Genomic DNA, 71,912 nt, shown 5'->3' with positions numbered 1-71,912 from the left:
ACCGAGATCACAGAGACCGACAGCCTAAAATGACCGAGATCACAGAGACAACCGACAGCCTAGGAGAGACGATCATCCCCGCAAGGATGACCCTCCCAGGGAGGCCGACAGAAGAGGTAACCGAGAGGTTATCAACACCATAGCCAGCGGCTTCGCCCGGGAGGGAGCACCAACAGCGCCCGGAAGTAACACCTGCGGGCGGTGCACCAAGTGAACGCAATGACATTCTGATCGAGGATGCCACCCATCATCTTCACGGACGAGGACTTCAAAGGGGTGGATTACCGCCAACAAGGTCATACTCAATGAGCTGAAAAAGCACCTGGGCAAGGCAAAAGGCCGATGGACCGAGAAGCAGATAGAAGTTCTCTGGGCATACAGATGCACCCCTAAGACTACCATGTAGGAGAAACCCTACAGTCTGACATATGGGGCCAAGGACATGATCCCGGTCGAGGTGGGTGAGCCCACCATACGAAGGCAAATGTTCGACCTCATCCTAAATGGCATACCCTGCCAACACCTCTCACTCGGCTCGGTCTAGATGAAGCCTTAACCGACATATCCTGCCGAGACCGATCAACTAGGTTTGGTATGGATGAAGCCTTAACCGGCATACCCTGCCGAGACCAATCAACTAGGTTTGGTCTGGACAAAGCCTTAAACGACATACCCTGCCAACACCTCTCACTCGGTTCGGTCTGGATGAAGCCTTAACCGGCATACCTTGCCGAGACCGACCGACACACCCAAGTTAAACTTATAACTTGGCACAAGTAGACTCACACAGTTAATGGCCGACCGGCCATTCAACTTGTTCGATTTAAAGCAATCACACTTAATGGTCGACCGACCATTCAACTCGTTCGATTTAAAGCAATCACAGTTAATGTCCGACAAACCATTCAACTTGTTCGATTTAAAGCAATCACAATTAATAGCCGATCGACCATTCAACTTGTTCGATTTAAAGCAATCACAGTTAATGATCGACCGACCATTCAACTTGTTCTATTTAAAGCAATCACAATTAATGGCCGACCGACCATTCAACTTGTTCGATTTAAAGCAATCACAGTTAATGGCCGACCGACCATTCAACTTGTTCGATTTAAAGTAATCACAATTAATAACCGACCGACCATTCAACTTGTTCGATTTAAAGCAATCACAGTTAATGGTCGACCGACCATTCAACTTGTTTGATAAAGCAATCACAATTAATGGCCGACCGACCATTCAACTTGTTCGATTTAAAGCAATCACAGATAATGGTCGACCGACCATTCAACTTGTTCGATTTAAAGCAATCACAATTAATAATCGACCGACCATTCAACTTGTTCGATTTAAAGCAATCACAGTTAATGGTCGACCGACCATTCAACTTGTTCGATTTAAAGCAATCACAATTAATTGCCGACCGACCATTCAACTTGTTCGATTTAAAGCAATCACAGTTAATGGTCGATCGACCATTCAACTTGTTCGATTTAAAGCAATCACAATTAATGACCGACCGCCCAAACAATTAATGATCAACATTTTAACTTGTGAAAATTCTTCTTAGATACAAAAAGGAAGGGCGATACATTGATAATTGCAAAAGGGAGAGGTCACACCCCAGCCTCAGAGGAGAGAGAAAGATATAAAAACAAGAGAAGGACACATCCCGACCAAAGGCTAACCTACTCTTGATTAACTACAACGCACTCGCCCTCCTTAGCCTCGGCCAGCCCAGTCGACCTCAAGCCTGGGGGGCAAGTGTATTGGTATGGCCGACCGAGACACACGCTGATGTGTTCCAATCCACTTGACCAAGTCGGCCGACCGACACCTACCATTCAAGACTCATCGGATGTATCCATCCTCGAGCTTGGGGGGCAACTGTACCGGTATGGGCGAGACCGAGATTCGGTCTCCCTGACCGAGATGTGGTTTACCTGACCGAGACAAGGGAATTCTGGTCGAGACCAGGGAACCTGGCCGAGACAAGAGAATTCTGGTCGAGACCAGGGAACCTGGCCGAGACAAGGGAAACCTGGCCGAGACTAGGGAAACTTGGTCGAGACAAGGGAACCCGACCGAGACAAGGGAAACCACCACGGACGGCCCGCCCGACCGACACATAAATCCATTAACGCTCAAACCAAGGTCAGTGAAGTTAATCTGTCATTAAGGATTAGGTAATACATCCATAAGTGTGATCCATTCCACTAATCAGGCCCAATAAGGTAAGCCCATTAAAATAATATAAATAGCACACATTCCAAGGAGAAAGGTAAGTCATTTATTACTGTGCACCTACCTGAATACCGATTACCCGCTTTACTGACTTGAGCGTCGGAGTACCTTCCGCAGGTACCCCCATCTGGTGTTCACCCGAGACCGAGAGCCGAAGGAGAAGCACGAAGATGACGAGGACCCCAGTCAAACACCCAACAACCTGCCCGACCGAAGGAAGAAGACGAAGACTTTAATAGACTTTAATAGTTCTCTATGTCCCATCTTCCTAGCAGGAACAATTTTCATTTTAGTTTATTTTGTTTATGACCCGAAGCAGTCTTGAAAATGTTTCTTCCTATATATGCTTCATGAATTCTTTTTACACTATTGGATGTTAGGAAATTCTTTTTAATAGGCATATAGTGTTGATAGAACCAGGTTTGGAGATAATTGTTTTCCTCTTATATTTTCAGTTGCTCTGTTTGATGCATGAACTAGTTTAATTATTGTTATGTCGGTTAATGAACGAGAATTCTATTTCTCTGGTTGTTTTAATTGTATTATTCTATTTTGCTTTGTAGAATAATGATACACGAAGTTTAGCGGATGAGAAATCCAGAATTGTTGATGAAGTCGTGGATATGGTTTAGGGTTTAGGGTTTAGGGTTTAGGGTTTAGGGTTTAATGAACCATGACAATGTCGCTCCCTGAAACTTCCTTCCTGGTAGTCTATCATCAATGAAGGTATTGTTAGATACTAGAATTGTATATATTCAGTCTTTTTTGGGGCATGTGAAGGCAATGCATAAACTTGTATTGTATTCTCACCAATGCATTCATCCTCTACTTCCTTATTGAATCGCAAATATATCAGCAAAACAAATATATTATTCAATATTTTGCCCATATAGCTTTTCTGCTTGCATGTTGTGTTCAAAGTTTTGGTGGGCTATTCCCCTCTTTTTTTTTTTTTAGGTTGTATACTTCTAATTACAAGTTTACAATAGTCGTTCAACTGGTTATACATTTAATATTTTTAAATATTGTTTCAGGTTTCTAGGTTAATTTATACAAATCAGGGGGTTGCTTTGGCAACAAATGATGATCACAAGCTTTGAAAATGGCAGAGAAATGAGCGGAATCCTTCGGCAAAAGTAATGAGCATCTACTATACTTGTTTGGGAGTACATTTCAATGTGTTAGTGTCCATAAGATTGTTAAAACAAGCATTTCTTATTTAGGCAACTCCAAACCTTCTACCACAACTATGGCAACCATCTAGTGGAATGTTGATGACTAATGATATAAGTGATATTAACCTAGAGGATGTTGTGTCATGTTTTGCACTGTCAAAGAATGACTCATATGTTCTGGGGAAAATTTCCCTATTCAATATGATGACCTTTAAGGTATGTAGCTTTCATTTTGCACGTTCTTATATTCTACTTCCTTCACTCTCTTATTTATAAGATTCAATTACCTAATTCACCATAATCAAGGAAAGTGGTTAATTTTGATATCAATAAGTGTGTCCTAATATCGTTGTTTTGAGAGACAACATATGGTGCTTATGATACTTCCTATCCTTTTTGACCTTTTAGAAGTACTACCAAAATAGACAGACTATAATCTATACCAAGTATTTTGCTAAGCATCCCTTTAATGGTTTATTTTAGCATTCCATGACCTCTTTCTTTCACTTTTTGTTGCAATTGTATATTGCGCGGGTATTAATTTTGGTGAATATTAACTGCAAACAGTGACAACTTTCATGGCGCCTCCACCAGCTGCTACATTTCTTGCACTTCATCCTCAAGACAACAATATTATTGCCATTGGCATGGATGACTCTTCCATACAAATCTATAATGTTCGAGTCAATGAGGTACTATTCTATTCATGATCAAGATTAGAGCTGTCAGTAAAGTTTCATAAGTTAGGGAATTTTAAAAATTGATATTAGCCTCTCCTCCCTCCTCCCACTCACTCTGCATAAAGATATCAGTTTTAGTTTCATGCACTGTTGGTATTTTTAAAAAAAATGGCATTTACCTTTTTTCTTGTTTAATTTGTTTCCATCTAGGTTAAAACCAAGCTAAAAGTTCATCAAATTAGAATCACTGGTCTTGCCTTTTCTCACGTTCTCAATGTTCTTTGTATCATCTGGAGCAGATTCCACTGCAGTCATTTGCTATTTTTTTTTTCATTTTTTATTAATAGGAATTGTAAAAGGAATATGACTGGGTGAAAAAGATTTCTTAAAATAACTGATTTTGGAAGAGTAATGTTGAAAATCTTATTGAATAGAAATCATGAAGGCATTCACTTATTTTCTTTATGTCAACAGTTGTGTGTTTGAAGCACAGATGGATAGGAAAAAAAAGCAAGTAAATTCCTACAGATGCCCGGTGGGCGACCTCCAGCACCTCTTGCAGATACTGGGGTCCAATTTCATCAAGACCAGACACATTTACTGGCTGTTCATGTATGCAAGAATAGGACCCCTAGAGTCACCTTTCATTAGTATGTTTAGTATCTAGGTTGATGGCAATTCTTCCCCCTTCACTGTACTGTTAAAGGTGATGGCAGTTCTAAACTCAAAAATAGTCCAAACTAATAATGCTTTGTTTGGTCCAGTTCAAAGACAAGAAGAAGGAAGGATATGTAACCTGCTCCAAACTGTTACTTACACTCAAACCTTTCTTAGAAATGGGGTGGAGCGTCGCACGGTGGTGGTTGTTCGTGCGATGGTCGACGGTGGTGGTTGTTCGTGCGTTCGTCTTGAACGAGTGCGACGGTGGTGGCAATCGAGCGGAGCAGGTGGCACGGTGGCGGCGACTGGGCAGACGCGTGGTGGTGGCTGTTCGTGCGGTGGTCGACGGTGGCCGTTCGGTGGTTCCGTTCGGTGGTGTGGAATTAGGGTTCCCTTTGTGATTTAGGTTATAGGGTTTTGTTCTTGTTTATTGGGGGCAGAAGGGTTCCAAATTTAATTTATTTTTAATTGAGGTGAAGGTGGGCTGCAGAATACAATATGGGGCAGTTTCTTCCTGCACCCGTACTTTTTTCTTTCTGCACCCCATACGTTAAATACGGATTTCAGCTATATATATAATTTATTTTTATTTAATTATATTTATATTTCTAAGTAAGAGTTTTTTTTTAATTTTTTAATACTTTACATATAGATTATATATGTATGTAACAATTTTTATTTTTTTTATTTATGTTTGAAATAGGTTATATATGGATTTTATCTGTAAATAAGAATTTAGGTTTTTTAATAAAATTTTAATACATTACATACGGATTTTATCTGTATGTAAGGATTCTCGCTTCATGGTACTAAAATTACATATAAATTACATCCATATGTAACTATTTTTGGTTTATATACGGAAAAAATCCGTTTGTAGTAATCGATATATAAAGCGGAAGAAACTATTAGATGCATTTTCTAAAATGGGAAAAAGCAACTTTGTAAGTATATTAGCATTGAAATGCTCTCTTGACATGGGGAGCCAAGGGACAGAAACAAGTATTGAAAAATACATCTTGAGACTAGTTAAGTCTTTTGATTTGGATCCATTATTTTGGTAGTGAAAAAGGATTTATTATTTAAATACAAGCGAGAAGTATCAGTTAGTAGCTGGTTATTGAAGACATGCCAACAGTATTCAATTTATAGTTAAACAATTCCATTCAGTAAATCTTTAAACACTATTTTCTCTTTATATTCAGACTTTAGTTAGTACATATTTTATTCCATTTCACGAAGCTTTATTATCAGGGCACTCTAATGCTCTAATGAAAGGAAATGTTAGATCAGGAGCACAGTTTTTAGGAAGAAGAGGAAGAGCATCTGGGTATGAGGATGAGAAGAACAAACACACATAAACTGTGATTTTTGCTTTAGACTAACAAGTATTCGGTTCTTGTCTCTAAAAGCATAGTGAATAGTGAGTGGAGCAGGTCATTCATTAAGGCTTATTCTTTTTTAATTAAGAATTAAGGTTCTTATTTGAGAACAAAGTTGTTGCATAAGTAATAGATTTGAATAAATTTGCAAATTGCAGACAAATATAAAAAGAACAAATTAGATTAACACCTAGAAATCTGAGATTAAATTTAAAGAAATCAAGTACTACATCAAACTAATTTATTTGGATTTGGATGTATATCCTCTTAAATTATTAAATCATGTGATGTGAGATGGTAATATCAAAAAAGAAAATAAAAATTTATTTCTTTATTAGATTTAGTTAGTAAATTAATACTTAATGACTTTTCATTTAGTAAACTATATTTTTTTTCTCCATTAGAATTGAGTTGATTGAACGTGATGATAGGGTGATTTAATTTTGGCAAATAAGCATGATGTGAGGTCAATATGGATCATGGATTGGACAAGTGGCTTAATAAGAACCACTTCTCCTAGGAATATCCTACCTTGCATTGAATTTGCATTAACTTTTGATTAATTCAAACTCCTAGGCAAAATAAAAGAATTGGTCTGTATTAATAACCACAAATATTGGTACTCTAACGCGTTCTACGAAGGTCACAACCTGCTTTATCTCTTTAAATTATATAAATGGTATGGCATGAATTTTATTTAAAAATAAAGTTTAAATGAATAAAAAATAAAAGTCTATATTTATATTATAAATATTTATTTTTTATATCATTCAAAATTTCATCTTTTTAAAATTTATTTATCTGGACTCTTTTTAAGTTTAGAGGTTTGAGGAAAATTTTGATTACTTTTGTATTATCATATTGTAATATTGAGTATGATATTGAGATGGTTTGAGTTCTTCTGTAGTGGTAAATTCTTTTTTTTATTATTAATAAGTTTACTTTAAGTTTATATAAAATTGATTTCATTTTTAATTTGTAGAATGTAATAGAAATAGAGATATAAGGAAGAGACAAATTATTCTACAGAGTGGTGGTAACTCAAATGTGGAGGACAAGGTAACTCAAATGAACACTTTGCTTGTATATATTGCTTCAAGAAAAGATGTTTCAAAACATTTTGCAGCAATGACAACTAATTTGGTTCATGTATCCATCAATGAGATATTAATATATTTAAATATTTATTGGTGTCTTTTATTTTATAATTATAAACATTCAAATTCATTAACTTAAAATTATTTATTTCGGGCATCAGATAATGGAAGTGGTGCTCTATCACCTAATCTAATCAGATCAAGTGCTGGAAGCAAAACTAATTATGGATGTGTGTTTTAATTTTAAACTTGATTAGGGATGTATGAACTTTTTATGGGTTTTAATTTTCAATTATGTATCAACTTTTGAAAAATATTATGTGTGCTTTGATTTTCAATGAAATGAATGGATGCTTATAACTTTATATATTATTTTATTTTATTATGAAAATATATTATGTTTAGTTTAATTGTACAAACCAGATTATAAAAAATGGTGGTTAAATTTCATTTATTTAGAATTAAAATTATGTTAGTTGAAATCGACGTATTATTTTTACAATTTTATTATAATACTGAAAATTAAAAACGTCACATTATACCTTATATATAATGGCACCGAAATCTTCTTTAATGAATTAAATTGTTATAGTTATAATTGACACTAATTACATATAAAACTCATCACTTTAAACATAGTGTTAAATTTGTGGGTGTTGCGGCGGGTAGCATAAAACCGCCACATTAAACTTTGTGGCGACCACATTTATCTCCTTCATCCACATTCTTTTTCTCATCTCCTTCATTCACACTTATATCCTTCATCCACACTCATCTCATTCATCCATATTCATCTCCTTTATCACAATCATTTTCTGGATAACACATTTCAACATTTTTTTTTATGATATTGTCTAATAATATATGTCAAATGTTTTAAGTATTTAATGATCAATCTCCATTTAAAAAATTTGAAAACAATGGACAACCAAACTAGTGTAGATATCTTTATTTCCTTGTTTAGATACTTTTTAGGTTAGATTAGATATTTTTTATAAAACTTTTTGTTGAAATGTTTGACTTATATTGTACCTATGTGGATTGGTATTTTTATGTATTTCAAGTTTTGGTTTTGGTTTTGAATCAAAATCAATTATATTTTTTTGAAATTGGTTAAAATTTATGTCAAACCATATTCTGAACGACATAATTTTTTGACATTTTTTTCTTATTTATTCACGCCGACTAGTTTATAATCTAACATAAATATGCATTTTTTACATCGGATATCAGATATTGTGTACAACCTAACTTTAGATCTCCTAGTCTTAAATATTCAACATAAAAATGTCTTTTATATTAATAAAGTAAGTAAAGGTAAACATTTATAAATATTGCCTATACATACATTAATTAGAATAAAATTATAATATAATGAGACTAACTTAACAATAAATAAAGAAAACTAAAATAGTGAAGTGGGAATTGATATTGTTGGTGTGGTGTGTCATCTCCCATTACCAAAGTTAATTAATTCAAGTTCTCTCAAGCTATCAAATCCAGTACTTTGTTGGCCACTACTGTAACCATGTTCAGGAGTGCTTTGTGGCTCAGAAAGCAAGTATTGACTCTCCTCAAAATCTTGGCTTGTATTGGTCCAAGGGTGTTTGTCCATATGCCTTATTCCCTCCAATTCCATTGTCACTTCCTTCATGCTAGGCCTTTCCTCCCCTCTAAGTTTCAAGCACCTGGCAGCAAGAATAGCAACCTCCATAATCTCCTGCTTATTTTCTTCATCCAGAATATCATTCTCAAGAACATCAATCAGGGAATCCTTTTCCAAGCTACTAAGAAAATGAAATGTGAGACTTCGTTTCTCTTCTGTCTTGTGAGAAGAGAAAGGTTCCTCCCCACTTAGAAGTTCTACAAGCACTACCCCAAAGCTATAAACATCACTTTTTTCAGTCAATTGGCCTGATTGCATGTACTCTGGGTCTAAATAGCCAAAGGTTCCTTGCACAATTGTGGCTATTTCAGTTTGGTCAAGTGGAACCAATCGTGAAGCTCCAAAGTCAGACACTTTGGCTGTGTTACTTTCATCTAAGAGTATGTTAGCAGTTTTCACATCTCTGTGGATGATGGGTATGGAAGCTTCCGAGTGTAGATATGACAAAGCTCCAGCTGCTTCTGTAGCAATCCTTAAACGCGTTTTCCAACTTACATTAGGCACCTGGCCTTGCTTATGCAAATAATCAAAAAGGGTGCCATTTTCAACAAATTCATAGACCAATAAAGGAACTTCTGTCTCTAAACAACAACCAAAGAGTTTAACCACATTCCTGTGATTAATTTGTGACAGTATAATGACCTCGTTGATGAATTGCTCCACTTGGCTCGAGTCCATTATTTTGGACTTTTTGATGGCCACAACTTCGTTATTTAAGAGAACTCCTTTGAAAACTGTTCCAAAACCTCCTCTACCAATGATTAAACTCTCATCAAAATTGTTGGTGGCTTTCTTTAGTTCCTCAACACTGAAAATTGTGGCGGATTGAGACGTTTCTCCTCTTGCAGAGAGTTTCTGTCTTAGAATGATGCCCCCATTCTGCTGAAAGAACTTTTCCTTCAATTTGAGCAGTCTCCTTTTCTGGTGCATCAAGTACAGCCAAGAAACCCCCACAAATAGAGCAATTAATCCTACACCTGATCCTGTTATATATCAAAATATAAATAAGGCAAAACTCAAGTGAAAATTTAGTGTCTTGCCAAAAGGGAAGAAAAACAAAACTCTAATGAGCTTAATTATATGCTCACCAATGACGATCTTGGTAAATGCATCATCCTCCTTTTTTGGTTGGCATCCTCCACCTCCGTTTGTTGCTTTTCCGGTTAGTCCAACAGGACATAAACATTCAAAAGAGCCAGGAATATCATGACAATACTCATCTCTTGCGCAATTGTGATTGCCCGTTGTACATTCCAAAAAGTCTACAAAGCCCAAACACAAATAATCATTTCGTAAAATACCAAAGCTGAAATATATATATCCATTTGTTTAGAGGCAGCATAGTTAAGTAATTTACCTGTGCAACCAGTGCGAAGGTAAGGGTTGCCCACAAAACCTTGTTTACATTTGCATTGGTAGCCATTTCGATTGGCATAGGGTGGGTCCTCGCAAACGCTATGATTACTGGTGCACGCATAGTTGTCGTTATTCTTGGAAACGTTACAGGCACCATCTCCAACAGTCCAATCAACCACCATGGGAGCCTTATCGAATGGGATGTGTTTCAAATGATCCATCTTGAAACTGTACCCGCCATTTTTCACCACAAACGAAACGCTGCAGCTGTTACCCGAAAAGGATTTGAAATCATCAAAGGAGGATGCTTGTATACTGATGTTCTTCATTCCAGGAGGTATATCCACCTGGCAGCACCCTATGCCCGAACATTTCCCATCATTTCTCTGCATATTTTTCACATTCGGGTCATTCTTGTCACATCTTGTCAAGCACCCTGTTGAGTATTTAGCTTGGTCGACGTAACTGTTGAGATACCCGTACGTGTCGCAGCCTATACTCACGAACTTGTTGTCCGTGCTGGAAATAGTGAAGGATGCAGTTTGGAGTGTGGGTGTGTTGGATTTATTTTTTCCGTTAGAAATGTTGATTTTGCAGATACTGGAGACGAAGAAATTCATCTCCATTTGACCGACGAGGGTTATGTTCTGAACTTCGACGTTACCTGCGTATAGAATGGAGTCAGTGCAATTGAGTTCCAAGTTTTTCTCCAAGTAACAGTTCTTTCCCGTGATATCTGACACACCTACGCCAAAGGGGTATGGAATCGAAACATCTCCGCACTTGTTCGGGCAGCCGAGCAGGTCTTGGTCATCTGCTGCAGTTCCTGTTCTTGTCAACACAATCAGCAGCAGCAGCAGGGTCACTTGCATCTGTGTCAGCACCTTCAATTCCATTGTTGTAAGCTATAAGCTAGTGTGTTTGCTTCTTCTTCTTCATCTTCTGCGAGTATGTTTATACTGACAAAAATGCCGCCGGTTTGAACCGATCGGTTCAGTTTGGATTGAAGCATCCAGCTTGTTTGGTTGTACTTCATGTGACTCAGTCAACTCTTCATGTTCTTATTATCTCATCTCTCATTTTCATGGTGAAATTATTAAATAAGGTAATGATATATTCATAATTTCAATTTTTTATATAATCGTATTATAATTTTTAATATTATTATTTTAATATTTTTTATATTTTTTATATTATTTATTATAAATTTATTTTTATTATATATATTTATTTCTAAATTTATATACAACTCCAAAATTAAATCCAAAATTAAAGTATATTTTACTATTGAATATTCTATCATAACACGAACAGATTAATTTAGAGTAACTTTGAAAAACAGTGTAACGATGTGACACTTCAATGTATTTACATCATGATAGTTGTACAAGATAGCTACATATGTTAGCTTGACCAAGACTTACAACCATTTAATGCTTTTGGCAGTCAATACTTACAGATACATGTGTAGAAAATAAAAAAGAAAACTGAAGTTACTCTAAAGTAATTTTGAAATACTTTTTTTTCGTAATTTTAATAATTAATTAATCTTTGACTATTATATTTCAAAAACACTAAAGATAATATAAGAAACAACATTTTAAAGTTTGTTCAACTTTTTTTATTAAGTTATTGAATTTTGTTTGTTTGGTCGAACTTTTTTTTCTTTTCTGTTTCAACTAGATCTTAGTCTTTCTTCTTATATATATTATGTATTTTATTCTCTAATACATAAGTAAATAAAAATTTCTTTTGTATTTTTTTTTATATGTTTTTTTCTCTTTTATGCTTAAGTCATTGTCTCTTTTTCATTTGCAATTAGGGTTCATCATAACCTCCCTTTCTTCATTGTGATTACGTACGCTCCATTTGATGCACCACATCAGACAAGGAATATTCATCTTCACTGTAATACGGTATCAGAGCTCTTTGAATGAAGAGTTATGTTGCGTTTCTATTTGATCTTTATTTCCCCCTTTGCTGTTCTTGGTTATCTTTTCTGTTCTCTTTCAAAATCTTGATTGTGTTTCAAAATCTCTTAGACAATGTCTAATGAAAACCCTAGTCTTAATATTAGTCACACTATTACATGCAATTTTTGTGGTAAATACGGTCATACTGAGACGGTTTGTTTTCGCAAAGTGGGTTTTCCTTCTGATAATATCGATACTTGTTATAAAAAACATGGGTTTCCTCCTAGCTACAAATTCACCAATTGGACCCAAACCGCCGATTTGAATTGTTTGGTTCTACGTGGTTTATGTGACTCAGTCAACTCTTTATGTTGTTATTATCTCACCAGTGTTCGTTTTCATGGTCAAATTATTGAATATTCTATCATAACACAAAGAGAAGAATTAAGTTAGTCTAAAATAATTTTAAAATACTTCTTTTCATAATTCTAATAATTAATTAATCTTTGACTATTATATTTCAAAAACACCAAAGATAGATATAAGAAATAACATTTTAAAGTTATTTTGAAAATAAACCGATTATTCTAGGGTGATAGATAGAGAAAAGGAATCAAAATTAGTGGTAATAATAAGAATAAAATATAATTTTTTTTTTCAAAAGACTGAAGTCAAATTTTTAATATTTATTCAAGAAAATTTTATTGATTGCTTGAAAAAACATATCGATATATATCAGGAAATCAAAATTTATTTAAGTGTTCTTTTAAAATCTAACTTTTAGTTATTGTTAATTTTAACTTCGAAGTTTAATTATTTATTGTCATATTTTTCTCACTTGTAAATATTTATGAAATTTCTAAAACGATGACAAACTTGTTGACCTAGACCTAGACAAGTAGCTTTATGTTCTAGATCCCGTAGTTTTATTTTTATTCTTTTGTGATCTTTTTCCATCATTTTTAAACGTCTGTCTTTTTAATAAAATAATTTTTATTTATTATTTTCAAATGTTAAAATGATATTATTTTTAATTTGTACGTTTTATTTAATTAATATAAAAAATAATTATGATATTTAGAAAGGAAAATGAAACAATACATAAATACACATTTAATTTAAAAAATTTGAAGTAACTTTAAGGGTGTGTTTGCTTCCAAGTGGGAGGAGGGAGGGGAGAGGAGGGAGGGAGTGTTTTTTTGTATTTGTTTCTATGGTTTTGAGGGTGAGGGAGAGGATGAGGGAGAAGGTGGAGAGTTTTTTTTATTCTTCACAAAATGAAGAGATTTGTAGGGATTAAATAGGATAGTTGTATTTTACCAAAATACCCTTAGACATGCATTTTATTAAAATATCAAAATTAAATATTACATAAATTTATTTATAAGTTCAAAAATATTTAATTATACTATTAATAACAACATACAATTATAAATAATAAAAATAAAAATATACAAAAAAAATTATAATATTAACAAAATATATATAGTTATATAAAATAATAAATAAATATAATAATAAATATTATTTTCATAAATTTTAATGTATTTAATAATTTTATTTCAATTTAACACAAAAATATTTTCTATTATATTTTTTAATTTTTTATTATAAAACATAAGTAATTATGAATATTATATATTAAAAAATTTAATTAATTCAAACCTATTAAAAAAAATCATAATTCATTATTTTAATAACAAAGACAAATTTGTAAACTTACAATAAACCATCCTCACAAATCCACTCTATCATCCCTAAATCCAAACAACCTCACATATTCTCACTCATCCTCTCTAATCCTCACAAATCCACTCGCTCCCTCCTCACAAATCCCCTCCTCAATCCAAACAGAGCTTAAGACTCCGTTTGTTTTTGGGAGCAGAAAGGAGCTGATTTACTGTTTGTGAATAAAACACGAAAAACGAAGTATTAAATAATATAAAAACACGAAAAACGAAAAAAATTTCTGTTTAAAACTTTCTTCGCGTGGATGGAGAGAATTGCAACGAAAGTTGCTTTATAGTTTAGGTTAGTTGTTTTATTTTAAACTAAAATTATTATTATTTTTATTTAAAATAAGATTATAATTCAAATATAAACATATAATTAAAATTGTAAAAAAATATTTATTATAAAATAACAGAATTAATTATTTATAAGAATAAATATAAATAATAGTAATAAATATATATTTTTAAATAAAAAAATTATATAATAATTATATTAATTATAAAAAATAAAAATAATAAAGTTATTTAATTTATAAATAAATCAATCTAATTAACTTTTAATAATTTTTTAATATAAAAATAAATTTGTAAATTTATAATTTTATCAATTAAAAAATATAATTTTAATCACATCTATCTCATCACTAATAAACTTTTATAAAATTTCTCTACACTTTCTACTCTATTTACCTTAATCTAAACAACCTCACTTTCTTCACACTTTTCCTTCAAATTATCTCAAATTTAATCCTTCATTTTCACTCTCTAATCCAAACAAAGCCTAAAAGAATAAAATTTAAACTAGATAATATATTATTTGAAAGTAAGTTAAATCAGTTTAATGATGTGACACTTCAATGTTACTAGTGAAAAAACATCGTTTGATAGTCAAAAAGTAGTCCAATGAAATGCAGTAATATTTTTGTGATTATTAGGGGAACAGGTGTTTATACTCAGTGCAAGAGAATAAACGACGATAATAGTGGGAACCGGCACCTATATTTCCTCAAATAGACGTAGGAGAACCGACACTTATTTAGAGGATACTACCACAGGAGCCAATTTTAGTGAACAACTGTCATTTATGATTTTTTTAATAACCCCCAGAACCATTTTTTCCTGCACGCTCACATTGTTCTTTGTGTTTCTAAAGCTTTTCTTTTCTCTGGGTGCTCACTAGTTCGTATTTTCATTTCGTTTTTGTTTTTGTTTTCATTTTTGTTTGCTAATGAAAGTGTGTTTGCTTCTGAGGTCTCAGTCACTGTTATCGTTGTTACCGCTACCGCTACTGTTACCTCTGTCATGACTGTCGCTACCGCCATCAGTCATTGTCATTTTCTCGTCTTCTGAACCCACCAAGTAGGTTTTGTTTATTTTAATTGTATTTTATTTATAATGTAAGATTAGTTTAGTATTGCATGTATTTTTATTTTGTTAAATAGTTTTTAGATTTATAATTAGAATTGTTTTAGTTAATACTATTTTAATTATAGAATTAATATTAATAAAATCTTATAGTTAATATTAGAGTTTATGATAAATATTAGTTTAGATAATATTAATTTAGTTATATAATTTAGCTTATTAAAATTTAATAACTAATATTATGGTTTATAGTTAAAGTAATAAAATTTAATAAGTAATTTCAGGGTTTATAATTAGTATTATTTTAGTTAATATTATTTTATAGGTGTGACTTAATTCAGTGTCGTCTAAAGTAAAAAAACGGTGTAGTAAACATAATTATCCCACTCTACTTTTTCTCCTTCTTTCTCCTTCTTCTGAGCACCGTTGTCAATCTATAAGATTATTAGAAAAATTCAAAGAGAAATTCTTTGGGGGATGAGAGTAATAAATAACAAAATATTGGGAGAATCTTTCTAAACCTAGGGAACATGGTGGTTTAAAAATTAAAGATATTAGGATATTTCTCAATGCTTTATTAGCTAAGTGGAAATTGAGGTTAGGAAAGAATGAGAAAGGGTTGTGGAAAGATAATTTAGAGGCTAAGTATGGAACTTGGACGAAACTTGATCCGGTCGGTCATCGGTAGTCGGTGACATCAGCAACAGATAGTCACGTGGACCGTTCTTAGTGGGACACGTGGGTCAGGGAAGCGGATGTGTCATTGAGAGAGTCACCCAGGGTGGTGATCGGTGATCATTGGGCGGTGATCGGAGAGGATGCGCGATCACCGCCTAGATAAGCGCCTGGAAGCCGAAGGCGTGGCGCTATGGGGAACCGATCGGTCATCTGGGTGAGCGATGATCGATCGGGTTTTCGTGTTACGCGCAGTTAAGCTGGAAACGAAGGGTGATTCCCAACGAGAGAGTTGCATACGAGCCTTGCGTGGCAAAGTATCAGAGAAAAGAGAAGTTATGTGCTTTGTAGTGTCGTGCACGAGAGTGGCCTAAGAGAGCTAGGAAGCCAGTCGGTGATTGGTGTTCTCTTAACCCATAACGTGCATGGTGCAAAGGAGAGGTGATCGTTCATACAAGGTGATGCCTGGTGCGTGCGCTTAGCCTAGCCACACTTGGTACTCGCACTGAGGTTGCACGAGACACCTAGTGGAAGGAACGCGCTAAGTTACTTCCTACACGGATAACTTAGGCGCGCAACATAGTATATAAAAGGAATTCCGCGCTCATACAAAAGAAGGTAAGATTCATTCTTGCAAGTTACTAGTTTACACAGAGAGAGAGAAAGAATCACAGAGTGCACACGAGTCTCGCTGAGATTCCTAGTTCTTAGTTCTTTGGTGGTTTTGCAAGGCTGACCTGAGCGTCGGAGTGCAATCGGCCGCTAGAGGCGCCGTTTGGTGTGTTTCGCAGGTTTGCTTGGAGTTCTTGTGGAGTGCTTGGAGCGTTCTTGCACTTGTCGCGGTTGAGGAGGCGGAAGATAGAGTTTGACGTGGCGAATCCTTCGACGTTCGAATCCCCTGCAAGATCATTTGGCGCCCACCGTGGGGCCCGTGTGAATTTGTGATCCCATCCATACTTTGCTGTCAGTTTTCGTTTGTTCTTGAGGTTCTTTGTTGAGAAAATGAGGAAGACAAGGCAATCTTCACCCGCGCCATCAGCTGAAGAAGGAGCTGTGACGATGGCGCAGGTCTTGGAAATGATGCGAGCGCTGCAAGATGATGTGTCAGCGTCGAGAATGGAACAAGAAAGGATGCAAGCAGACTTGGCTGCATCACAGGGCAAAAATGAGGAGTTAAACAGAGTTAACGAAGAGTTGCGCAAGACGCTGCAAGCGCAGAAGGAACAGGCGGCGGAGGAAAGGGTGGCGCCGCCGCCGTCTCCTCCAGGACTTTCCCCATGCCTTTCTCATATGAGATTATGAGTGCAGTGGTGCCACCAAACTTGGTTGGGGTGAAAGCCTCGTTTATAGGGGTGGAGGACCCAGAGACGCATCTGACAGCGTTTCACACCCAGATGATGCTCTCTGGGGGTTCGGATGCGGTGTACTGCAAGCTGTTCATGAGCACCTTGAGCGGGATTGCTTTGGAGTGGTTTGTGAGCCTACCAGATGGCCACATCACTTCGTTTCAGCAGTTCTCCAAGTTGTTCATGGAGTAGGACACCGTGAACAGGGCACCCCCAGTGGTGTCGTATGATTTGTTCGACGTGCGACAAAACCAAGGTGAGTCCCTCAGGGACTACCTTAGTCGTTTTGGAGCTAAAATGGTGAGGCTGCCCAGCAAAGATGAAGATATGTTGGTGCATGCGTTCAAGAAAGGGGTTCTGTCGGGCCTTTTCAGTGAATCGTTGATCAGAAATCACCCCAGCACCTTCGCGGAGATTAGGCGTCGTGTTGTGGCGCACATCGTAGCAAAAACGGAGGTTTCTGAGAAGAGGGGAAGCGCGGCCCCGACCAAGTCGCGCGAAGGATTGAGCAGGTCTCAGCAGCCGATGAGGGTGCATGAGGCCAAAGAAGGGAAGAAGGCTCAGGGGAAGCCTCGCCCTTACGAGCCTAGAAAGGACCAGGGCAGGGGGCGCGCGAGAGAGAGCAACGTGCCCCCCAGGTTTGACTTCGTGGTGGAATTGGCGGAGCTGATCGCCATTCCAGCCATAGCAGCAAAGTTGCGAGCACCAGAGAAGACTGACAAGGTGCTGGGAAGGAAGAAGAATGTGTGGTGTGAGTTTCACCAGGCTTATGGCCACTCACTCCACACTTGTTTGGCGTTGGGACACCAACTCACGGAGTTGGTAAAAAGTGGCTTTCTGAGCGATTACTTGCGGGAGACGCAAGGTGATCGGGTGTCGGGGCCACCAGCAGAAGATCTGCAGCACGAGGTATCTGTGCACGGGGAGGTGGACACGATCGCGGGGGCCTTCTCTGGAGGAGGGTGTACAGTCTCTCAGAGAAAGAGGTACGCTCGTTCGGTGATGACTGTTAACTCGGTGGAAGAAGATCATTCCCCCGATGCTGACATTACATTCACAAAGGTGGATCTCCGGGACGTTGTACCTCACGACAACGATCCTATAGTCATCTCCCTTGTCACGGCAGGGAGAAAAGTGCACAGGGTCCTCGTGGACCAGGGAAGCTCGGCGGACGTGATGTTCTGGCCGACGTTCAACAAGCTGCAGCTGTCCCTTGATCATCTGAGGCCATACCCGGGGTGCTTGTATGGCTTCGCAGGGGACCAGGTGGAGATGCGAGGCTACATAGAGCTGAGGACCACGTTCACGGATAGGACCGTGGCCCGCACTGAAAAAATTAAGTACCTAGTGGTCAATGTCCCATCCGCCTACAACATACTGTTGGGAATGCCGACGCTCAACAGGTTGGGAGCTGTACCGTCGACGAGGCACATGAAGTTGAAGTTGTCGTCGATGGAGGGGGTAGTGATCACCATTAAGTCGGACCAGAAGGAAGCTAGGCACTGCTATGAGAACAACCTCAAGCAGCAAAGGAGTGTGTGCCATGTTACCTCGATGCCACCGCTGGGTGTGGACGAGAGGCGATCGGAAGTCAGTGGAGATGGAGGAAGCAGTGCTGGGGGGCTCAGGAGTGGCCCAAGAAGATGCTGAGAAAGAGAGCATGATCACGCCCCGCGAGTCAGGGATCGCGATCCTCAGATCGACTGGAGACTTTGGATGGGGAGGGGGGGGGGGGCGATCCCCAGAACGTGGAATGCCACACACTTGAATTTCTATTCCAGTTGAAATTGTAAAGTAGTCGCGCTTTCGTGCTAGTATAAACAGTTTGAACAGTTCAAGGGGCACTCTTTTCCCCAAAAGAGGGTTTTAATGAGGCCACCCAATAAAAAAGAAGTTATCAGTATAAGAGTTTGCAAAGTTTTAAAGTTAAAATCCTCCTCGCCCCAGGCGCGAGCGCAGGTAATCGGTTAGGCCTTCCTCGCCCCAGGCGCGAGCATGGCAACCGGTTTAAAGTCCTCCTCACCCCAGGTGTGAGTGTAGGCAACTAAGTTTCGAAAAGTCAGGGGTGCTAGTAAGCCCAAGAAGGGAAAGGAAGGATTTCGAGAAACGCCTTTACCCAAGTGGCATAGCATCAATATTGGCGCAGTAGAACTCTTAGTCAAAACCCTTCTCACCCCAGAAGTGAGAAGGTGGAGGTACGACCTGATGTGTTAAGGTTTGATGACCTTGGGGCAGGCAAGAGGGGTTACCGAGAAACAATCTTCTCCCCAAAACAGGGCATCATCCTTGACCGATCGGTGTAGGAGTCCTCTACGCACTTAGCGCTGGAACGACAGGGGATCTAGAAAGACATAAGGTGGAAGCAGAGGTGCGATGATTGATGAGTGGGTAGTTGTAGCAATCTGATCGGTTATCGGTGGTTAGAGCGTTGTTTAAGAAGTTTTAGACAAGTCCTTGCGCGATAGGCCTAAGCAAGCAAAGCCACGCCATATCAGTTATCGAGTGCCGTTAGTTGTGATCGAAGTCAGAAGTAGAGAAGTCAAGTACAGTGAAGATTCGTGCCAAGTTCGAGCAGGTTAACAGTTAATCGTGCATGGCAAGAGATAAAAACTAAGAGATACACAGCAGAAGAAACAGTAAGAGGAAAGTGGCATTTTATATATGCAATAAGAGTTTACATGCAAAATTTATGTACAAAGGGATAAAGACAAAACAGCAAATGATCAAGGACGAACAATCTTGCCATCCACTACCTCGAAGTCGATGGCGAACTGAGAGCAGTCAGCCTCTGGGAAGACGCACATAACTTGCTCGAGGGCCAAGTCAAAACCCTCAGCAAAGGTGTCAGCAGCCTTTTCCCAAAGCTTGGTCTTCTCAGCCTTGTCGGTCTCGAGCACGACCTTCTCGGTGACAAGGGTGGCGATGGTGGACTCGGCTTCCTTAAGCTTGGACCCCTGATCATTGGCATGCCTCTCGTTCGCTGCGAGAGCCTCCGCCAGATTTGCAATCTGTTGGCGCAGGAAGGCATTCTCGGCTTCAAGCTGGATGATCCTACCCGTGGTCTCGACCAGCTTGGCGTCAAGAGCGGCGACGGCGTCCCCATCAACATCTCCGTCTTGATGGTTTCTTGGACTTGCAGGGCGCGCCCTCTCTTGGCTTCCTCCACCATATCCCTTAGCATGTCGTTGGTGCTCTGCATGGCCTCGTAGTCGCTTTGTAGCGACTCTTTCTGGTTTATCAGCTTGCCCATATTTCCCTCCAGCTTCTCGATGCGGCGATGCTGGGTGGAGAACTCCAGAAAGAGCACCAGTTGACGAGCCAGATGAAGGTCCACCTCGCTCCTGCTCCATTTGACCAGCTCGCGGTTCTGAAGCAGTTGCCTGGTCAGCTGGATGACCCTGGTGAGCCCCTCGGTGCTGGAACCCGAGGCTCGGTGAGAACTCTCACCACCACCCTCGGTCGTGGCGGCAGAGGCTTGAAGACGTGGTGAGCTCGAGGGGTGAGAGGTTCCCTCCGAACGAGCAGCCCCGCTCCCAGCAGTTTGAGATGGGAGGGTGAGGGGTTGGCTGGCTGGGGGCGGGGAAGGAAGTTGTGCAGGGGAAGGAAGAGGGGCTGGAGAAGGGGGGCGTGTAGGAGAAACCTGTGCTGGGGGGATTGGAGAGGCATCTCCCTCAGCGCCCTCGGCTCCCCTCTTTCTTTGTTGGATTAGAGGAGACCCCGAGCTCTCCTCCTCGACGGATACGACGGTGGTGGGAACCTTCACCAACCGTTTCCTTTTCCTCTCACCCCTGGTCTCGGGGCCTTCAGCTGGCGCGACCGAGATGGGGGAGGCAGAGATAGGCTCGGAGGTGGCCTCAGTCCCCGAGGACGACCCGACAGCTCGTCGCCTCTTGGCTAGCGCAATTAGCTTCTGTCGTTGTTCTTTGTTGGAAGTCATATCTGCACCAGTTAAACTCTGCAAAGGGTTAGTACACAAACAACCAAGAAAGCAAACAAGGTGCAAAAGAGTGAATCAAGATAATCGGTACAGTAGTAGCATGCAGAGAAGGTGTTAACATGTGCAAGTGTGGCAAGTTGAAGGGAAGGGGATAGTGCAAACCAATGTATTTTTTAAGCATCTCCGCGTCGAACTCGTGCTTGATGAGGGTGGAGGAGCCGAACTTGGTGCCCAAGCTCGAGAGTAGGCCGCACAGCTCGCGCTCGTAAGGTGCCATAGCCTCCAAGCCTCGAGGTTTTTTGAACTCTACCTTGGGAACCCAGTAGAGCGGGAAGCCCTCAAGTAGAGTCGGGCTATGCTCGTTGGAGGTGATAATGTAGAACCTACCCTTCCAGTCCTTGAAGGATTGCTGGTATAGGCCCAAGATCACTCTCCCTGTCACGCCGTTCAGGCTCACCCATGATCGATCGCCTGGGTTCTTGGCCTCAAAGAAGTGGAGGAAGACGTCGGTTGAAGGAGGGTGTCCGAAGTGGTTGCAGAGAATCTCAAACGCTCGAATGAAGGCCCAAGCGTTTGGATGGAGTTGGCAGGGAGCCACGTTCAATTCGGTGAGGAGGTCCTTCTCAAAGAAGGTGAAGGGGAGGCGGAGGAGCAATCTCTTGAAGATGGCGGAGTAGATGAAGGTGAAGGGCACTCCGGTGTTGGCCCTGTCGTCCCCGCATATTGGCATGCCTCGAGGGGGGATGCACACGTTCAAGTGTGAGGTATCCTCCCTGTCAAGGGTGCAGGTGGGTTCGTCTGTATCGCTGCTCAGTAGGTTGGTGAGATGGTTGTCGGGGAGTTGTGTAGACGTCTCGGCGAGCAAGTGGAGGGGAGCCCACTGGTACACCCGCGCATAGTCGTGCTGAGGAGGCGTCGCTTGGGGGTGCGCACTCGTTGAGGGGGGTGCGCTCGTCGAGGGCGGTGGTGGTGCACTTGCGGAAGGCTATGTACCGGAGGAGGAAGCGAGACGCGCGGTGGTTTTTGTGCGAGCCATTGCTCAGTAGCTACAATGGAGAAAGAAAAGAAGGAGTGAGGGACCAATGAAAAACATGGTTCAGCAATAACAAGAGGAAGGTGAGGAGAACGAAAATGCTATGGTTTGAAGGGAGTGGAGAAGCGAAAGTGACAAAGAAGAAGAAGTGAAAACACAGAAAAACCAGAAGAAACCCTGATACAGTGCATGGAAAGGGAAAACAGCCCACAACGTATGCACAGTGCAGTTATTGGATGATGCAATTGGTAGAAAGTATTCAAATATGTCATAGATGGAGAAAAGGGGTACCTTTTGATGATTGCAAGTGGTTCCTGAAAGCTTGAGATTGAGGAAGATGGAACGCGCAGAGGAAAGCTTCGAAGGTTCAGATAAGAGTGTTGGAGAAGGTAAGTGAACAGTGGAGGCGCTCAAGTTTTTGAATAAGGGAAGCGCAAACGACGTTTCATGCTAGCCGTTCATGCGTACACGTGTCGCAAGATTAAGGAAGGAAGGCGTAACGTCACTTAAAACACAACACGTGATGTGGCACGTGACGTGGCATCACTTGCCACGTGGCCACTGAGGACGATCACTTAGTCTCTTCGTTGAAAACAAGTGTACAACTCGAGATTGGGGGGCTTGTGATCCGGTCGGTCATCGGTAGTCGGTGACATCAGCAACAGATAGCCACGTGGACCGTTCTTAGTGGGACACGTAGGCCAGGGAAGCGGATGTGTCATTGAGAGAGTCACCCAGGGTGGTGATCGGTGATCAGTGGGCGGTGATCGGAGAGGATGCGCGATCACCGCCTAGATAAGCGCCTGGAAGCCGAAGGCGTGGCGCTATCGGGAACCGATCGGTCATCTAGTGAGCGATGATCGATCGTGTTTTCGTGTTACACGCAGTTAAGCTAGAAAAGAAGGGTGATTCCCAGCGAGAGCGTTGCATACGAGCCTTGCGTGGCAGAGTATCAGAGAAAGGAGAAGTTATGTGCTTTGTAGTGTCGTGCACGAGAGTGGCCTAAGAGAGCTAGGAAGCCAGTCGGTGATTGGTGTTCTCTTAACCCATAACGTGCATGGTGCAAAGGAGAGGTGATCGTTCACACAGTAGGTGATGCCTGGTGCGTGCGCTTAGCCTAGCCACACTTGGTACTCGCACTGAGGTTGCACGAGACACCTAGTGGAAGGAACGCGCTAAGTTACTTCCTACACGGATAACTTAGGCGCGCAACATAGTATATAAAAGGAATTCCGCGCTCATACAAAAGAAGGTAAGATTCATTCTTGCAAGTTACTAGTTTACACAGAGAGAGAGAAAGAATCACAGAGTGCACACGAGTCTCGCTGAGATTCCTAGTTCTTAGTTCTTTGGTGGTTTTGCAAGGCTGACTTGAGCGTCGGAGTGCAATCGGCCGCTAGAGGCGCCGTTTGGTGTGTTTCGCAGGTTTGCTTGGAGTTCTTGTGGAGTGCTTGGAGCGTTCTTGCACTTGTCGCGGTTGAGGAGGCGGAAGATAGAGTTTGACGTGACGAATCCTTCGACGTTCGAATCCCCTGCAAGATCAAAACTAAATGAAAGAAGTAATCCTAGATAGAGTGGTTGTGGTAGGAAGTCAAATGTGTGTTATCACTATAAGAAAATCATGAAATAGAAACCAAATTTAGAAACAAAAAATAATTAGTTGTTATAGTGACTAAATTAGAGACAATTTTTGGTTTCTAAATTAGTTTCTATTATTGTTAAATAGTTTCTAACTTGGTATCTAATTAGCAACCAATGTTTTTGCTACCAAATTTAGAATCTAAAGAATTAGTAGTTAAAACATTGGTTGCTAATTAGATACCAAGTTAGAAACTATTTAACAATAATAGAAACTAATTTAGAAACCAATTTTTTTTTAGTTTCTAAAATGGTCTCTAATTTAGTTACTACTGCAACTAATTATTTTGATTTCTAAAAATTGATTTTTATTTGATGATTTTCTTGTAGTGTATAATGAATTCTTCTTCAGTTGTAGGATTGCAACTCAAGTATGGAACCTTTGCAATAGGTGGGTTGGCATAAATTTTGTGTTGCATAATAGCGGATAATTTTAATCATTTTACTGCCTTACAACTTTAAAAATGCATGTGGGTAACAATTGTTGGGGATATGGAATATGAGAAATAGAATCATCTTTAATAATGAGAGAGTGGATATAGAAGATATAAGTTAAGAAGACTAATTTTCATTTTTTGATTACATTCTTTGTCCATTATTATGTATTAGATTTGTTGTATAGGTGTCATGTGTGGATAAATTCTTATTATAGAGTAAAGATAAGTGTTTATGCATGAATAGGTGGCACTAAAGAACCGGGGGAACAGGATGAACTATTATGAGAGACTATTGTGCCTAATGTATTTTTCTCTGGTGTGGTTCTGTTAGTGAAACTTCATAACTATTTTAAAAACTCAACTATAATAAAAAGAGGGAGGGAGACTTAAGGGCTTATTTGGGTATATGGAAACTGCAAATAACCTGTAATACCTTGTTCAATAAGTCATTTTTCGAACAAATGTTGTTAGGGGACAAGGTATTTGGAAGTTGTAATACCATATTTTTTTAAGATACTTTTGGGACAGACATATAGCCTATTATTTTTGTATTATAGTGGAATCATTCTTTAGATGCTTTAAATTTATTCATTATTTATTTGCAAATAAAAAAAACTTTAAAAAACTATTTAAGATCATAGATAAGAATGATTTTGAAAAAAAAAAACTTTAAAATTTGTAATGTATGATCTATTTTTGTTTTAAGTATTTAATAATTTTTTTCAAATTAAGTATCTAATAAATGACAACTTTTAGTTTAGAATTTGTATACATATGTTCATTAAAGTTGATGAATGATATAAATAAAATCTCTTATATTACTCTTTTCATATATTATTAAAGGATACAGATACCAGAGTTATAAAAGAATCTTAATATTAATTGAGAGTCTTTTCTAATTATCAGTTGTTTCTCTTTATAAAGGAGAATAATTAGGTATCTTTTCTAATTATCAGTTGTTTCTCTTTATGGAGGAGAATAATTGGGTGTCTTTTTTAATTATCAGTTGTTCTCTTTATAGAGGAGGAGAATAATTGGATGTCTTTTCTAATTATCAGTTGTTTCTCTTTATAAAGGTGAATAACATTTATTTTGTCGTCTTTGTGTGTTATGATTCTAGTATTTAATTATTGATTCTACCCTTCTTTAGTTAAACCTATAATGAGTGTACTACTTGTATATATTCAGGCCATTTGTTTTGATTTCTATAATAAGAAAGAAGAGATATTCATTCTCATATCCTTTGTCTTTAATTTACTCTTTTGTTCAACTCTGTTCTATTTTGTAATATGGTATCAGAGCCATTTCGAGCCTATCCTAGTGAGTATTTGTTGGGTTTATTAGGACACCACCCATAATATGTTATCCCACGCACGAGCTGTTGTCACTCTCGGCGTGAGGGGGTGTGTTGGAGATCCCACATCGACTAGAGATTAGAGTCTTTCATTGTATATAAGTGGGTGCAAACCTCAACCTCATGAGCCGGTTTTATGGGGTTGAGTTAGGCTTAAAGTCCACTTTCTTCATGTGCCTCTAAATGCAATACTCTTGTGAATGTTTCTAAATATAAAACACAAGACCAAATTATCAAATTTCTAAGGGGGCTAAATGATAATTATTCGACTGTGAGAACTCAAATTCTATTGATGGACCCTTTGCCAATATTTGGTGATCAATCCAAGGCAATGATTGCTACTAGCAAAGGAGGTTATAGAAACAATGTTACAACCTATGGCAGAGGTGCTGGATACAGAAGAGGAAGCAATGGAAGAGGATATACTTCCAAAATTTGTAGTCATTGTGGCAAGACAGGGCATACTATTCATACATGCTATAAAAAGCATGGCTTTCCACCTCATTTCAAGTTTAAAAACCAGAATTATGATCAGAGTCATACTAATGCAATTTTTCAGAATACAAATTTCAACAATAATGAGTAAAATCATGAAGGTTCAAAGTTAGAAGTGGAGTCTCAACAAATTGGTTTTACTCCCGAGCAATATCAAACATTTTTAGCTCTTTTACAACAGACCAAATCCAGTGGCAATGGTTCTAATCAAGTCTCTGTTATTCCATCCAATCAAACAGGTAATAATTTTATTTCTTCTTTTAGTTCTTGGATTATTGATAGTGGTGCTACTGATCACATTTGTTCATCCTTAACTTATTTCACTTCATATCAAAAAATTGATCCTATTTATGTCAAATTACCAAATGGAAATCAAGTCATTGCCAATTATTCTGGAAGTGTTTTTTTCAATCAAAATCAAGTCATAGACAATATTTTGTACATTCCTTGCTTCAATTTTAATCTTCTTTCCGTAGCAAAATTGATTGATAAACTATCTTGTGTTCTTACCTTTGACTCTAATGGTTGTCATATTTAGGACAAGATATCTATGAAGATGATTGGAATCGCTAAGCTGCAAGATAGACTTTATATACTCAGGATCCCATCTTACAAGAAATTTCAAATTAAACCCCTTGAATGTACACACACCATCAATACTGTTAATGTCAGTGCTAGTGATCTAGAAACCCTTTGGCATTTTCGATTAGGTCATATTTCAAATAAATGTATTGATGTTATCAAGAATAAATTTCTTTTTGTTAAATATAACAAATCTTTTGTTTGTGATGTTTGTCATTTTGCAAAGCAAAAACGACTTTCTTTTCCTATTAGTACATCTAAATCAAAAAAATGTTTTGATTTGATTCATGTAGATATTTGGGGACCATACTCAATATCATCAATTCATGGTCATAAATATTTCTTGACCATAGTTGATGACTATTCGAGGTACACATGAATTTTTCTTTTGAAACAAAAATCTGAAGTTGTTAAGGTTTTGGAAAATTTTGTTATTTTTGTTCAAACACAGTTTGAGACAACAATAAAAATAATAAGAAGTGACAATGGAACTGAATTTTTCATGACTAATTTTTTTGTCAGTAAAGGAGTAATACATCAAACATCATGTGTCAATACTCCACAACAAAATGGTATAGTTGAAAGGAAACATGGTCATTTATTAGATGTAGCAAGAGCTCTTATGATACAATCTCATTTACCCAAAATTTATTGGTCATATTTTGTGATACATGTTGCGCATATTATAAGCATGTTTCCCACACCTGTTTTAAACTATTCTTCTCCTCATGAAATGCTAGCAAAACTTATGCAAATTTTAATGGATTAAAGGTGTTTGGTTCTTTATGTTATGCTAGCACCTTGTCAACAAATAGAAGAAAATTTGATCCAAGAGCATCAAAATGTGTTTTTATTGGTTTTTAACGAGTGACAAAATGATATATTTTGTTGAATATTCAATCAAGAGAAATTTTTGTGTCTAGGATGTTGTCTTTTATGAACATGTTTTTCCATACCAAAGGGTTCAAGATACTAGCAATGAAACTAACAGTCCCGACATTAATGATCAAACTTTGTTTGCTGAAGATCAATTTGTCTTAAGTCAGTCATCACAAGCCATTCTTGCACCTTGTGATAATACACCTTGTGATAATGTTGAAAATAGCAGTGATAATAATTGTGAGTCACAAATTGAGGTTTCAGAAGAAGATTGTTCACATATAGACCAAAACCTTATATAGAACAAAGTTCTGAATCAGATCCATCTGTCTGAATGAGCACAAGAATAAAAAAATCACCTGAGTATTTAAAGGATTATCATTGTAAACTTAATGTTTCCAGTACATCTTCAAGAGTTAAATATCCTTTGAATTATGTTTTGTCTTATAGCAATTTATCACCTTCTTACAAATCTTTTGTTATGTCTCTTTCTTCACATGTTGAGCCAAACACTTATTCTGAAGCTATGAAACATGACTGTTGGAGAAAAGCTATACAATGTGAGATATCTGTTTTAGAGTCAAATCAAACTTGGGAGACTGTTCTTCTACCTCATAACAAAGCTGTCATAGGTTGCAAATGGGTATTCAAAATAAAATATATGGTTGATGGGACAATTGAAAGGTATAAAGCAAGGTTAGTGGCAAAGGGATATACACAAACAGAAGGCATTGACTACCTCGATACTTTCTCTCCAGTAGCAAAGATGACCACCATAAGGTTGTTTCTTTCTTTAGCTTCTATTTATAATTGGGAATTGAAACAATTAAACATAAACAATGCCTTTTTACATGGAGATTTGAAAGAAGATGTATGCATGGTTGCTCCTCCTGGATTGACTTCTATTCCACCAGGAAAAGTTTGTAAACTAAAAAAGGCTTTATATGGCCTTCAGCAAGCCAACAGAGAATGGTTTTCCAAATTGTCATCTGCTTTCTATGGGATATACTCAATCTATGAATGATCATTCCTTGTTCATTAATTCTTCTGAAGGATCTTTTACAGCATTATTGGTATATGTGGATGATGTAATATTGGCAGGAAATGATAAAGAAGAGATTGTTTGAATCAAACAAGCCTTGAATCAGACATTCAAGATTAAAGATCTTGGGAATTTAAGATACTTTTTTGGTTTAGAAGTAGCAAGAAGTAAGACAAGAATAATGGTAAATCAAAGGAAATATGCATTGGAATTATTAAGCGATGCAGGTCTTTTAGCCTGCAAACATGCACCCACTCCTATTGATAATCATGAGAAATTCTCTGCTACTGGAATTGTTCCTTTCACAGATATTCAAGCCTACAAAAGATTGATTGGAAGACTTATGTATCTCACTAATACCCGACCTGACATAAAATTTTCTGTGCAACAACTTTCTCAGTTTCTTGCTAAGCCTACAATTGCTCACTATAATGCAGCGATTAGAATTCTCAGATATATCAAAGGGGCTCCAAGTCTTGGTCTATTTTTCTCTTCCACTACTTTTGTTCATCTCAAAGCCTTTTGTGATAGTGATTGGGGCACCTGCAGTGATTCAAGACAATGAGTGACTGATTTTAGTGTGTATCTTGGAAATTCTCTCATATCTTGGAAATCAGAGAAACAATGAACAATATCAAAGAGTTCTTGTGAAGAAGCTGAATACAGGGCAATGGCCACTGTTACATGTGAAATTCAATGGCTAACTTATCTTCTTCAAGATTTCAAAGTTCTTTTTGAGCAACCATCTCTTTTATACTGTGACAATGACTCAGCAAGATACATTGCAGCAAATCCAGTATTTCACGAGCGTACAAAACATATAGAAATAGATTGTCACGTGGTCAGGGAAAAATTAAAGAAGGGTCTCATCCATCTGCTTCCCATTTTCACTATAGAGCAACTGGCTGATATTTATACCAAAGCTTTAAGTCCTCAATCTTTTAAGAATATTTGTTCCAAGCTGGGTCTCATCAATATTTGCGTCTTTTCTAATTATCAGTTGTTTCTCTTTATAGAGGATAATAATTAGGTGTCTTTTCTAATTAACAGTTGTTTCTCTTTATAGAGGAGAATAATTGGGTGTCTTTTCTAATTATTTGTCTTTATAGAGGAGAATAATTGGATGTCTTTTCTAATTATCAGTTGTTTCTCTTTATAGAGGTGAATAACCTTTATTTTGTATTTATGTGTTATGATTCTAGTATTTAATTATTGATTCTTCCCTTCTTTAATTAAACCTAGAATGAGTGTACTACTTGTATATCAAAATAAATTGATAGATTAAAATAGCACTTTAAAAACATCTCAAGAATCAACGTAATAATAATAACGACAAAATATCAAAATATCAGTACAAGAGAATCATTAAATAAAAATCAATTTTAGAGACAAAAAATAATTAGTTGCTATATTGACAAAATTAGATACTATTTTAAAGACTAGGATAATTATTGGTATTTCTATTATTGATAAATAATTTCTAAATTGGTATTTAATTAGTTACTTAGGTTTTAGTTACCAATTATTTAGATTTTAAAATTGGTATCTAATTAGATATTAATTTAAAAACTATTTATAAATAATAAAAACTAATTTAGATATCGACAATTTTTTTAGTGTCCAAAATAGTACTTGATTTTGTTAATATAACAACTTAATTATTTTGTCTCTAAAATTGGTTTCTATTTAATGATTTTCTTGTAGTGTATAAATATATTAATTTTTCAAAAACGTAAGTCAATTTTATTATTTATTATCACTACAAGACAATCATTTAATAGAAACCAATTTTTGGAAAAAAAAAATAATTAGTTGCTACATTGACTAAATTATAAACCATTTTAAAAACTAAAAAAAAGATTATAAATTAGTTTCTATTATTGTTAAACAGTTTCTAAATTAGTATCTAATTAGTTACCAAGGTTTTAACTACCAATTATTTAAATTTTAAATTTGGTTGTAAAAAACCTTGGTAGCTAATTAGATACTAATTTAGAAACTATTTAACAATAATAGAAACTAATTTAGAAACCAAAATATTTTTAGTTTCTAAAATATAGCGACTAGTTATTTTTTTTTAGTATATATACTTACTTTATAAAAAAAAAATATTTAATGATTACCTAGAAAAACATACCGACTTATATAGGAAATCAAAATTTATTTAAGTGTTATTTTAAAATCTACACTTTTAGTTCATGTTAATTTTGACTTGGAATTGAATTTTTTTATATTTTTCACACTCTTATAAATATTTATGAAATTTCTTGAATGATGACAAACTTGTTGACGTTGATCTAGAGAAGGACTTTTCTTCTGCCATGTTCTTGACTCCGTAGTGTTATATTTTATCTCCTTTTTTTTGTCTTATATTTACTACAACCCATTATTTTTAAACGTCTGTTTTTAATAAAAAATAGCAATTTTTATTTATTATTTTCAAATATTAAAATGATACTATTTTTAATTTTCCGATTTATATAATAATTTAAATCAAATTTTCTATAGCTTAAAACGAATTTATATTAAATTAATTTGTAGAAAATATTTTTTGTTGTTTATTTTGAGATTTAAATAATTTTCAATCTGTAATATATGATATATTTTTTCTTTAAATAAGTATATAATAAATTAAATTTTTTATTTAGATATTATTCACATTTCATTAAGTTAAAAGTTGATGAATAATATCCATAAAGTCTCTTCTATTTAATAATATAGTTCTCATATGGTAAAAACTATATTAGTTATTTTATAATGATAAAAAAATAAACTGATAAATTAAAAAATTAAAAATATTTCAAGATTACTTAGAAACCAACATAATAACAGAGATAAAATATAAATATTTCTTTTTAAAGAACTAAGTCAAAATTTTATTTATCATCACTAAAAAAAAAAGTGGTTTTAACGGGTTAATTTTTTAAAATCTCCATTAAGTCATTTATCCAAGAATGCAATTTTCTTTGCTAAACCATTTTTGGGGAAAGTGTTTCTCGGGGTTTTTTTAAACCCCAAGAAATATCTTTTAAAACCCGGTTAAATACCATGAATTTAAGAACATTTGTAAAATACCATGAATTTCAAAATTTCAATAAAATATCATAGGTTTTAAGATCTCTTTAAAATACCATAGGTTTCAAAACCTCTGTAAAATATCATGGGTTTCAAAACCTCCATAAACTATCATAGGTTTCAAAACCTCCTTAAAATATCATGGATTTTACAACCTTTGTAAAATACCATAAGTTTCAAAACCTCCGTAAAATATCATGGATTTCAAAACTCTGAACAATTTTTTTTTTCATTTATCATTTAAACATTAATATGTTTTTCAACCACAACTATTTACATGTTGTATTTATTTATTTATATTTATTAAAATACTTTTTCAATAAATAAAACAAATAAATATAGTATATGAGAGCGGATGAAAAGAAAATAGAGAAATGAGAACATAGAAAAGAGATAAAAGATGAGAAAAAAAATTAAAAGTAAAACAAAATTTAAAATAAATTTTCAGAATTTTTCTGGGATTTTGAAATCAACCTTAGTAACTTTACGGAGGTTAAAAAAGAGATAATTTTCCTTAATTAAATTTATTATTGAGGTTATAATAATTTTTGGTAAAAAAATCAAATCTTTGTTAATTTTTTTTTAAAATTACACTTTTAAAAACTTTAAATAATTTAGTTATTAAATATATTAAAATTATATTTTAATTATTTATTTATTAAAAATAATAATTTTATTTATTTATTGAGATTTGAAAAAATTTAAAATATTTTATTGAGATTTCACAATAAATTTTTGGGAACTTAATTAAGGTTAAAAAAACTTCAATTATTTTGTTAAGGTTTTAGAATAAACCTTTGGAATTCAACTAAGGTTAAAAAAATCTCTATTATTTTGTTGAGGTTTTAGAATAAACTTTTGAAACTTAACCAATGTTAAATAAACCTTCGTTATTTTGCTAAGGTTTTAAAATAAATATTTGAAATTTAACGATTGTTAAAAAACCTCTATTATTTTGTTGAGATTTTAAAATAAACCTTTGGAATTTAATTAAGGTTAAAAAAATCTTCGTTATTTTACTGATGTTGTAGAATAAACTTTTGGAACTTAACGAATGTTAAAGAAATCTCAGTTATTGCTAAGGTTTTAAAATAAACCTTTGGAATTTAACGAATGTTAAAAAAATCTTTATTATTTTGCTGAAGTTTTAAAATAAATCTTTGAAATTTAATTAAGGTTAAAAAAACATTTATTATTTTGCTGAGATTGTAGAATAAACCTTTAGAATGGAACGAAGGTTAAAAAAACCTCCAATATTTAAATCAATTACTAGAATTATTTTAATTTTTGCTAAATAAACTTTGTTAAAACATTTTTTTTTTCTTTTGTAGTGTATATACTTAATTTTTTAAAGAAAAAGATATTAAGTATTCATAACAAGAATTGGTCATGACATCAAAATTTGTTTGAGTGTGATTTTAAAATCTAACTTTTAGTTCATGTTAATTTTAACTTTGAAACTGAATTATTTATTATATTTTTCTCACTGCATAAATATTTATAAAATTTCATGATCCTGTAAATGACAAACTTGTTGACCTAGACCAAGACTTTTCTACCATGTATTTATGTCTTTGACCTCCTACCCATAACTTTTAAACGTCTGTTTTTTTTAATAAAAAGTTACTTTTTATATCTTTTTCAAATTTTAAAATAATATTCTTTTCAGTTATACTCTTAATTTAACTAATATGAAAACATAAAAATAATTATGATAATAGAGAAAAAAAAAATATAACAACACATAAATGCATCTTAAAATAAATAAAAAATGAAAGGAAGATAATAGATAACTCATTTAAACTATATTAAAGAAAACCTTGGCTTTATAGAAGAAAAAAAACTCTTAAAAACTGAGTATTTATTTTTTAAATATTTATTAACTTCTCTTTCGGTTTTTTTTTATCATTAAACTAATATAGATTTAGATAATTATGAATTTTTTTATTTTTTCCCACCCTTACTTTTCACGCGGAGAAAAGTATTATCAACTAAATATATGTTGTGTTTTGTCTTAGATGTCTACATAGCATTGGGAAATTGACATTCTATGGGCATTAGTAATGATGAAAAGAAGAGACAATCCCATGTCTTACTTCCTGATGAATCTCCTATTCGACTTTGTAATGATAATGTTATAAAATTATATAAATTAATTTGATAACGTGACTCATATTAAATAAATTTTAAACTTTAAGTTTGAATATGATTTAATAAAGTAAAAATTCATCTGAAAAGTTATATATATATATATTATTATATCTCATGAAAATTTAATCTGAAGGAGATTGGAAAAGAATAAAAATTGGTTTTGTCTTTGTCAATGAGGTTGTCTTATCAAAAAAGAGTGTGACAAAAACAAGAATTGTAAGAGATAGATTGAAAAAAAATAATTAAAGAAGATGTTCACATAGCAACTTTCATAAATCAAGGTAAGTGAGGTAAATGTCTATCTCTATTATAATTGATATATGAAATGTGAGAATCATAGTTCATAAAATCTTTATGATGATGAAGTGCATTATTGTTTATTATTATAGACTTAGATGATAATGCTCAGCGATTCAAGTTCTATGCCGCATTGCTCACAATGGAAACATAGTTATATGTTGCGTTCACCAACCCACTTGTTAGATTTTCAATATATTTGATGATTTGCTTTTGCTCTCAAGTGGGGAAACGATTTATTTTGGAGAAGCCAAAATGACTCTATAGGTAAACAACTTAGCCAACCACAAAAATAAATAGTTACAAAATTTGAACCAATAGTTTTTTTTTTTTTTTTTTCTGAGGTAGGATTATTGACCTGTAAGTCTGGTCTATTTTGGCCTGATCTACCACAAGCTCGTAAAAAATGGATAGGTCGGACTGATCCATCAAGATTATACTGTTTAGAATTAGTAACAAGTCCCATCATAAGGTGGATTGGTGGGTTGGTTCGTAATTTTTTATTTATTTTTATCTATTTATTTGATTGTAGTCATTGATATCACTTTTTGGGTAATAAATTTACAAGGAATAACAATAAAATTCAATCAAATTTTAATATTCTAATGAAAGAATGTATAATGCCTAACAAAATAAAGTAAATATTAACAATACTTCAATGAACTAAATGAACTAAATGATGTATAAAGAAATTAATGTAAATAAAGTTTTATATAAAACATTGACCATCACCAATTTTAATTCTAAAAACATGAGATTCTTCTTTAATTTAATTTATTGAATTAGTAAATTAAATACTTTAGGATTTGTATTAAGGTTTAATGACCATTTTGGTTCCAATACTTTTTAGAAAAAAATGCAATTTTGTCCTTATTGATTTAGAAAGTTATTTATGATCTCACAGTTTTTTAACAATATCTTGCATATGTAATTATATGTGGTGATTTTAAAAAACACTATGACCAAATTGAATTATTTTTTAAAACTCGGGGACAAAATTATATATTTTTTTAAATGGAACCAAAATACTCATTAAACCTGTATTTATTTAAGATTTTGAATAATGTAAGAATTTTATTTATTTTATATTTTTAATTTGAGAATGACATTGAATAATTTAGTTATGTAATTTATTTAAAATTTTGAATAATCTAGGATTTTTTTTTCAATTTTTTATTTAAGTAGGATATAAAATAATTTAAGATATATATTTATTTAAAATTTTGAATAATTTAAGAAATTTATATATTTCATATTTTTATTTAAGTAAGACATTAAATAATTTAGGATTTGTATTTATTTAGAATTTTGAATAATTTATGAAGTTTATTTGTTTTAGATTTTTATTTAAGTAGATCATTAAATAATTTAGCATTTGTATTTATTTAGAAAATTGAATAATTTAGAAATTTTATTTATTTCAGGTTTTTATTTAAGACATTAAATAATTTAGAATTTGTATTTATTTATAATTTTAAATAATTTAAGAATTTTATTTATTTTAAATTTTTATTTAAGTAGGACATTAAATAATTTAGAATTTGTATTTATTAAGAATTTTGAAAAACTTAAAAACTTTATTTACTTAAGTAGGACATTAAATAATTTAAGATTTGTATTTAGTTAAGATTTTGAATAATTTAAAATTTTTATTTATTTCATATTTTCATTTATGTAGGACATTAAATAATTTATAATTTGTATTTATTAATATTTTGAATAATCTAAAATTTTTATTTATTTTTTATACTTTACTTAAGTTGGACAATAAGTAATTTAGAATTTGTATTTTTTTTAGAATTTTGAATAATTTATAAATTTTATATATTTCAAATTTTTATTTAAGTAGGATATTAAATAATTTAGGATTTATAGTTGTAAAGAAACTCGAATAATTTAGAAAAATTTATTTAGTTTAAATTTTTATTTAGATAGGACATTAAATAATTTAGAATTTGTATTTATTTATAATTTTTAGTAATTTAAAAATGTTATTTATTTAAAAATTTTATTTAAGTAGGAAAATAAATAATTTAATTTTTATATTTATTTAGAATTTTGAATAATATAGAAATTTTACTTATTTCATATTTTTATTCAAATAATACACTAAATATTTTAGGTTTAATGACCATTTCTTATCTCAATGTGTTTTAAAAAAAAATGCAATTTCGTCCTTTTTTTAAAAAACAAATGTTGATTAAGTAGTTAAAATATATTTGGATCCAATACCAATTTCATAAATTTCATATTGTAAATAAGGAAGGCTGATGTGATGAATAAAAACTTAGATAATATGTTTGAACAGTAACCTTATGAGCAGTATTATCCTGTTAGGTATTACCTATATAGAGTGTGTTTCATCATTTGTTATGAATCTTTGGTATTAAGTATTATGAATCTTTGGTAGTGGTGTATTTTTTAGTATCTGTCATTTCGTTTTCTTTCTTACATTGTTGGAATCACGTTTATTTTATTGTTATCTAAACTTAAAATATATGTTCATATCAAATAGCATGCTACAATAGCAAACACTTATATAAAGACTAGAATCAAAACCATTGCAGCAAGTAAAGTAGATTTCTCATATATAAAATCTGAAGATCAATGAGAGCCATAAATCCTGTTGGTTTAAATAGAGATTATACGAAAGATCACAGCCCACAAAATTTCATCCACTACTTATAACTTATAAATATATGTTACTTGGTATCAAATATCTGCCTCTGTTCATATTGACCAGAGGATTCAAATGTTTATTGAGTTTTAATAAAACATAATTATTTCCTAAACATATCCAGAGTAAAAATGCTGGAGTTAGCTTTGTGTCTTTGAAATTAAATATTAAATATTAGTTATTTAGATTAATCAATCAATGTTTTATCCATATGTTTATATTCTTGTGACTACTTAAATTATTTCCTGAATGAGATTGATTTTATTAGTTTCTTCAAAATTATTTAGATATTATTTTTAATTCCCATCTATTTACATTCACCTAAATTATTTAAATAAATTTATAACTATATTTTAACTTTTCAGTGGATATATATCATAAAAATATCATCATAATTTTATAATTGTTTTTTCAAAAGCATATTAAAAAATCAAAGAATATTATATTAAAATGTAATTAATTATTATTGACTCGATCAGAATAATAGATCAATGAATCATTATAAAATAATATATCATGGACTCTCAACTTATTCTTGAATCTCTAAAAAATAAAAAAGATACTTAAAGACAAAATTAAAAAATTCTTAAAAACATGTCCGCAGTTGATTTACATAAAATATTAAAGTATTACATTGCAAGGTTCGGGGACATAAGACCCTCTTGAGACGATAATGGAGGCTGAGCTAGTTTCCTGGAAGAGATAGATGACTTGTTATTTAGCAAACATGTTTTTCCAAAGTGCAGACTTTTCTTGGCACAGAACCACAGAGAATGTGATTTAGCTCTTTTGACAAAACGAAGCACCAAGTAAAGAACCAATCTGTGAACTAACAGTATGGTAGCCAATGCTGTTAAGTCCCACCATTTGTTATGATTCAATGGAACCCCAAGTATCAATGATAGAACTTTTTCTCCACTGACCTTCGCATCACCAGGTAGCAAAGGATCAAATTCAACCCCCTCCATGTCATTCTTGTATTGTCCCTGTAGTACGAAGCATGACAAGGTATTCAAAAAAATATTATCTACTTCTCATTTAATCCAAAACACTTTACATTGTACCTGCACTGCCCAAGCAGCAAAACTCAGGTAGGACATGGGATAGCGCCAAAAGAACTTTGGAAGCTCAGGTAATGATCTGAATATCTGGGAGGGCATCATCATGAAGATCTGCAACCACCATCAAACAACTTCATCATCAAGTTTTATTAAATGTTACGTTAAACTATTCAGTTTGTTTCTCTACTTGTTTCTACTCTAAGTTGTAAAGTCTCTATAAAATTTATTTTCTACCTAGTTTTTTGTGGCAGTTTACCAAAAATATATGTTGTAGTGGTTTTATATGTTAGAAAATGCTATTGTTATCGCTTATTCATGTATAGATGTTAAACTTGTAGTTTTGTTGTGTAAGGAGTTTAAACATAAAGTGAGAAGAATAATTAAAGAGGATAAATGAATAGTTTAACCTAAATGTTACTATCACAAGAGCTGAGAAAAATGGTATGCTTACAATTACACCAGTTCCTGTTCCTATGCCCATCAGCACATTGGGGACCAGTGAGGCTACAACCATGATGCAACACTCAACCACAGATAGGCAGCAGAATAAGTTGATACAGAAAAATGCACAATTAGTTAAACCCGGATGAAATTGCACCATGAAGTAAATGATTGTTCCGGAGGAAAGAGATGTTAGAACAAGGAAAGGGAATGATGATATGATGTTTGATACTACAAAGACAGCCTCTCCATAGTGCCCTTTGGACCTTTCACCATAGAACACCTGATTTTTATTGTGATTAGATACAAAGCAGAATGTTTTAGTATAAATGTTGTATCTTTGGAAGAAAAAAAACCATTATAAGTTTTACCTTCAATTCTTCAATGAAAGATGGTAATCCTCCACATGACAAAACAATCATGAATCCATAGATGAATGATACACACTTTGCTCTAGCCAAGATTGAGTTGTTTCCTGTGCCAATGTGAAAAAAGAGGGTGCCAATACTGATTGCTATCATTATGTAGAATATTATCCTCAGCCAGTAGTAACCAATGTCCCTAGTCATGTTTAGGAAAGATCGCTTGGTCAATGTACACAATTGCTTCCTCCACGTGGTAGTGCTACCTATGTAGCGTTTAATTCCTTGTTCTTCCTACATATTTGCATCACCCAGTAACAAATTGTTTGATAAAAACAAGACAAGAAAATGGGAAATATAGTATTTTCTTTTAAATGATCTGTTGAACAAAATAGATTGATGATGAACTTGGTTGATTGGAGTCATTCTTTAAAGTTCCTCCAAAAGGATGTCTTACTCAGGATTCAGGAAGGAACATAATTTATGTGTGTTTAATCTTAAGTGTGATCTTGTAATCGGTAAACAGTAAACTGGTTTTCATATGCAGGTTACTAGATAACAATGATAGGATTTTGCACTAAAAGAGAATTACATTGAGTTTCAGTTGCTGGATTTTTCTTCTTGTATTGAACATTAAGTTTGAACTTTTGTAACTCTCAATCAGTGTACTTCTGATCTCAGATTTTCTCATTCCCATTGTTGACTGTGATGATGTCTGTCATGAGGGCATTAAAATTCACATGCAAAAGCATTGTCAATTGAGTAAAAAGAAAAAAAGGAAAAACAAAGGCTCCAATTTGTAATGCATACCAAACATAATTGTGTCCTCTCTAGTACTTCAGTAATAGAATCAAAGTCCAAATTAATACACATAAGGAAATGATCTGAAGGATTTCTTCTAGTAGGACAGGGAAACCCTGCATCGGCAAAAAACTTTTCCCAAATTTTCATTAGAGACACAAAAATTTCAATTAATTATATCAGATTCCAACTTTTCCTGAGTAATCGAAGTCAAAATGTTTACCTTAAGAGCCTTCTTTGCTTCTCCAAAATAAACAGTTTCCCCACTTGAAAGCAAAAGCAAATCATGAAATAGATCAAAAATCTCACTACTGGGTTGGTGAATGGAACAGATAACTATCTTTCCATTGTGAGCAATGTGGCATAGTGATTGAATCACATAGAAAGCTGAGGCACTGTCTAGGCCAGTAGTAGGTTCATCAAGAAGTAAGATATGGGGTTGTGTTAAAATCTCAAGGCCAATGCTAAGTCTCTTCTTTTCACCATTACTAATACCCCTACAATGCCAATTCCCAATCCTTGTATCCGCACAATTTTCCAGACCCATTTCCATTATGGTTTCTTCCACCACTTTGTTTATCTCTTCTTTGGTCATTTTGGAAGGAAGCCTCATGTTTGCAGAGAATGTGAGGGTCTCTTTTACCGTCAAAGTTCCCAAGTAAAGTTCCTCTTGAGCAACAAAGGACTGAAAATTGAAGAAATATAGATGGTCACTCATGTGAGGTGCATTTTTAAAGCAGACCAAGTGAAAGGATAAAGCTATGTTGATTATCTCACCACATCTCTGGAATTCAAGTTTTCCTTCTTCCCATTGAGTAGAATGTTCCCTGTCACTTCAACATTTGGAGCGAATTTTCCTGTACAAAAATGTTACACTTATCATCTGTCACCGATAACACTAGCAAAAGACAGCACACACTGTCACAGTTCATAACACTTGTTTAAAGAACAATATACGTAACATCCGTTACATTCCTTTTGACATGTGAAAGAAACTTTAATCTTACATGATTAGTTTTGATATCTTAGTTAAATTAAATGCACTATTTCGCAACATATTTTGATTTTTACACCTGATAAGAAGAATCAGAGAGTGATCATTCTATTGTGTAAAAGTGGTTTCTTCAACAACAAAAATTGAATACCATAATGATGTGAATGGAAACTAAATAATGGGACTAATATGGAAGGTGACACCCACATATATTATCTAATTTTTTATAAGTTTTGGTCAATAGAAAAATGTTAGAAAAAAATATGTTTCTTATAATCCCTTTAATTAAATATGTTTTTGTTATTGAAATATAGTTGTTTATTTTACTAAATAACTTTTTTTATCCTGTAAATTTCTTTTTATTATTTTGTTTTATTCTTTGAAATTTACTCTTTTTGTTTTGTTTTTTTTTCTATAAAAATTTATTGTCTTTTAATCTTATCAAATATATTTTGAATACTCTATTTCAAAATGAACAAAATTTTATAGGGATTAAAATAAAATAAAAAGATATCATAGAAAGCCTAAAACAAATTAACAAGACTAAAAGAATATACGGGAACCAAATGTTAATGAACTTTTTATGATAAAGAATAAAATATTTAAAATATATTTAAGGAACCAAAAAATATATTAGTATGTACTTCTCATTTTTGCTATTTATAACTTTCTCTTTATATATATATATATATATATATATATATATATATATATATATATATATATAAAAGATCAAATTACTCATAAAAATAAAAGAGTTAAGTTGTGTTGTTCTAACTCATTTTGTTAATATTATATTATAAATGATTAAGATTATTAATGTCCGATATTATCAATTTAATCGAGATCATGGTCAATGTCATCTCAATAACCATACTAAAAATAACAAATTCATAATGATTTTAAAAAATCTTGTTGAATATATATCAAGAACTTAAAATGATAAATAAATAATAATTAAAATTTATTAGAATACATTAATGAATTCGTACTACTAAAATAATTAATATTAACCTTAAAAATCACATTAACTCAAACTCATTTAAATGGCACTCTTACTAATTACCTTTATAAATAAATTGACACAACCTAGATAAAATTTATCTTTTCAATAACATTAAATACTCCAACCACTTAATAATAAGTTTAGCATAAAAAAAATACATACTTCTATTAGATAGATACGAAAAGAAGTTTCCACCCGTACAAAAATAATTTATGTACACGTTGTGCAGGTTTTAATGGTATCTATTTATAATAAATATGACTGTAAATCTTGAACTACATTAAAAAATACTTCACAAGTCAATAATTAAAGTTAATTTATCTGGTTAGATAAAAACTCTACACACTCACTGGATTCTCATGGCAGGAAAAGGATTTGGTACAATTTAAACCAAGTTGCTTTCATTGTCCACAATAAAAAAAGATTAAAATTAAAAAGAAATAGCAAATCATTAGGGATTCATAATTCAGGCATTAGGATTAAGTGAAAAAAGATACTATTAGATGTTTTTTTCTGTAAATAATTTTAGAAGAAAATGAGAAAAAATAAATTAAAATAATATGTTTCATAATTAACTTATACATAAACTAAAAGTCATATATTTGGGGAAAAAAAGTATATAAATAATTTGTCATATTAAAATAACAATAAAATTAAAATAATATAATAGATAATACTTCAAAAAATTATATTAAAAACTGAAAAATTAAATTATTGTTTTAGTTTAAGTGAAAAAAAAATAAAGAACTGTAATAAAAACATAGGTGAAGTGTTACTAATTAAATATGGAAAAATCAATGAATACACTGTCACTATGGTTTAAAAAAACCTTTTTATATGCACTATGTTCTCAGTTACTGTTATATTGAAAAGTGTTATTTTTGTTTTATCTCGGTTGCTTTCACTTCTTTTTAATGACTTTTATACAGTCATCATCACTACAATCTACCTAACAAGTTACTATTATATAACCGACAACCTATTTAAAAAATAATTTTTATAACCGACAACCTATTCTAAAAAATAAATCTTATATCCGTCATGATTAGGATTGATGTAAGCTTTTTAAAATAAATAAAGAAATATCACCCCCTAATTTTTATATCAATTTCAAAGTAATTAATTTAAAAATTATCATTAAAAAATATTACTTTTTATTTTAGTAGATAATTTTTAGAGCAATTTATGATAGAAAAAAAAAACCTTTTGTGGATAATATTACATTCGTATATATCTATCCTTTTTTAAACATTTCTGAGAAATATTAAGTGTTGTGAAACTTGCATTTATTAGGGGATTATCTCTTGAGGTTAGTATATATGAAAAGAACTATACTTTCTATTCTAAAAGTGAAAAATAATTTGAGATAGAGAAATATTCTAAAAATGGAAATGAGTAAAATTTAGTAAACCAATCATCACGTAGTAAGTTAATTATTCTTAATATATAAAAGCTCTACACACTCACTGGATTCTCATTGCAGGAAAAGGATTTGGTATAATTTAAACAAAGTTTATAAGATTTAAACCAAGTAGCTTTCATTGTCCACAATAAAAAGAATAAAAATTAAAAAGAAATAGCAAATCAGTAGGGACTCATGATTCATGCGTTAGGATTAAGTGACAAAAGATAGTTTTAGATGATTTTTTTTTCTGTAAATAGTTTTAGAAGAAGAAAATGAGAAAAAATAAATTAAAATAACATTTTCATAATTAAATTATACATAAACTAAAAGTCATATATTTGAAAACATCAGTATAAATAATTTGTACATAAATTAACTCTAACTTATTGTTTTATCTTTGTTAAGCCTAAAAAGATTTGTGGAGAAAGTTGTTGAAGTAGGTTGAAAGTATAAAAATATAGTTAATTAAGCAGAAGAATTGGTGAGTTTTGGTAGTAGAATAATAGCAATAAAAAAATGAAAGAAAGTGAAGAGAGGGAGAGAAGTTTAGGCACCAGCGAGTGCAGCAAGTAAAGTTGATTTCCCAGATCCTGAAGGACCAATAAGTGCCATAATCCTGTTGGGTTCTGCATAACCAGTTAACCCTTTTAAGAGTTCCTTTTCTCCACTTTTTCTACCATTTGATGTCACCACTGTCAAATCTTCCCAAACCAAACACACTCTCCTCTTATTCTCCACTGCAATACCTTCCTTTCTCTGCAATTCCATTTTGGTAGCAGACATCTTTTCTTCTTCCATATGGATTTACATGTCTATCAGCTAAAATGTATATATAGATAGATATTTTTATTAGTGCTACCTTTGTTAGGTTGTGCATATTTAATGAAGAGAAATACATCTTTATCAGAATGGGGGCACTCTTTTTATTTCTGAATTTGAATTTTTTGGGTGAAATTCCCACTTACATTAAGACAATTAATTCACACGTACGGATGCATTCCAGCCATGCAAGCTTTACATTTTTATGTGATAAAGAAGATTAAATATCTTCATATAGTAAATTTTAAAGTGGTTGATTAAAGAAAAATATATAAAAATAAAAAATACGAATGAATAGATTATATAATAAATTTTATTTTTTAAAATGAATTGTCGTTTTTTTTTACTGAACATATAATTAATTTTGTTTCCATATTTTCTTATTCTATATGGAATTAAAGTAGAGTTTTGAAGTCAGAGTTAATTCAGAGTACTTTTGTTTGTTTCCAACAATGAAAATAGTAGGAGGGCAATCCGAAGAAAACACAAAAATTAAAACATAAAAATGTATAAAAAAAAAGAAGATAAAATTGTACATTTAAATTTGTGAAAAAATTTTAAAAATAAAAAATTATATTTTTAATATATGGTTAAATAAATATAATAAAATATTTATTTTAAAATTATAATATAATAAATAATTAAATAAATGATAAATAAAATAATTTGAATTTGATTATGAATTCTCCTTGATAATGAATTGTATCATCACCATGTACATTAACTAGAGGACCTCCGATTAACCTAAAAATTGAGTCATCACAATTGTACCGAGATCATTTGGCCTATTGTGTTCAATCAAGTCCAAGAAAGGATCATATTGTTGGTTTGATCGACCTTGATTTGAGAATAAACGATATTTGAATGAAACTCAAAGACTCAAAGATGATATTACCTCATCACACTTACGGGACGAGAATTAGTATACCCAAATTGAAACTTCACTACCATGGAAGACAGGGAGAAGATGTGTCAAGTCCTTACCGAAAACACTAACCTATTCACCTGGATGGAGGTCAATACACTGGAAGTCAGCCACAACATTATCACACATAAACTCTTATTCTACAAAGAAGTTAGGTCGGTATCCCAAAAGAACAGAAAATTAGGAGAGAAATAAAGGAATGCAGCCAATGTAGAAACAGAGAAATTACTCGAAGCCGGATTCATCCAAGAAGCTTAATACATGACGGGGCTCACAAATGTCATCAAGATAAAGAAAGCAAACGAAAAGTGAAGAATGTGCATGGATTATACCAACTTGAACGAGGCATGTCCAAAGAACGTTTATCCTTTACCGAGCATAAACCAACTCGTCGATGGGGCAACCAAGTAAAAGATCTTAGGCTGGCTTGAAACATACTCTAGATATACTCAAATACGTATGCACCCAAGAGACAAGAATTAGTCAACTTTTATGACGAATAATACAAATTAATTTTACAAAGGCATGTTCTTTAACTTCAAGAACGCTAGAACAACATACCAAAAATCAATGGAAAAAAAAATTCAAGGACTTTATCCGAAAAAATGTTAAAGTGTATGTGGACAACATGGTTGTCAAATCCAAATCCTGCAACTGACATGAGGATCTCAATGAAGTCTTCATCCTGTTTATAAAAAACAACATAAGATTGAACCCCGAGAAATGTGTATTTGAGGTGGAAGGTAGATAAATCATTGATCTCATGCTCACTCATATAGAGGTCAATCCCAACAAATTGAGTTATCATTAAGATGAGAAGCCCCAAACAAAAATCATTCTACAACCATTTACAGATTCCATAGACAAAAAAAATACAAATATAAACTAAGTTACTCATTATCCCTAACCATTTTAGCCTCATAACCATTTGGTAGGACTAGTCTTGATATTATCTTCATCGGCAAGATTGTCTTCAACTATCAACTTTCCTTGATAAACATCCTTACTAATATCAAACCACTCATCCTTAACATCACTTTTAAGTATGGGGACTTTCATGACATATGACTCCATCATTGACAATCATCGATATTTCAAAAAATACTAAGTGACTTATGTATCTACCCACTATAGCCTAACCAAAGAGGGAGATCAATCTCGGCTTTCTCAACAACAAGATTCTCAAAGAGGATTGGAGATCAATCTCGGCACCACCCGAAGAAGCCAACACACTCAAAGAGGAAGACATCACACTACTCGAATCAATAAAAAAAATGCAAGTAGTCCTACTAGTAAGGACTCGCCTCTATTTATTGAAGCACGAGAATCCAATCAACACACCCCATCGCCTTCCAATTGTCAAATCCCATCAATCTAATGGTCAAGATCGTACCAAACAAGAAAAAGGTTAGATTTTCTTTCAAAGCAATTAAGATTCTCAAAGCTCTGGGGGACTAGTGTATTGTATGTGGTCGAGACCATTAATATTCAACACCATCGACCTGACTGATATCATACTTGGTTGATGTCATCTTACTAAACCACATTAGAAACAAGTCCAAAACCATCTCAAAAGATCTCATCGAACACAGGTTAAGGACCTAAAACGACAAGTAAATAAATAATTATTAAAATACACTAATTAGTATGTACTGTGATTTACTTAAGATTAACCTTGAAAGTCATGTTAATCCAGATCCACTTAATCAATACTTCAAAGAACCTTTTGGAAGTATTCTCATTCCGACCGAGACTCAAAAAATAATCAAAAAGTAAAATAACTAGATAAACAAAATAGTGACAAAAGATACATTCCTAACTCAAACAAAAACATTTTCATAATTATTAGCATTTAATTGTTTAAAAGATAAATTAATAAAAGTCTTTTGTGGATATATATATATATTTATTGGGTTATATCAATAAAAAAATGTTTGTCATGTAGAATTTCTGTTAACCGTAAATCACACAGTTATATATAAAATGGAACTGAAAGTGTTGTTAAGGATCACATCATCATTTTTAAAATTTATTAACATCTAAGTACCAATATTTAGTAATCGTGTTAGGATTCATTTATACTAAGTATAAAATTTAGTTAAATTATACTTTTGATAATTTTATGTTTGTTAGTTGTTTTCTTAATGCATGTCTATCAAATTTCACATAATATAATTTAAAATTTTGTAAATATGTTAAATAATAATAAAAGTTTATATATTTTTAAATGCCGTACTATCTGTTAAAATTAAGTTATGTGATAGATTTTTAAATAATTTTAAAATTATATAAAATTTTGTATATGCATGATTCTATATTAACAATATGAATTTTGTGTTGGATTAAAAATGTATTATGTAACAAATTATTAAAGATATAATTTAACTAAGTTTTACATTTGTGAACAAACTTTATATATATATATATATATATATATATATATAAAAGGACTTATATGATGAGTAGAGACATAAATATGTATTCTTTTATTTCTTATACATAAATATAACAACACTCTCACTAAATATATCTAATGTCATGTTCAGCCTCTCAACTTATACATGTATAGTATAAATTAAATGATCATTTATGGTGATACATAAAGACAACAGATAAAAGGTCTTCAGTATGAGAATGAAAAATTGATGAAACTATAACTCTAAAACCATAAAAGTATATATAGAGAAAGATAGAAAGAGAGAGACCAGTCAAAGAGTGAAGAAAGGTGGTTTTGCCGCAGCCAGAAGGACCCATGATGGCCATAACCCTATCAGGTTCAGCAAACCCAGTAATTCCACTCAGCACCAACTTCCTCCTCTGTCCTCCAAAACTTGCAGGTCGTTCAACTGTTATATCTTCCCATATCATCACCATAGTTTTACAAGGATATATATATGTGATGGTGTTGATGTTTTCTTATCCCTCTCCCTCTTCTCTTAACCCAATTCTCTGCTATAAGTGTCTGAAGTGTTCACTCTATCTGCATTGTTATATATTATGAACAATAAGCCTTCTACTTGTGAATTATAATTTAAGATCTAGTTGTGCAATTAATAAATGAGTATGGGGTAGTACGTATATGTCCAATATCAGTTGCCCGAGTGGATCGTCTTTATTGGTTGTCAGGTTATTTAAGAGCATCTCTCTGCCTGCACTCCATGCAGGATGCAATTTCAATTCCTCCAGTGCATACGCAACTACCTATTATAATTGATTGAAAAAGCTTGATGAGAACAAGGAACAGATCGAAATTAGATGATCGATGGTCAATGTTTGTATGTTTCAATTATTGGGAGGCCCTTTTGACTCAAACTAGTGTAACTTAAGGGAACCCAAACCTCTAAAATCGATTTTGTGAAGTAAGGGTTTGAAGCTATCTATATACTGTAATTTTATTATATCTTTATAATGTGATTTTTTCAACGCATTCTTTTACACAAAATATTGAGTGTTCACACCTATAACATTTACAGTAAGAACATAAGGGAGTTTGGTATTGGGTGCCACAATAAGTTTTACTAATATCGCATCTTTCTTAATAAAAGTGACAAAGCTATATGCACTAAAAAAAAATATGCTTATTAGGATAGGTCAAAAAGAGACATTAACTATAATAAATGGACGTAAAAGTCATAATAATAAATGGACGTAAAAGTGTAGTTATCATTAAAATTTGGAAGCTAATATGTTCGACATAAAAATAGTGGCGGTGGGACACACGTGATGTGTTTTTTGCGTAGACCTAGCCTATATGCTCCCCACACAAAATTATATTTTATATTGTTTATTTAAAGAAGCGTGGGCTTAGCCTACATATTGGCCACATAATTTTTAAACAAAACGTAGGTTTAGCCTACATTTTGTCCACACAAAATTATATTTTATATTGTTTATTCAAATAAGCATAGGCTTAGTCAACAGATTGGTCATACAATTTTTAAACAAGCGTAGACTTAACCTTCATAATTTTATTACATATTTAAACTTAATTTAAATATATATATATATATATTATGTTTGTGTGAGCTTAACTTACAAAATTTTAAATTATTATTATTTATTATTTATAGTTTCAGTTGTGACCATTTGACCCACACAATTTTTTTTTCTTTTTTTTTAGTTTATGTCCATCTAACTCACGCTTTATTTTTATTTTTTTAATAATGAAGGCTTTTTTTTATCAGCAATGAATTAATGAATAAAAACGGGACACTTGAGGGGTGTCCCAACCCTTATACAAATCTCAAATACTCAATATACAATCCAGAGAACTAAAAGCATAGAGAAGCTTTCAATTACTCTGCCAAAGACATAAGATTTGTTCCTAAGACAATGAAAAAAAAGAAACAGATAAAATTCCTGCTCTTGATTATGCACCAGCAGCAGGATTTTCCAGAACTGGACTTCTCCAATTCTGATTCTTCATGGTTGTTGCTCCTCCCTGTCAATCAACACCAAAAGATCCCAGTTGTTATATAACTTACCTCTCCATTCCTCACGTCGAACAGCATCCCACCTGTTACAAACCTAGGCTCAGTGTCTTTGCATCCCATAACAAGACCTCTGCAGCCCCAGCAATCCCAAACAGCAAACCCAGAATACTTCATCTCCTCTTACTAGTCCTATGCCACTAACTTTTGCTCATTGTGGCCAAACCAACCTTCTGCATAAATCCGAGAAATACCTCTAATGTACCCCAACCACTTCAGCCTACGGTTTGCTCCTGTTCCACAACTAACTCAGTTCCCATGGACTAGAATTCATTTATTTAAGAGCATAACCCACAACCCTTCCATCCCCACCTATATGAGCATTCTCCAGCACAGAATAACAAGTTCTCATAACTGCAAACGTGCCCCTCAGAGGCTTAGTGGACACTATTTAGCGTTCACAGTATCACCTTCACTTTCTTTTGCAGCTAATTTTTCTTTTTGGCGTAGTATGAAAACAAGGAAGAAGGGGAGCACAAAAAGCAATCAAAATTAGAAGAGTGAAAAAAGTGGAATTATTGTTTCACATCTGTTGCATCTGTAGATGCCACTGTTTTATATTACAAAAGGGGGAAAGAAACTCTAATAGGCTTTTGGTAAACAAAAGCGAACAAGGCTCAAACTAAAAAAACAAAAGGGCAAAAACACTAAAACCTCCCCTCAAACTGGTTGGTGAATATTGCAGACACCAAGCTTGGAGAGTAGTTTATGAAACCTTTCTTTATCAAGCGTCTTTGTAAGGAGGTCTGCTGGTTGATTTTCTGAACTGATTGGGAGTAATTAGAAGAGACCTTGTTGTAGCTTTTCCCTCACCACATGACAATCAATGTCTATGTGTTTAGTTCTTTCATGAAAACTATTGTTGTGTGCAATGTGACGTGGAGATTGGCTATCACAAAAAAGGCTTGCATTGTTGTTGGTTACCATATGAAGATCTTCAAGAAGATAGCTGAGCCATTGTACTTCACAACAGGTAGTTGCAAGGGCTCTATATTCAGCTTCAGAAGAAGATCTTGACACCGTACTTTGCTTCTTGGTTCTCCATGACAACAACGATTCTCCAAGGTAAACAAGGAATCCAGTGGTGGATCAACGTGTTGTAATGCATGAGGCCAAGTCAAAATAAAAAATAAAAAAAAGCTTTAATCTAAACATTATTATTTTTTGGGATAGTAAATACCTTGCGCTGGCAATGCCTTTATATATCTGAGTATTCTTTGAACAACTTGGTGATGCAATCTTGAAGGTGCTTGAACAAACTGACTTAGGAATTGTACAGAAAAACTAATATATAGTCTTGTATGAACCAAATATATAAGTCTTCCAATAATTCTTCAGTATGTACCAATGGCATGCACTGTTGAATCTTGATCAAAAAACTTTTCATTCTTCTTAGTCATGGGTGTGATGCTGGCTTAGCATTCAACATACATGCATCAGCTAAAATTTCCAGCGCATATTTCCTTTGACAAATATGGATGCCATTTTTTATTCTAGCAATTTCTAATCCTAAGAAAAACTTTGAATGACCAATATCTTTTATTTTAAAAGCAATATTTAAGGAATTTTTAACATCCTCTATATCTTTCATATTGTTACCAGCAACTAATATATCATCAACATATATGAGAAGAACAATAAAAGATGTTCCAACAACTTTAATAAAAAGAGAATTGTCTTCCTTTGAACGAGCAAAATTAATACTAAGCCATTGCTTACTTGTCTGCTTTAACCCATCTAAGGGTTTGGTTAGGCGATAGATTCATTGAGTTCTTTTACTGGTTACACCAGGGGGCAACTCCATATAGACCTCCTCTTGCAAATCACCATGCAAGAATGCATTATTCACATCCAGTTGTTCAAGGTGCCAGTCCATGGCAACAGCCACAACAATGATAGTTTGAACAGTAGTGAGTCTGGCCATAGGTGAATAAGTTTCCATGTAATTTATGCCTTCACGCTGTGTATACCCTTTGGCGACAAGTCTCGCCTTGTACCTCTCTATTTCTCCATCAGCTCTGCGTTTAATCTTATAAACCCACTTACAGCCGATGGGTACTTTGTTAGGAGTAAGATCCATTATTTCCCAAGTTTTGTTGGCTTCAAGAGCTTCTATTTCTGCCTTCATGGCTTCTATCCATTCAGGAAATTGTTTTGCTTCTTCATAACTTTGTGGCTCGGTTTGTGAGGATATGGATAAAGAGTAGTTTAGTTGTTTTTCTGAAAGATTTTTGTAGGATAAAACAGAGTTAAGAGGATAACGCACCTTTTTATTTTCTTCTAGTTTCTTGCTACATGGTGACATCATGATTTGGTGATGATAGTCCTCCAAGAATGTTGGTGTTTTCCTAGTCCTAGTTGAACGTCTCAATTCTTCATGTGGAGTACAAGTTTCAACTTCATTTTTGCACAGGAAGATCGTCATATATTTGTCTTGTGAAGTCACTGTTTTCGTGGACAGTTTCCTGCTCACCTTTGTCACTTATGTTATAAAAGAAAGTTTCATAGAAGACTACGTTTCTAGATACAAAAATCTCTCTAAAGTTAACATCTAAAACAACACACCCTTTAGTACCTTGTTTGAAGCCAAGGAAAATGCATTTTCGTGCTCTTGGATCAAGCTTGTGTCTATTTTGTTCAAGAGTAGAAGCAAAACATACACACCCTAAAATCCTCGTATCAAAAATGCCAAGCATACATTCATACATAAGCTCATAAGGACATTTGTTTTGTATAACAGGAGATGGCAAACAATTTATCAAATGCACATAATGTAAAAAAGCATAAGACCAAAAAACCTTAGGCAAGTTAGATTGAAACATAAGACATGTGATATTTAGAATATGTTGATGCTTCCTTTCAATAATGGAGTTTTGTTGTGGTGTTTCATTGCAAGATCTTTGATGTAATATACCATTTAAATCATAAAAATCCTTCCAGCAAAACTCCTTCGCGTTATCAGTTTTGATAACCTTTATGCCTTTAGTGAATTGATTCCTAACACACATGATAAAATTATGCAAGAATTCCCTAGCATCACTTTTGAGTTTCATTAAGTGAACCCATGTATATCTACTATAATCGTCTACTATGGTTAGAAAGTATATGTGTCCGTGAACAGAAGTAACACCAAAAGGGCCCTAGATATCCATATGAACAAGATCAAAAACATGCTTACTAAAAGTTTTACTAAGAGGAAAAGGCAGTTTAAGTTGTTTAGCTAAATGACAAGGAGTACAGACATTCATATTATCAAAATGCACATCAGAATATTTCTTAGCCAATTTTTCCAGCACTCTATTTGAGGGATGACCCATTCTACAATGCCAAATGTTAAGTTTATTATTAGATTTGAAAACATTATTACTATACATACTGCAAATCAACCTGTCACCTTTTTTTGTATGCAGATGGTAGAGTCCATTGTGTATTTCAGCTTGACCAATCATCTTCAAAGAATGCTTCTCCTGTATCTGACAAATATTATGATGAAAAACAAGTTGGCATCTTAATGATGTTGTTAGCCGTTGAACAAAAATTATATTCAATTAAATTCAAGTATGTACAAGACATTATGTAGAGTTATGTTCTTTGATAAAGTCATGGTTCCAACATACATGGCAGTAATAGTGTGATTATTGGGTAACTTAACTCTCACAGGTTTTATTTTGTAATAGCTTATAAAGAAAGAATTAGAGCAGGACACATGATTTGTGGCTCTTGTATCAAGAATCCAGTTACTTATACCTTATTTACCTGAGTTTTTGCTCGTTTTTGGACATTCTTTTATGGTGTTGTTAATCGCTTTCTCTTTATTCTTGGAACTTTGAATCATATCCACAAGTTGTTGTAGTTGTTTTGTTCCTAAGCCTTTGATAATTTGTTCCTTAAGAGCTTCTTCATGGGTAGATTTCCCTTTTTCAGCTTCATTTTCTTCATCCTTCTCAAAAGCGTTCGCAACACTTCTTTGTTTTATCCAGGGAGGAAAGCCATGTTTTGAGTAACACTCATCTGCTATGTGGTTCATCTTATTGCAGAAAGAACATTGCTTTCCATAGTTTTTCCCTCTTCCTCTTCCATAGTTGCGCCACCCATGATTACCGTTGTTGGTTTTGTTCTTTGTTGATTAGCGCTATTAATCAAGACCTTCGTGTCTATTCCCATGCTCTCATTCAAATGTCTTTCTTGTTGTAGAACTAAAGAGAAGACACGATTAATACCTGGTAAAGGTTTCATAAGCAAGATTTGCGTTTTAACAATGTTGTATGTTTCTCCCAATCCTTTCAAGAAGCACATCACCCGCTCATAATCCTTATAATTTTCTATAGTTTTCATCATCCCGCAACCACACTTCATCTTGCATACACAGGCTAGCAAAGGACGTAAAGAGTCCAACTCCTCCCACAAAGTTTTGGAATCAGTGTAATAGTCTGTTATACTCCTTTCACCTTGTTTGATGGAGTTAATCTCTTGTAAGAGATCCGAAACATGAAAGTGATTACATTTTACAAATCTTTCTCTAAGATCTTCCCACAGTTCTTTTACACTATCAATATACACAGTTGATGTCAGTTGATTAGGAGATGATTCATTAGATGACACTTTTTATAATTAGCATCAAGATTCTTAAGCAATTAGGAACAATCCAGAACACCAACGAAGACAATGAACCGATTGAATCTATGAATTAACAACATTAAATCGATTAGAAACACAATTAAAGGGTAATGAACCGATTAGAATCATGAAAGGAAGCATATGAACCGAATAGAATCATGAAAGGAAGCATATTACCGAATCAAATCAAGAAACAAACACAATCTACCGATTGATATCAAGAACAAAAGAACAAAGCATGTTTAGAATTTGATATGGAATGGAAATGGAAGAAGAAGATGAAAGGACAACACTTATGTGGTTAAATCAAGGGAAGTGATTCACGCCACTTGGAAGGTGAATATACTCCAAGATGAGTGAAGAATGTCGCCACTTGAGAGCTCCCAAGACTCACAAGATAAGACTATGAAAAGGAGAACAAGTCTCACAAAATCTCACTCAATTTGAGAAGAGTAACTTTACTTCAAAATTCAATGTGTCTTTACAAGAACCAAGCACCTCTATATATAGTGTAGAGGGTCGGTCATTCAAAAGGCAAAAGTGAGAAGGAGCAAATGAAAAGGTATTTAGAAATGTCACCCCAAACAAGTCACAACTCTATGGAAAGTGTGACTTTTCTACTACTTTCTCATAAGTCTTATACTTCTTTTCATACTTTCCTTTTATGTTCTATTTTAACAGTGCTTTGAGCTATCTGCGTTGTAAGACTTCGCGTGATCCATGAGATCACCATAACGTTGCACCTCTCCCACGCTTCGTATTCACTGTCACTATGTGAAGGTTTTGGTATCTCCCCATTGACAAATTTGAACTTGTTCTTTGAAACTAGGGTACGCTTCATTGCTCTACTCCAGGAATGGTAATTGGATCCATCAAGATGCGGCGTGACTAGAACCACCGTTGGACTTTCTCCTGGATGAAGGTAGTATGCATTGCTTTGATTTTGCTGATCATTCTTGGAGGAACTTTCTTGTATCGCAACCATGAGGAAGAAGAAGCCAAGAAAGGGGAAAAGAAAACAAGGAAAGGTTCGAAGGAGGAAAAAAAAAAACAAAGGCTACCCGCTCTGATACCATCTTGAGGTTCTGCATCTTTCTTAATAAAAGGGGCAAGATGAAAACAAGGAAGAAGCAGTGCACAGAAAGCAATCAGAATTAGAAGAGTGAAAAAAATGGAATTATTAATTCACACCTGCTGCATCTGCAGATGCCATTGTTTTATATTACAAAAAGGGAAAAGAAACTCTAATGGATTTTTGGTAAACAAAAGTGAACAAGGCCCAAACTAAAAAAAAACAAAAGGACAAAAACACTAAAAAACTGACTTAGTAAAGTGAGGTTGTACTCGCTTATATATTATAATTAGTCATATTTTAGATCGATATATAATCTACAACACCCCGTCACTCCAAGGACATCGAACATGGAAATAAATGGTGGTCTAATAGCGGATGGTACGATTGGCTCAATCAATCTCAACTATGATAGGCTTTTAATAACTCTCATACCATATTAAGATAGTAAAATTTAAGTCTAACTCATATTCATAACAATAACTTTATAAGGTAAGGTTTGTCCCATCTATATATTATAATTTAGTCATATCTTTAACTAATAAGATTCTCTGAGAGTAAATTTTGTCATCTTGAGACTCAACATATAAGCAAGAGACCTACAAATACCACTTTTTATGTTCATTTAAATTTGAAAAAAAAAATACGTTTATCTATAATATTCTAACAACCAAGGTAAAAAAAAACATGTTTTGACGAAAAAAAATACTACAAAACAATAATTAAAACATTGATAACTAATTAGATATCAATTTAGAAACTATCTAATTTTTATTAATAATAAAAATTATTTTAAAATCAATATTTTTATAGTCTCTAAAATAGTATCTAATTTAGTCAATATAGGGACTAATTATTTTTAATCTCTAAAGTAGTGTCTAATTTAGTCAATATAGTAACTAATTATTTTTTATTTATAAAATTAATTTTTATTTAATGATTTGTTTAGTGACTAGACAAGTTGTATTAGTAATAACCTTACATTTCATCAGTAATTTATTTTACAAACTATAATTATATGAAAAATTATTTGAAAATATAATAATTACATTTTGAAATGACCATTTCAAAATCTTTAAATTGGAGTATGTCACAACAGGTTTGATAATCCAAAATTATAATTATATAACTAGAAATTGTGAAAGTGCATAAAAAATTATTTTGGATTAAAAACCAAAAAAAAAACATGTACATTTTAAAAAAAATGAGTTAACATTATTAGAGTGATAAATTAATATTAGAAATTTTCATCTGTAAAAATGAGATGAAGGAAGAAACAATTTCACTCCAAAAAGTATGTTTTTTTGTGTGATTTTCTGTTTTGGTTAAAGTGAAATGTAAAACAATTTTATAAATTGAGGAAAAGCTATTATGGCAATGAAAAACAGCTATATTATAAATGGATAAAATATTTTTCTATTTTTTAAATATATTAGTTTATATAAATAATTATTCTACTACATCAATTAAATACATAGTTATTGTTTCTCAGACTTTCCCACCTTTCACTCACTTTCAACTTTTATGGAGAGAAAGTGTAAACATGTTGATTATGATACTTCCCACCTAAACCTATTAAATGGACCCAAAATGACCCATGCCATACCATGCCATATTCCATCATCATTTATGCTGCATAATTCCCACACACTAATCAAGTTGGAATTGCTCTTTTCAATTATCAATTAATTACAGCTGAAACAAATAAAAGGCTACAAATAAAAATATTATTTCAATAAATAATATACAAAAATCCTTAAAAGGAAAAAAAAGAAATCATTTTTGTTGAATGAAAAGATATTAAATAAACTAAGTAAATTACAATAAGAATTATTTTATATAATGAAAATTAATATTTTATTTATTATTTCAACATAAACAAGTTTTTAATTTTATTTACTGTCGTGAAATATTCATTTTAATATATTAAAATAAAATGAAAAGGATAAAGACCACTTATTTCCTCCTTTTCTTGTAGAGAGAAGAGAGGAATAATATTAATTGTTTCATTTAGGGAAAACAATTATGGAATTGTTTATCAGATACTTTTATTCATGTCTAATTTAGATTACAAAAAAATATAATACAAAAAATAATTTAGATTATTTTTTAAAGAAAAATTAAAATAAATTTTATTACAAAAAAATTTCCCTACACCATATCAATTCCAACATGTACCCAACCTCTTATTGAAAATGACAAAAATATCCTCTAAAATGACGAAAATAACCTTTAAAAAGAGGTTTAAATAAAAATTACTTTTGGAACTTTCTATCTGGAAATATTTCAGATTTAGATATCCGGAACACATTTTTGAATTTCGGAAATTTTTATTTGGAATGCATTTTTAATTTTGTGTTCTGAAATTTTTTATCCTAAATGTATTTTTTTATTTTTTAATTACATTTACTATTCTGAATTTTTAAATCCAGAATAAGGGTAATTTGGAAATTTAAAAAAATAATAGGGTGCAGGAAGAAATTGCCTTTTCTAGTTTGTGGACAAATTTAACTGTAAGTGAACTTCGTCATGTGTCTAACTGATGTGGTACAGTTTTCAAAACATGGCAAATTCTCCCTACACCATATCAGTTCCAGACAGATTCTCCGTGCACCATATCATTTTTAACTGACATCCAATCACACATAGAAAAAGTCCAATCTACCCTTAATGAATCTAAAAATACCTTAAAGTGTGATAGGCACCTAATGTCATGCACCCAATCCTATTTTTCTTCTTCTTCTTGTTCGTTTGTGCTTGAAGTAGTAGCAGCCGCAGCCACCCTCAGCCACTGTCATCTCCCTTGGTTTGCTTCACCATCAGTTATGGGATGGTTTGGTAAGTAATGAAAAATATTTTTTTGCATTTGGTATGTATTTATTTATTGATGATATATGTTGATTATTGTAGGATCGTCGTGAGTTGAAGGTCGTTTCACATGGGAGGAAGATAAATAAGTTAGGAGCACCTCATGAGCGCATACAGGCTGCTGTAGAATTGTCTGGCTTAGGTAGTCTGCTTCATGCTAGTTATGAGAGTTTAGACCGATGATTGTTGTGTGCTTTTGTAGAGAGGTGGCATGCAGAGACAAACAATTTTCATTTACCGGTTGGGGAGATGACCATCACTCTTGATGATGTGTCAAATTTGTTGCATTTACCCATTGTTAGTCATTTTTACACGCAGGAAACCTTAGATTCAGATTTGGCGAATGATTTATTGGTAGAATTCCTCCGTGTTGACCGTGGACTTGCATCTGAAGAAACAAGACACTGTCGGAGAGCTCATGTGCGCCTGAGTTGGTTAACAGATGTGTATGAAGATGCATGCTCAAGGAGGCAATGGACTGTGGCTGCCAGAGCTTACTTACTTCACCTTGTCGATTGCACTATTTTTGTGGACAAGAGTGTTACATCAGTCAGTGTGTTTTATCTTGGGTTTTTTGTTGATTTGAGGCTTACCGGGGGATATTCTTGGGCAGCAGCTGCCCTAACTCACATGTATGAGCAGCTAGGAGATTGTAGTTATGCAAACACTAAGCAACTAGCTGGTTATGCGACATTGTTGCACGGGTGGATTTATGAGCACTTCCCGTTTATAGGGATGAGACGTATGCAAGCACTGTATTCTGAAGACCAACCTCGGTGTAGGTTGTATGATGCTGGAAAAGGTACTTCAATTGTTGTTGTTCGATCACAGTTGGATACATTGACACCAGCTTCCATTCGGTTTTGTCCATACAACGAGCACAGAGAAGAACGTCCATTCGAGTGGATTTCCTTATTTTGTGGTTATTTGAGGCTTGGAAATTGGACACAATTGCACATGCCAGAACGTGTTCTGCGTTAGTATGGCTATACACAGATCATCCCTCGCAACCCATCTGTACTTGGACATGGTCATCCGGATACGAATGAAATGGACCGTCGATGGTTACATTTCAATGATTATGTCATACATGACTGTGCCACAACACCTCATCCTAGCGCTTGCGTTGAAGAGTACATGGCTTGGTTTATATATGTATCACATCCATATGAGATTAATACGGATGAGGATAAGCGTTCTGTACTGGTACCCTCAAATGCACGTGATCACGAAGCAGTGCCAAGTCATCCTGGGGAGTCACATCCTGCTTTGGTATGCTTCTAACTTTGTTAACGTATTAATTTGTATTATCTTTTTCTAATAGTATGTCATTCATGCTTGTAGGGTATTTGTCGTAGAATTACAGAGACATTGCAACCATTACTTAATCATGACAATGTCGTGGAGGGCAGCCCTGTTTGGGAAGGCATACAAGCAGCCATTATGTTAGCACGGGGAGCGACTGATGATAGAGTTGTATATGTCAGGAGACATGCACGTAGGAATGATTGACAATGTATTAGGATTTCTTTTTATGTAATATTTTTATCCATGACAATGTATTTGAACCTTATCTATATGTTTCAATATGGATTTTAATATTGTTATTAAGAATGTTTTCGGTTTCTGCTTCATGCTACTTACAATGTTTTAGTAGACACCTCACTCATTTCCGGACATTGACATCCATAGACACCTAACTAGCTTCCGGATTTTTATCCGTAGACAAAATTTTGACTTCCGGATATGGCCATCCGCAGGCACTTCACTGACTTCCGAATATGGTCATCCATATGCTCCTCATAATTGTGTAGGACAGTTCCAAAAGCTATTCAACATTGCAAATGTACTGAATACATAACCATTGCAAATGTACTAAATACATAACCATTGCAAATGTATATTCAAATACGCTAAACATCCATAAACCTAAACATTAAGTATCTATTACAAATGTTATGATTACAAATATCGTCTAATGGATATTAGTTGTGTATAAACTTGTATCCGACTAGTATAGTTTGGGTCGTAGGATAACGATGTGATGCCCACAATATATCCGTAGGTGGAATTGGACAATCATCTTTGAGTTTGACCTATAAAGGTAATAAATATAAGGTACATAAATCCTAATTTAGTAGTACGAGAAAGTTTTTGATTGGTTTAGTTTATACCTGCACAAAATGATTTTCGTGGACATGCCCAATTGCAATGATTCGGTGATGACGGGAGTTACTAGGTGCTTGGGTTCTTAAAGGAAAAATACTCAATGATTGTAACATGGACAAAGAAACAAGAATGACATTATACCGATTTGCAATAACATATCCCATGTCTGGAATTGCCATCCACTTATTTGTTTCTGCCTACAAGTACAATTGAGAAACAAAGTTAAATGAAGAAATGCAATGTAAAAATGAAATGGTGTTAGTGGTTGGTACCATAGACATGTGTTCCACTAGAAGTGACTTCTTCAAGTATTCATATCTATCATCACCACCAAAGAGTTGAACATATTCTTGTCTCCATTCACTTAATTCTTTTAACAAATTCATTCGAACAACAGCCCATGACTCCTCTCCCATTTCCAATTGGGCAACAACAGCACAGTAGCCACAATAGCCATCAGCCTTAACGTCGACAACATCAACAATGTATGGATGATACCCTACAGGGAACTGATCAAGGAAAGGAATACATTTTGCTGGTACAATTTCTGGTAAGCTTTCTTCATTAGATTTTTTTGCTTGCACAACTATCATGTTGTGAGTGTAAGAAATCCACATGTTCAAAATAAGAAGGGATTCGCTTAGTTGATCTCATTAATTTGGTAGGACGAGACATCTTTGCAGAACCTTTTGTTTTCACCTTATGATCTGGTGCGTAAATAGATGTCTTCTCTAGAAAGGGAATCTCCTGCAATTTACTTTTGATGTTAACCTTACCTGCAACATCCAACTTTTTGAACCGCTTCGTGATGACCTCAAACTCTATCAATTGACAACTCAGATGAAGATTGCTCAGTTGCAATGTCTTCAAAGCTTAAACGAGTCCACATCACATGTATTGATTTAAGTGGTATGCTACCAACACCAAATGAAGCTAATTGACACGCACAAGGAAGACCATGAGTACATGTAAGACTACATCCACACCTACTTTTATCAAACCCCACTGATTTAACCTTATCAACCTCTTCCGAAATAAGGTTCAAAGCATATTTAGACATAAAACCTAACAATTTTTTGTAAGTTCTAACCTTAAACTGATGTCCAACCACATGCAGACTCTTTTCGAATGAAGCTTTGATTGCATTATTTTGTAAAATAATCATCTTATTGATGGAATCCCAGCAGAAACATAAATCCATGCCTTGACAATTTTTTCTTTATGTGGACGTAACCATGTATCCATCACATAATCAACAAATATAGGCCATGGAGAACAGACAACTCGAAGAGCATTGACACGATCTTCAAAGGCCTCAACAATATCACAATCCACAACAGATCCCCACACTTCCATTACTTGATCCCATGCCTCTCTTGGAAGCACCAACATTTTACATTTTGCTTTCACATTTTTAACAATGTGAAATCGACAGAGCAAATTATAAGCTTCAGGAAACACCATTCTAATTGCATTCATTAAGGCAACATCTCTATCACATACCATCACCCTAGGGCATGAATCAACTCTAAAAACAACCCTTTAAGTCTGTCAAGGCCCACAAAAATTATTTTCCTTTTCTGTTGCTAGTAAACAAAATGCAACGGAGAAAGTCAAACATGTAGACGTAATCCCAACAACCTCAAGTAACAGCATCTTATACTTGTTCTTCTTGTATGTACTATCCATTAATATGACTATTAAATGAGTTCACCATTTTTACTGAATCTGGGTGTGTCCAAAATTTATCTTGCACAATATTCGAGACCTCATCACACCTACGCCAATGCACGTACCTGTCTCGCTCCAGTAACAACATCAGTTGTTGCATTTTTGTTCTGTGACCTCGTTGTGATCTTCGGTGAACAGTGATTGCATTATAAACCTGCTTAATCGTCGTCACATTCTTCACATTTCTCTCTTTCATGGTTAGTAAAATATTTCTTGGCTTCACCGAAGTTTTAGTCATATCCTCAACCATAACCTTTTACTCTATACTTAACATACGGATGACCCACCATTGTCTCTGTCAAGTCATGCTTGTGAGAACCATAAATTAATTCAACCATCCACCCTTGACCACCTTTGACTGGTTTGCCTCGCAATCTGAAAGGACACTCACACTTCCTACTTCCCGTTCGACTGACATCTACTTCTTTTTTATACCGTCTGTATTTACCTCCACTCTCACATCCTAACAATACGTAGGTCATCCTTCCTCGTTGGCCCGTCCATGTATCCGACCTTAATATAACAATAACAAACCCATAACTATAGCTAACACTTCTCGCCCACTCTAACAGCTCATCTCGATCACGAAATACCTACAATAACATATGCCAAATTTTAAAACAATTCATAAAAAAAGCATTCACAACCCAACATTGACCATACCTCATTTGTAGAAAATGTCTCACTACACTCATGTGCCCTGTGTTCATTATCTAATGTGTTATAATTTATTGACTGCTCTAGATCAACATCATCTAATCCTTCCCACACATCAATCTCCCTTAAAACTCCCATGTATGACTCTGTTGTATCCATTGGGTTGCTGAAAAAAAAATGAGCACTTAGCTTCCGGATAAATAAATCCATAACAAAAAAAATATTAACTGGATATATACATCCGGATTGCATAAAACAATTCTGGATATGTACATCCATAAGCCAATTATGACCTACGGACATGGGTGTCCGAAAGCAACAAACCACACTTCCGGATGTTGACATCCGTAATTGAAAAATTTGACTTCCGGATATTAATATTCGTAGTGAAAAAAACAGATTTCTGGATGCCGATATCCAGGACCAACTGAGCTCGAACAAAAACCAGAAACGATTGAAAATTGATTACTTACCTCATTAACTCGGCAAACGAAGCTTACACTGAATGTCTGTGCACAACAATGAATGTAACCTCCTCTTTTGCAGCTCAAAGCAAAGTTTCACACAACAATGAACTTCCTTTACCTCACCATACAATAGTTTTCAAAGTGAAGAAGACAAGGGCATGATGGGATTTTAAAAAGTTCGTCAGGTGTCAGTCACAATTGATCGGGTGCAGGAAGCAATTGCCTCAATTCCAACAATCTGCTATTAAAAATGATAAAAAAAAATTCTCTAAAATAACGAAAATAATCTTAAATAACAAGAGGGTGTGGATAAAAAATTACTTCCAAAATTTTTTTCTGAGAATATTTTAGATTTAAAATTCCAAAACTCATTTTTAAATTCTGAATATTTTTATCCAAAATGCATTTTCAATTTTGTGTTTCACATTTTTTTTTTCAAAAATTTATTTTTTACTTTTAAATTATATTTATTATTCTGAATTTTCAAATTCAAAATAAGAATAATTTTGAAAAATGATAGCATAGAGGTTAAAATTGATATGGTGCATAAAGAAGATGCCTCAAAACATAAGCGTTAATCTTCGCATGAACCTAATCCATTATAAGGAGGTTTCTTCCTGTACCCCGATCAAATTTTTCCCTCCACCCTCAATTCCATCATCAATTAGGTGAAATGACAAAAATACCACATCTAATTGGTATTCTTTTTGGAAAGTTATTTCCAGAATATTTATTTAAAAAATACATCTTCAGAATATAATAGCTTATTCTGGAAACTCTGTTCAAAAAACATTTTTCGAATATAATTTTATAAATCCAAAAATTATATTATGAAACATTCTAGAGAAATTAATCCATAAATCATTTTTAAAAACGGTAAAAAAAAAAATTTCAAAATTGATTGGGTGCAGGGAGAAATTTGTTGCACCCATCCAATAATTGATAAAGTAAGTCCTAGGCCTAGATTACGTTTAATAACAAGTCAACTGCCTAATTTATAGTTATTTATAAATAACAAAACTTCAAAAATAGATACTCAACTACATTGTCTTACAATATACATTAAGAGAATATATCCATAAAAATATGCTTAATAACATTATTTATTTGTACAAAGTAACAAATACTAATTTTGCAAGTTTCTCAAGAACTCTAACTTGAATTTAATTATTTATTGTTTAAAATAAAACTTCACAAAAATGGCATGCATCCAAAATAAAAGTATTCTTCTACATAAATAATATTTAACTAATTAATTACTTCTTTAACCATATAATCAAATCTAATTATATTTTCTCCTTTGACAAGAAGACCCCCAAAATTATACTTACAAGGCTAACCCTCAAGTCATTCTATTTAAGGTCATCTCTCTAAAATGACAATCAATTCACCCACCGAGCATGATAGAGTAATTAAGAAATTCACCATATGCTTTGAACATGATCATGGGGTAAATATCTTAGGAGCCAAACATGCTTAGAACTGAAATGCTGACAAATCACCCGCATCCACGGGAAATAAGTTCAATTTCTTTCTAAATTAAATTGATCCTTATTTACAAGTTACAGCAAAATTTAGAATGAAAGATAATACGTATAGCAAAAATGGGAAAGGGGTAAGGGTAGGAGATCTAATACACAAGAAAACAAGGGGGGGAAGGGAGATTCTATCGACATTACGATACAGGCTTGACATCCGGAACATCATCAAGAATGAAGGGACCAAGCTTACCAGTCCTGAATAGAGTAAGTAACTTCTTGGATACCATTAACCGTGCTTCTGAAGCTTTGTGCGGTATCTTCATTGCCTTTTGGAGTGCACTAAATTGCAGGTCAATAAGGCTCTCCAAATCGCTCTCGTCTTCTACATTCCCATTGAATTCTGTTACAGTTGAATAGAGTGCGTGCTGAACTCCCATTACAAGATCCTTTTGTAAAATGGGAATAAATTATGTCAAGAGAAACAAAAAAAAAATGAGAAACGTGGGTAATTTCCATCATCATAAACTGCAACATCAAATGCAAGAAACGTACTTCAAAGCACCTTTCTCGTAACTTCAGATGCAAGACAAAGTAGAACTACATATAGGTGACAGTGAGTCCTAAAAAAATTATATGTGCTTGCAGACAAATTCATGTGTCGTCTTCATTTTAACAAAACTGCAGCCATTTGTAGTAACTACGGTTTTCTGTTACTCTTCTATAAGCTTATAATAGTTTTTCAAACAGATGGCATCATATGGAACGTGATGGTCCACAACATATTTTATTTTTACGCTATCAGAGGATTTAAATTAAATCGACAGACTAATAATAACTAAACAACTTTTAAAGAAAAAGTGATGGAATAACTTCGGATGCTACAGTAAAATGTCAAAACATTGATGGCAAAAAGATTTCTAATATAATGGGATTAAAACAATTGGGAAGTGTAATATAATTGGGACTTCATCAGCCAAGGTGTGAAAATTTCCAACATTGGTAGTTAAAAGCGTGATATTCCATTACACAGAAGACAAACTACAGAAAATTGTTCCTTGTTACCTCAACATACACCAAATCAGATCTATTTGGCGGATTTCTTCTCTTTGGCTTAAGATTTTTCAGACTATATTCATGATTCTCCTCAGCTTCGTATTTAATCCCATCTATTCTCCTATTATTTAGGTGCTTCCAGTGAAGTGGAGTCCCCCGGGTATTCAAAACTGCCAATAAGTACTGAGCAATACGCTCCTCACCCACTACTGAATCTTTGACGGACCCTGTCAATGCATCAACCAAGTTTGCATGACAAAATATACCAGGACATATGCTAAAAAGGATATCATATTCAGAAATCCAACAGCTGTAGATGCCCTGCCTAGTCCCATTTAGAGGTAAGTTACATGCCCCACATGAGAACACATGAGAACACATGAGAAAAAGAGATATTCAGTTCAGTTTCCAAAACTGGTCTGGGAAAACAACAATGAATGTACAAGATGTAGGGCAAAAAATAAAAAACTTCTATCCACATAGACTGGTAGAAAACAGAGATGGTTGTCTTAAAAAATGACAAAAATATGTCACATTCAAAGAATACCTAATTCAGTACCCATGAACATTAGTACTGAAAAAAGAAAGAATCATGAAAGTCAATCAATTACTCATAGCAATTTGAAACTACATAATTTTGTCTTTTTTAACACAGTTTTTCACAAATCGAAAAATGCCCACCTCCACAGTTTCATTGTCCTGGAGTGCCCTTAATGCCTATTCACAGATTAAAACCAGCCTTGTCCTTATGTTATCTTGATAAAATAGATTAAATCCTCAATAGTTAATAAGACAAAGTCACCTTCCTATTACTTTATCCACTAAAGAAAACAGAAAATACACAACAGGGAAACTGATTGTTTGATACACAAGTAGTTTAAACACAATCAATAAAAAAATGGGACCACAACAAGAGTTCAGCAAGCAACAAATGGCTTTTATATCCTGCCTAAAGTATCGATATGAAAACATCAAATAGAACTTCAAAATCAATTCCAAAGAAATGGGAATAGATCATCACTGTAAAAGGTAACGGAATCAAATTAGTGGAATTTAACATCAAATTCAAATTCAAATTAAAACCTTGCCAGGTTATCTTATGTGCGTTAATGTGAGACCTAATCACAGGACTAGTAAGAATCCTTCTTCCAACCTATAGTGAATCAGGAGACGTATACACATCCTTAACAGAGCCCCTTCAACCTAGTATAAAACACTAACTACGTAGGTCAGGCTCCGCCCACTGCTGCTGTCCCATAAAGGCATCTGCTACAGTTTATTAAATGCAATAAAATAGTAAACAGACAATGTGGTTTGCAAGTAAAATATAAGAAAAGTAAGAGAGACAACACAACTACTGAACCATATAAAAGAAGACTTCTTCTGTGTATAAATTTAAACATTCTCCTTATTTTATTCGTATTCTATGTACAGAAATAAGAACAGAAATTATAGGTCATCCTTCGCAACAAAGACTTCCTTGCATAACTACACAAGGTAATTCATTTCAGGCTTTTACAATTTGCAGACTAGATTGTAGGCACATGGAAAACTGGGAGGAAGAAAAGATCAAATTAATGCTTTTTATTCATATTCCATTTCACAAATCACAGTTCCCTGTAAAGGCTTTGAATAAATCCACAGAAATCAAACATGTTGAGCATAAAAAATGTAATTTTGGTACCTACTTTTAGCCAACAAAGCCATGCACTGATAATAATGTCAAATTTATTAATAACAAAGAAATATTTTATATAAATTTTAAAAGACATATTACCTGCCAGTGCCAGCTTTAACCCTGTCTCTATGTCCGAGATACTAGGAACCAGAACGCCTGGGGAATCTAGTACATATATGCTTGGTTTATGAGCTATCTGAAACATCAGGTCAAAGTCATAGTTTAACTATGGAACCACCAACTAAAAATAGAATCAATTGACAGACCGATAATAAAACAAAATGCAGAAGCATAGAATATGCACTGATTTCCTTCTCCCTTCTCATTTGCAAATCCTTTCTTCATTTATATGCCAAATAATAAATTTTCAAGCCAATAGTAAAAACTTTCAGGAATTAGGAAAAGACAAAAATAATAATCTCAGAAAAATATTTTGACAACAAAAAAAATAAAAACTATTTCTGAAACATTTAGCAGGTTTCCAATATTTTCAAGAAAGGGTAAAGCGTAATGTGGTACAATACAAAGCTAAATATGTAGTACATATGGGTACACTTTGTAGGTATGATATTTTGATTGGTTTACCTCACTAATACAAATTTCTTTTCCTCAAACAAAAAAATACAAATCATATATACTCCTAAAATTCCTGGAATTTATTTACAGTAGTATTTTTTTTAAAGAATTTCCTACTAAAATGGAAAGTTTCGTTAAGCTGTCATGTATGTATGGGTGTTCATTGAATTTGGGTACACGATAACCCAACTTGACAAAATCCAACCCAATTAGATTGTGTTTCATTTATGATTGAGTCACATTTATGATTAGGTCAAACTCGACCCAACCTAAACTAATTCACTCGTGTACAAGTTGGGTGATGGGTTTAGACCCAACCCAAGACTCACTCTTATATTGTGTTATGGACAAATGGTGTTATGTTTTTCTTTTCATGTCTTGAATTAGTTTGGAAAAACTTGATATGACTTGAGACAAAGAAAATAATTAGTTTAGTTTCGAAACTGATTAAAATCATTAGTGCATCTAGTCTGGGACTCTTACCACTTAGATGACAAAAAAAGGAAAAATACTACATTTTCTTTCATTTTATCAACCAAAGGTTAAACAATATGTCATAAAGTTGCTTATCATCCCCTCTTCTCCCCAGTCCGTTTCATGCTATTTTCTTCCCATGTTTCCCGTTCACTTGTGTTACAGGAACCATGTTGCCACTTGCAACAATTAGGAATGTTTACGCTATTGATCTAGATTGCAAAAGTACACAATCAGATAATAGTTGGAACATAGGATGCTATAGGTGAGAACAAAAATGGTACTTCACTCCAAAATATGGATGCGTACTGAAATACAAACCAACACAACAAGAATCCATGATTCGAAATGTATGAAAACATTGTCATTACACACATGAATCTAAATTTGATTCATGTGATTCAATGACTGTCTGTTTCAATTTATTTTTGAAGATACTCATCTTTTTTTTCTCAAGGAACTTCCGTATAAAAAACAAAAAATAAAACCCTTAAAATATGCTATTCAAAAACACACACTCAAGGAGGAACATTAATATATGAAACAGAACGGAGGCATAATTGTCTCTGGCATAAAACTGTGCCTTGATTCCAACGAATCACAATGGAATCAAAAGAATTGTAGTTCTGCGGCACATTAAATAATTTTTGCACAACCAAGGCAACAGAATTAGAAACTAGAGACAAGCAAACCAGTAAACATTTATATCATTTTCAGAAATTAACTTTTAAACCAAAAGCAATAACTGGGGAAATACAGAATACTAATACTTAGTCAGATGGGGAATAAAGATCTGCTATCTATTATCATTTGAAGTGGCTGAACCTGTGCAGACTACTATATCAAAACAACAACCTTAAGGTCCTCATTACATAAACATCTCCATTAGTATTTATATGCAAGGAATAAAAAAAGATAAAATGAAGGCACAATCTACTTTTTTGTCTCAGCTTTTGAGAAAGTTTAATAAGAGAGTCAATATAAAATTTAATTACATAAGTTGATTTTAGCTTACACGAGAAATTCGTTATATCTTACTTTCTTGTTGAAATAAATTTATCTAAACAGGACATGATATTATATTTTTTCACTATTATGACTTGAACATTGGTTTAACTTTATGTTCATGTTAATGTTTTTAACCAGACCTTAAATCCTGCTATGTCTTGAGTAACTCCAGGTAGCGGACCCACAGCAGCACGCTTCATCTTCTCCTGCGCTATCAAACAACACCATTCCAATTCCACAACAAACAAAAAAAAAACTCATCCAAACCATTCAAATCAATGGTTTCAAGAATTCACGAAACTATTACCAGGAAAGCGAGACTTTGCAATCTGATGAATGGAATTAATCAAAGCAGACTTGCCAACGTTGGGAACACCGACCACCATCACGAGCAGCGTCGGTTCCCTGCAAATGACTTCCTTCAACTTGAACTCCACCAGCTCGAGAAGCTTATTCACAGAACTCTTGCTGTGAGCATTTATCGGAATGCAATCCTGCTTGCACGTTTCGAAATAATGCGTCCACTTCTGCAGTAACAACAACACTCGGCGTGAATAACCTAACAGGTAAACGACAATGACTACGGTAATAATGACGGTGATGATGGCAATCATTTTACATGCATGATGTTAGGGTTGGCAAGGTCTTTTTTATTGAGTGCAACGACGCGTCGTTTTGCGGAGAGGTGAGGCTGGAGATCGGCGTTGGCGGAGGAGAGAGGAATGCGAGCATCTCGGACTTCAATAACGAGGTCGGAAAGTTTGAGACGGTGGCGGATGGCGCGTGTGGCCGCGGCCATGTGGCCGGGGAACCAGCTGATGGCTCCTCCGCCGGCGTTGAACGCCATGTCTCCTAAACCTAACCCTTTCTTAAGCAATTCCTTTAACCCTGACATTCTTCTCTTCTCTGCTCTTTCGGTCACCTTCGCAGTTGCAGTGACTGCGCGAGAATTTCAGATGTTGAACCTACTTAGGATTGGCCCAGGGATGACCAATGGTTTTCGGGGCTTTTACTTCCTGCACCCCCTATTTTTCATCCTCCTTCCCCCCACAGTTGGGTGAAATGGCCGAGTTGACCTCCATCCGCTTCTCCCACGCCGCTACCGCCGCCACTGTCACCACTGTTGCACCATCACCGCTCTAGAAGAAGAAAAAGAGAACGAGAACGCTGCAATTAGAAGAATAAAGAAATAAAAATCCTGAAAAACTTTAAAAAAAAAGAGTAAAATAGTTGTTTTGAAAATTGTGGGGGTTCAAGTTGAAGAATGGAGGTTGCTGCAAGTCAAAGTTCAATCCAGAAAATAAATGAATATGTGATCATCACTATTGATGTCACTCTCTCAAAATCACTAGTTTTTACATTCCTTTATTCGATACACAAAAAATATGTAATATAAATTTATGCAAGTTATTTTCATAACATTTCGTCTGCAAACCTATATTACATTTGGTTATTTTTATCAACCAGATTAAAATATGAATTTAGTAACTTTTCACAATACAACAAATATTATTTGTACATAACTACTCCTAACGGTAAAATAAATATTATTTGGATACAATTTAAATAAGTTAAAAGTATTTTTTTTTGCATACAATCACTGTATTGTTTGAACTTAGCTACTTCTGTCTAAAGCACTTTGTTTACAAAAAGATTGTGATTTAAAATAGCAAAGGTGTTGCTCATTAAAAATGATAAACATCTTAAGATGGATTACAAGATGATAAATACTCTTTTAGACAATTATCAAGACAAGAAATGTTCTTCCCACAAACACAATAGCTAATGATTGTTTAATATTACAAGAGTTTGAAAGCGTTAAAAAATATTTCATAAGTCTCGTCAACCTTTCTTTTTCAAAAAAGGGAACTTTTTTATATGAAGATAAGAAGAAGAAAAATCGTTGCAAATTCCTTTAAAATCGTTGTGAGGTTTACAAGCATTTCACTCTCTTCGTCCATTATTTGATCGTATTCAAACACATTGCATGTGACTATTTTACACAACTCTTCCACTACACGATATGACTTAACAAGCATAGGGTAGGTAGTTTCATTCCTCTTTAGCTGGATGCATTTCAGCCAATGAGCTTCGTAGGTGATGACATGATGGAATGGAAGGGAATATTATATGTTGCGGTGTAGCTGGTATAAGCATTTGGTTGTTGTTATAAGCATTTAGTCTCTTTAAATGTGCCTACTTTCTGAGGTCCAGTGGTAAGCTAGGAATTGTACCTTAACTTGTATGCGGGACTAGTTATAACAAGCAAAGCAGCTAGGATTGGTCCTAATGTGTAATAATCCTGTTGTTGTTTTCCTAAGGTAGAGATTAGTTTGTAAAAGGGTTGGGACACCCCTTAAGTGTCTCTTTTATTTTATTAATTCATTGCTGATAAAAAAAAATTCCTTTTTAGCGTAAAACATAGGGCTTGACATATTTTACTGATTGTGCAACATTGATATTTCTGCCTTTTTAAACATAATGAATAAGCATTTATAAATGTTATCGATATGTACTATGAATATTAAAGGCTTATCATATGTCAAACAAAGTATATTTACCATTTGTATAAACAAAGAATACAAGCAAAGTACTCGTTAGGCAAAACAAAACACTTATATTTGTTACGTCAAATAAGACACTTGTGTCTAATAAGATCTGATGCTTATAAAAATTTATGTTTTACACTTTATTTTTTAAACACGTAATCAAAACCAAATAAAAATATTTGTGGAACTTTAAACTAACAAATGCACAATGATCAAAATTTTATTAAGTTTTGGAGCGTGTAAGGCACTTTTTAAATTCAATGGTGGATATGATGGGGAATTGGATGATTGTCCATAACTCTAAATTGAAATTCATGTT

General features: G+C 33.7%; 6 protein-coding genes and 1 long non-coding RNA gene across 9 annotated transcripts in view; 2 read left to right on the top strand and 5 right to left on the bottom strand.

Annotated features, from left to right (window-relative positions):
• Positions 1-5,314, bottom strand: part of LOC137814029 (uncharacterized) — a 10,050-nt gene extending 4,736 nt beyond the window's left edge. Inside the window, exon 1 of the long non-coding RNA XR_011081583.1 lies at positions 4,896-5,314. This is a non-coding gene — a long non-coding RNA (uncharacterized lncRNA). The remainder of the gene's footprint in view (positions 1-4,895) is intronic.
• Positions 5,315-8,513: 3,199 nt separating this feature from the next.
• Positions 8,514-11,331, bottom strand: LOC137814028 (putative wall-associated receptor kinase-like 16). 2 transcript variants are annotated; one of them, XM_068616552.1, is made up of 4 exons: positions 11,006-11,315; positions 10,262-10,924; positions 9,993-10,166; positions 8,514-9,887 (listed from the first exon to the last, which is right to left on the bottom strand). In XM_068616552.1, exons 1-4 carry the CDS (start codon positions 11,154-11,156, stop codon positions 8,686-8,688), a joined length of 2,190 nt encoding a protein of 729 aa, XP_068472653.1. In that variant the 5' UTR covers positions 11,157-11,315; the 3' UTR covers positions 8,514-8,685. The 2 variants fall into 2 exon arrangements, with proteins under 2 accessions (XP_068472653.1, XP_068472652.1); XM_068616551.1 differs by having other exon boundaries at positions 10,262-11,331.
• Positions 11,332-17,589: 6,258 nt separating this feature from the next.
• On the top strand, positions 17,590-18,942 carry LOC137815970 (uncharacterized). Its single transcript, XM_068619076.1, has one exon. The coding sequence runs from the start codon at positions 17,590-17,592 to the stop codon at positions 18,940-18,942; it is 1,353 nt and encodes a 450-aa protein (XP_068475177.1).
• An 18,428-nt stretch (positions 18,943-37,370) lies between these two features.
• LOC137814030 (ABC transporter G family member 12-like) lies at positions 37,371-47,663 on the bottom strand. Of its 2 annotated transcripts, none has more exons than XM_068616554.1 (9): positions 47,409-47,663; positions 40,332-40,411; positions 39,778-40,239; positions 39,564-39,686; positions 39,346-39,468; positions 38,763-39,047; positions 38,402-38,674; positions 37,954-38,061; positions 37,371-37,875 (listed from the first exon to the last, which is right to left on the bottom strand). In XM_068616554.1, the coding sequence occupies exons 1-9, from the start codon at positions 47,575-47,577 to the stop codon at positions 37,519-37,521; spliced, it is 1,980 nt and encodes a 659-aa protein (XP_068472655.1). In that variant the 5' UTR covers positions 47,578-47,663; the 3' UTR covers positions 37,371-37,518. The 2 variants fall into 2 exon arrangements, with proteins under 2 accessions (XP_068472655.1, XP_068472654.1); XM_068616553.1 differs by lacking the exon at positions 47,409-47,663 and adding an exon at positions 43,514-43,832.
• Positions 47,664-57,445: 9,782 nt separating this feature from the next.
• LOC137815969 (protein MAIN-LIKE 1-like) lies at positions 57,446-58,731 on the top strand. The gene is made up of 3 exons (XM_068619074.1): positions 57,446-57,490; positions 57,793-57,892; positions 57,953-58,731. Exons 1-3 carry the CDS (start codon positions 57,446-57,448, stop codon positions 58,729-58,731), a joined length of 924 nt encoding a protein of 307 aa, XP_068475175.1.
• Positions 58,732-59,465: 734 nt separating this feature from the next.
• On the bottom strand, positions 59,466-60,536 carry LOC137815968 (uncharacterized). The gene is made up of 4 exons (XM_068619073.1): positions 60,192-60,536; positions 59,925-60,116; positions 59,789-59,846; positions 59,466-59,578 (listed from the first exon to the last, which is right to left on the bottom strand). Exons 1-4 carry the CDS (start codon positions 60,534-60,536, stop codon positions 59,466-59,468), a joined length of 708 nt encoding a protein of 235 aa, XP_068475174.1.
• Positions 60,537-64,217: 3,681 nt separating this feature from the next.
• On the bottom strand, positions 64,218-70,210 carry LOC137814027 (short integuments 2, mitochondrial). The gene is made up of 6 exons (XM_068616550.1): positions 69,664-70,210; positions 69,352-69,571; positions 69,185-69,255; positions 67,086-67,182; positions 65,318-65,535; positions 64,218-64,701 (listed from the first exon to the last, which is right to left on the bottom strand). The coding sequence occupies exons 1-6, from the start codon at positions 69,937-69,939 to the stop codon at positions 64,450-64,452; spliced, it is 1,134 nt and encodes a 377-aa protein (XP_068472651.1). The 5' UTR covers positions 69,940-70,210; the 3' UTR covers positions 64,218-64,449.
• Between the last annotated feature and the right edge of the window lie 1,702 nt (positions 70,211-71,912).

The sequence above is a fragment of the Phaseolus vulgaris genome, chromosome 1 (assembly GCF_000499845.2).
Source record: "Phaseolus vulgaris cultivar G19833 chromosome 1, P. vulgaris v2.0, whole genome shotgun sequence".
Classification (NCBI taxonomy): Eukaryota; Viridiplantae; Streptophyta; class Magnoliopsida; order Fabales; family Fabaceae; genus Phaseolus; species Phaseolus vulgaris.
The sequence above is the reverse complement of the archived record's forward strand: the minus strand, read 5'-3'. Positions and strand labels throughout refer to the sequence as shown.

What these genes read in the sequence shown, in the direction of transcription:
- LOC137814028 (XM_068616551.1), bottom strand. Translation starts at nt 11,156, where the DNA reads ATGGAATTGAAGGTGCTGACACAGATGCAAGTGACCCTGCTGCTGCTG. An exon ending in CCTTCGCACTGGTTGCACAG is followed by an intron (nt 10,167 to 10,261) that starts GTAAATTACTTA and finishes TGGGCTTTGTAG; the next exon opens with ACTTTTTGGAATGTACAACG. An exon ending in ATTTACCAAGATCGTCATTG is followed by an intron (nt 9,888 to 9,992) that starts GTGAGCATATAA and finishes GATATATAACAG; the next exon opens with GATCAGGTGTAGGATTAATT.
- LOC137815970 (XM_068619076.1), top strand. Translation starts at nt 17,590, where the DNA reads ATGGTGAGGCTGCCCAGCAAAGATGAAGATATGTTGGTGCATGCGTTC.
- LOC137814030 (XM_068616553.1), bottom strand. Translation starts at nt 43,757, where the DNA reads ATGGAAGAAGAAAAGATGTCTGCTACCAAAATGGAATTGCAGAGAAAG. An exon ending in TTTACTTGCTGCACTCGCTG is followed by an intron (nt 40,412 to 43,513) that starts GTGCCTAAACTT and finishes ATTTTTGTACAG; the next exon opens with GAAAATTCGCTCCAAATGTT. An exon ending in TCCAGCAACTGAAACTCAAT is followed by an intron (nt 39,048 to 39,345) that starts GTAATTCTCTTT and finishes GCAAATATGTAG; the next exon opens with GAAGAACAAGGAATTAAACG.
- LOC137815969 (XM_068619074.1), top strand. Translation starts at nt 57,446, where the DNA reads ATGGCAAATTCTCCCTACACCATATCAGTTCCAGACAGATTCTCC. An exon ending in CAGTTCCAGACAGATTCTCC is followed by an intron (nt 57,491 to 57,792) that starts GTGCACCATATC and finishes TGATTATTGTAG; the next exon opens with GATCGTCGTGAGTTGAAGGT. An exon ending in TGTAGAATTGTCTGGCTTAG is followed by an intron (nt 57,893 to 57,952) that starts GTAGTCTGCTTC and finishes GTGCTTTTGTAG; the next exon opens with AGAGGTGGCATGCAGAGACA.
- LOC137815968 (XM_068619073.1), bottom strand. Translation starts at nt 60,536, where the DNA reads ATGTGGATTTCTTACACTCACAACATGATAGTTGTGCAAGCAAAAAAA. An exon ending in TAGTGGAACACATGTCTATG is followed by an intron (nt 60,117 to 60,191) that starts GTACCAACCACT and finishes TTGTACTTGTAG; the next exon opens with GCAGAAACAAATAAGTGGAT. An exon ending in ACGAAAATCATTTTGTGCAG is followed by an intron (nt 59,847 to 59,924) that starts GTATAAACTAAA and finishes TTACCTTTATAG; the next exon opens with GTCAAACTCAAAGATGATTG.
- LOC137814027 (XM_068616550.1), bottom strand. Translation starts at nt 69,939, where the DNA reads ATGTCAGGGTTAAAGGAATTGCTTAAGAAAGGGTTAGGTTTAGGAGAC. An exon ending in AAGACATAGCAGGATTTAAG is followed by an intron (nt 67,183 to 69,184) that starts GTCTGGTTAAAA and finishes CTGATGTTTCAG; the next exon opens with ATAGCTCATAAACCAAGCAT. An exon ending in CTGATTTGGTGTATGTTGAG is followed by an intron (nt 64,702 to 65,317) that starts GTAACAAGGAAC and finishes ATTTTACAAAAG; the next exon opens with GATCTTGTAATGGGAGTTCA.